General features: G+C 39.7%; 1 protein-coding gene and 2 pseudogenes across 1 annotated transcript; all 3 read right to left on the reverse strand.

The window, feature by feature from the left end:
* Window positions 1–16,788: 16,788 nt before the first annotated feature.
* Window positions 16,789–21,847, reverse strand: LOC123232376 (mas-related G-protein coupled receptor member X4-like). Its single transcript, XM_044658805.1, has 2 exons — window positions 21,824–21,847; window positions 16,789–17,805 (listed from the first exon to the last, which is right to left on the reverse strand). The coding sequence occupies exon 2, from the start codon at window positions 17,758–17,760 to the stop codon at window positions 16,789–16,791; it is 972 nt and encodes a 323-aa protein (XP_044514740.1). The 5' UTR covers window positions 17,761–17,805; window positions 21,824–21,847.
* A 25,398-nt stretch (window positions 21,848–47,245) lies between these two features.
* Window positions 47,246–48,225, reverse strand: LOC123232377 (annotated as a pseudogene).
* A 17,443-nt stretch (window positions 48,226–65,668) lies between these two features.
* Window positions 65,669–66,676, reverse strand: LOC123256881 (annotated as a pseudogene).
* Between the last annotated feature and the right edge of the window lie 5,413 nt (window positions 66,677–72,089).

The following is a 72,089-nucleotide window of genomic DNA, read 5'->3' on the forward strand; positions in this document are numbered from 1 at the left end:
TGGATAAAACAGCAGGCTGATGTCAGAAAGACTAGAGTTAACATCTAGTGTGATCCTGAGCAAGTCACTCAACCTATTTGTTTTGGTCTCCTCCATTGTAAAATGGGAATAAATGTTCTAATCAAATAAGATAATTTGTAAAAATCACTTATCATAGTGCTTTGTGCACTTATTCTTTCCCCTTTCCCCATGTATGAAAGAGTCCCCTTATATGCAGCATAAAGCAGTTAGATTAGATAGTGAACCTTCCTTGTCCCCTTCTAGGTCTCAATTGTTAGTCCTAGGAAAGAGCTGGCTTTCAAGAAGAAAACTTGCCCTTGTCTTGGCTGTTCAGAGCTGCATGGAATTTGGGTTTGATCCCCCTGAATCATCATAAGGCCCCAGTTTCCAACACAAAGAATGAGGTGATTTCTTAGCGGCCCAGGCCCCATGGTAGGCTTGTGCCAGATTAGCTCATGGCGCCTTTTGGTATGTTGGTGGGGAAAGAATTCATGTTACTTCATTAGTATAAGCAAGAAACAAGTACTACAGTATGTGTCTTGGGCCATAATTCATAAGGATGCAATCTGAACATGAAAGTACACCAACTATAAAAAAATGTGGAATGTTGATATATTGTATATGTGGAAAAGATTAAGAACTCATAAACTTGGGCTAGTTAATGAGGACAGATGGTTGGCCCAAAGGATGAGACAATAAATCAGAGACTCCCCTGAACTGTCTTGCCATCTCCCCTTCCTCTCTACCCTTCTGAAATTCAACCCCACCTGAAACTTCCTTGGATTTCCTTTGCCTCCACTGTAGTCCTTGTGATCATCTGGAAAGGAAGTAGAATGGCTCCCAGCCTATGAGAGGGAGCCTTTTCCCAAGATCAGTTTTCATTCCTTACTCTACTGGGTCAGCTCCAGGGCTAGAGGGAACAGAAGCAATGCAATAGAGGACATTGCTTTAGAGCTCTAAAGGTCCTAGGCTCATCACCTAGTCCAATCACTTCCATTTTAAAAAGGCTTTCAGCTGAAAGTCCCAGAAATAGTGGCTTGCCCAAGGCCACACAAGTTGTAGAACTGAGAACTGAACCTAGGACTGACAAGATCTTACAACTAAGATGAAGCGATCAGGACTCTGCCTCAAGAGGCCAAATCTTAGAAGATGTTGTCAATGCTGTCATGGCTTGAGTTTGCTTCTCTTTGTGCGTCTCAGAGCCATGACCCTTACCCCTCTTTGGGTAATATGTTTGATTCATCTTCCTTCAAACCTCATCTCAGGTGCCCTCCTAGGAGGAGCCTTCTTTATCCCACTGCTTTTATCACTTCTCTCTCAACTGGTGTTTACTTAGTGTTACCTGCCCAAAGTAGGATGGGAGCTCCAAAGATGTAGGCACTCTTTTGTATCTAGAATCCCAATTTTTTTAAATAGGAAGAACAGTGGTAGAAGTTTGAGTCTGAGCCTTCAGTTGTAAGGGACTTCAGAGACCTTCTGTATTCTGAATTCTTGTGTCCTGGAGTCCTTGTTAGTCAAGATTACCTTGGGGCTTAGGAAGGATGGTACACAAGAGCTAAGTTTGGGACCTGGATTCAAATCCTCACCACTGCTTATAGCCTAATGGGTTGAGAGCTAGAAAAGATGTCAGAGGCCATCTTATACAAGCCCCTTCCTTACAGATGAGGAAAATGAGGCTAAATAAGAGTAGTCATTCCCTTGAGGCCACTTACGTGTAGTGTCTGAAGCAGGACTGCCTCATTTGGGGGTGGGATGGGGTGACAAGTTGCTTCATTTTTGTTTCCCCTTCTAAAGGAGATTTCAAACCACAAGACCTGAGGTCCCTTCCAGCTCTAAATGTCATGCATGGTACCAGTGTTTCCCCTCTCACTCTGGTCCTCTTGCTTCAGACAAATTCCAACTTGTCAGTGTCTCCCATATGGCATTCCAGGACAAACCATACTTTAGACACAGAATTTGATGAGGGAATTTCCTTTCATGGCGAGCTTGGGGTGGTGGGTTAACACCCTTTAATAATCAACAGATAATTAGTCTCTTAACACTCTGGGATCATAGGCCCAGACTTGGAGCTGGAAGGGACCTCAGAGGTCATTGAATCCAACCCCTTCAATTTCCAGATGAGGAAACTGAGGCTGAGAGTGGTTATGCTTGGTTCTGAAGCTATACTTCCCTGATTCCAAGTCCAGTTATCCATTGTGACATTGCCTCTCCTAAAACAGATACTTTAACTCTTAAGACATACTACTTTTATAAACAAGTGCCATTTAGCCAATCTGATATCATTTTGTTGTCAGTAACTGAATTAATGATACCTAGTGCTTTGACTTGTAAAAAGAGTCTCAAGCTTCCCTCAAGACTCAGTTCAAATACTAATAAGTAATAGTGAGAGGGGAGCATTCTGGGAATGGGGCACAACACTGCAGGGATGGGGGAATGCCTGAACAAAAACAGGAGAATGGGAGATGTAGCATTGTATGTATGGAAGTCAACATCCTAGTGTCTAGTAATCAAAGACTACATGGAAGGCAGCAAAGTCTCCTCCCCTAAATCCCCTCTCCCAGTATGTTTCTTGAAAGCTCCATTGATTAGCGGGATGACCAAAATCAAAGGATAGAGGCATCCTTTCTATGATCTCTTCCCTGAGCCATTTAGTTGTCTTAGATATGAATGTTCTGCAAAAACTGAAAAAAAAACCCCATAGAGGAAGAGGTACTGAGCTCGAGTTAAGATCAAGTCTCATGTTGTATTAATCAACCTTTATGAGACCTCAGTTTTCTTCTTGCCTGATTCTTTGTGAAGCCATAGACTATGGCTATTCATGGGATTTTCTTGGCAAGGGTATGGGACTGGTTTGCCGTTTTCTTCTCCAGTGGATCATCTTATCGGGTAATCTGAGGCTTAAGTGACTTGTACAGGGTCACAGTTGGGAAATGTCTGAGGCTGAATTTGAACTCATCTTAAAATCCAGCACTTTCCACTGAGAGACCTTGTTGCCTCCCCTCTATAAAATGAGACAGTTTGATTTAAAAAACAAACTACACTTCTCCCAGTTCCATGATTCCAAGATACGTGCCAAGAAGTAATCAGTGTTGGTCATGACTAAGCTGGTTTTAATCAAGTGGTGAGTATATCACAATCTAATGAAAGAAATGAACAAATCAATAAGCACAATCAATATAGAGATGAATGGGAAGTAATCCACAGAAGGATGGCCCAGCATTAAGAGGGGTTGGGAAAACTTCTGTAAAAGGTGGGATTTTAATGGAGACTTGAAGTCAGGGAAACTGGAGATGAGAAGGAAGAATATTCCAGGCATGGGGGAGAGCCAGAGAAATACCTGGAGCCCAGAGGTAGGTCAGATTATTTTTTTCAGGGTAAAGTTGTGGGAGAGAGGAAAGTCGACATGATATTTGGAAACCTGGGCAATTTAAAGCATGGTTTGGAGCTGGCTCGATATAATAGGCAGAGCTAGGTGGCTTGGAATCAGCAATTCTCACCTTCATGAGCACAAACACAGACTCAGATTCTTGCTAGCTGTGTGACCTTGGGCAAATCACTCATTCCTGTTGACCTCAGTTAAAATCATCCGTAAAATGAGCTAGAGAAATGACAAACCACTCCAGTATCCTTTCCAAGAAGACTCCAAACAGGGTCATAAAGAGCTGGACAAGACTGAATAACAGAGTGTCCTGGGAGATCCTCACTAACCTAGGGCCAGTTCAGCCCTAAGTTAGGAGTTTGAAAGTTAACTAGATCACCTTTCCAGTGAGAGGCAGAGCATAATCTGTAGATGCCCAGGGTTAGAGCATAATTCTAGTTGGGAAGAGAGGACCAGATTTATTACTTGAGTTTCCAAGAGATTGAATCCTGCCCTCTTTTTCTCACCAAGTTGGCCTTGTGTGCTTTGGCCCTGTGCAGGTAAATATAAGACATGGCTGCTGCCACCTTTTCCATGCTCCAGGTTATAGACTTCAGTTGAGGGTGTTGTCTATGGCTCCATTCCCTCCTTTATTACTTCCATCTCTTGTGTCAAAGGGCCACCTTCTGGGAACTTTTCTTTCATGGTGTTCTAGGAGCAAACAGATGAGGAAATCTCCATCTACTAGACTTGGACATTTCTCAAAGAGGCAGCCTTGGAGGCACTGCGAGGTTGAGCTCAGCTCTGTTCAACAGCTCAGAAGTGGGGTGAACCCCATCATCCTTATGTCTAGGGATGATTTGTCCCTGACCCTAACCTTTTCCTTTAGCTCTAGAAGCTGATGCAGAAGATAATGCTGCATTGAGATCTTTAAAGTGAATTATAGCCTATTTGGTGGGCCTGGGCTCTTAGTGCTGGATCCTAGATTTGAGGATCTGGGGAGATTTTATCCCACTTTTGATGGTCTGGGCAGGCCTTTGTGAATGGCTTTGGACTTTACTGGGCTTTACCTCTTATAAATTCTGTATTGGCCTGATTTTGAGCATCAGCTGTTCTCTACATTGGAAGAAGAGGGAGTTTCCTTGCTGAGCACTCCCTAAACCAAATGGCATATCCAGCTTTAAAAAGCTCACAAAGGCAATAAAATGGAAGACTTATCCAATATCTTTTATCATTATGTGGTGTGTCTTCTGTCTTGGCATGAGCAATCTGGAAATATGTATTAGATGAAAGCTCTGCTATAATCTATATCCGACTACCCCCTCGGGGAAAGGGGAAGGAAATCTGAACCCTAAAATGTCAGAAAACGATTCATTGTTTCTATGTATAAATGGGGAAAAATTAAATTAAAAGAAAAAGGGGGGGGGGAATGGAGACTCCATAGTTTCCTCCCAGATCCAATAACAAATCTGTGGGACAGTGAACATAGGAATGAATTATAGTGAAAGGACCTAAATTTGAGCATTGGATTATAAGGTCAGAAATGTAGAATTAGAATGGAACTTAGAGGTTCATTTTTACATTTAAGAGAACTGAGGCAAATAGATGTTAAATGACTTGTTTAGAGTTACACTAGTGAGTGCCTCAGGCAGGATTTACTTGAAATTTGGCTCAGTCATATATCCACTGCTCCTCCTAACTGCCTCAACCACTCCCCCACCCCACCCCCAAATCCCACTAAATATTGTTTGTCCCTTTTAAAAAAATCTTCACCTCCCGTATTAGAAATCAACACTAAGTATTGGATCCAAAGGAGAAGAGTGGTGAGGGCTAGGCAATTGGAGTTGAGTGACTTGCTCAGGCTTACCACAGCTAGGAAGTGTCCAAGGCTAGATTAGAACTCAGGTCTGGCATTCTATCCACCATGTACTACCTAGCTGCTCAGTTACTCCTAGCTTTCCTTTTTGAATGGGGCCATTGCCATGAGGGTGATATCTTGACTTGCTCATGGTTTGGATTTAAATGAGGTAAAGTCTCACCAAGTCAGCAAGCCTATATCATCAGTGTATCTCCCCCTAAATATATCCTTCTAAATATAACTGATAAGAGACAGTGTAGCCTTTGCTTGGACTATCAGTGAGGAAGAACTGGCTACTTCCAATGTCCCGTTAGGCTTGTTGAGTTACATCCAATCATTGTTCCCAGTTCTGACCCTGTGGGACCAAGCAGCAGTCTAAAGGTGGAGGTCCTTGGTTAAATCCTGCTTGCTTACTGCCTTATACATCCATGAAGAAGTCACTTCCTCTCCTGGTCCCACTTCATACATCTGTAAAATGAGGAGTTGAGCTAGTAAGTCTTTAAGGATTTTTCATGTGTAATTCCAGGTATTGCAGTGGACAGAGGGCTAGGCATGGAATCAAGAAGCCTTCAGTTCAAATCCAGCTTCAGACTTTCTAGCTGTGTGACCCTGGGTAAGTCACCTCACCCTGGTTTCCTCAGTTTCCAAATCTGTCAAATGATTTGGAGAAGGAAATGGCAAGTTACCCTGGTATCTTTGCCGAGAAAACCCTAAATGAGTTTGTGAAGAGTCAGACTCAACTAAAATGACTGAACAACAAAGGTTTAATTTTATGGTCTGAGGATCCCTCTTCAGCAAGAGGCATTCAAGTGCTTTAAGGAAGTCATCATGGCCCACACTTGTCTTGCTGAAGCATTTCCCCAGTCTAAACCATCCCTGGTTCCATCAACTGAGCTCCACCTGGTGTGAAGTCCACTCATTGCCCTCTATGTAGTGGTGCCCAGAAACAAGCAACACTTCGGAAATTCCTATGCCACTGGTCTTGGGATCCCCTCTCAGAGCGAAGTCCTTCATAAGCCTCTACCTCAGTGGCTCCAGAAGGCCCCATTTTCAACAGCTCCATTTCATCCTTCCAGCCTGGCCCTGACACAATGATAGCCACAGGCAGGTTTCAGGCATTTTCCCAGCCCTCTAATGGAACATCAGTGGGAATGTTTACAACATGCTGCCACTTAGGAAGCCTTATCAGGGCCCTCTAATATCTACCCACCTCCCTGACACATGATAACTGCTGAGTACAGTAGTTGGCCAGCCAGCCTTGGTGGCTTAGCTGGTGGCCACCAGAAATCAGCTGATTGCTTGATGTTTTTCCCATCACTGCCTAATCAGAAAGACCTATGACAAGGCTGATGCCTGAGCTGATAAATGGGGACAATCTGTCTCTTAAAGGCATTGCTGATAGATGCAGAAACAAATTTATCTGTATATGTGGGCCTACAGGAAACCTGCCAAGGAAACAACATCATGGGTCAGCAGGAATCATGAGACTATAGGCAATGGTTCTTCTGACTTCATCAAACCAAAAAGTGTGGGGATAAAGGTTAGAAAGATGACTGACTGGAGCAGGACATCAGCTGGGATCTTCAGAATATATCCCCAGCAGTCAGTGGGGTGAATCAATGGATAGAGAGCCAGGCTTGGAGACGGGAAGTCCTGAGTTTGAATCTGTCCTCAGATACTTCTGACCTGGATTCTAAGCATGTCATTTAACCCCCATTGCCTAGCCCTTACTGCTTTTTTGACTTGGAATCAATGCCTGGTATCAGTTCTAAGACAGAAGGTAAGGATTTAAAACAGAAAATATATACCCAGTAAAGGACTGTATAATATCACTTATTCATTAGTGACAGGCTGGTTACATATGACAGATATTGTGGAACTTGATGAAATGCATCTAGAAAGGTTTGATTTCACAGGATGAGACAATAAGAGTGGGAAGGAGAACCAGATAGAAACTACATCATCCTAACCCTCTGATCTCTGAGATGAGATAAGGAATCTGAGACCTGCAGACATTTACTAGAATGCCTGAGATCACATGGGTAGTAGTAAATGGCAAAAGAGAGTTTTGAACCCAGGTACTGAATAAATACAGCACCTTTTCCAGGAAATCATTTTGGTTTTCTATTACTGAAAGCACAGTATTTGCAGACTATGATCATTGTCAACCATGGCCAAAGTCCTGAGTAATGTAGGATATGTGATGGGATGGCCAACTAGATGAATACAACTTCTGGATTTGAAACATTAATTTTATTTTGAGTTAAAAAATTTTAAATGATTGGGAAATATTTAATGAAACTTTTAAAAAAGCATTTAAAAAACCACATCTTTTGGGCAAACAATGGAAGGAACAAAAAAGCACAAATATTTAAAAGCTACAATGAGGAATCCTCCAAAGAGCAGGGACAAAGATTCTGAGACTGTGGAATGTCACAACTTGTCTCTGCTTCTTGTGTATCTTTCATGTCGAACCATCTTTCATACTGATTAACCCACAGATTTCAGAATCTCAGATTGGACTTTCAAGTGACCCCAAAGTTCATATTGACTAGTCAATAATCCATGAGACTCCTTGCTTTAATGTGGGCAGGTTGCCTGAAGATTCTTAGTAAGAGAGCCAACCTCTTCCCAAGATCTCCCTTTCCTCAGTGAATCTCATGTTTAGCCTTATTCTCCCAGTTTAGAAGATTTTCAACAATTCCAACCTTGGCATTATTGATATCCCCAAATACTCCTTGTTCTCCATCAAGCACTTTGCATATTATTTTGGGACTAGTTACATTAATGCTAGGCTCAGGTGGAATTCCTGTTTGAGCCATTTGCCCAATCCTTGGCTTAATGTTTTAGCTTTGGGATTATAAACTGATTGTAACATTTAATGAACAACTTTCCTTCTTAACTCTAGCTGCATTGATTGTGTAAGAGTTTCTCAACTTTATGCAACCAAAACATCTTATCCTGAACAGAACATAATTAATGAGGCTAATTTGTCACCCCTGCCCTCTTCCACACTTTTAATAATTTTGAAGCCCACAGTCTTGGATTATGTACATTAAGACCCCTTTCTCTGTGGATAAGAGAGCTGGTTCTACCTTCATCTTGGTAGACCATGGTGACAGACTACCATTGTAGTGGTATAACCTTTCTTGTGTTGAGTCCCTTGGGGAATCTGTGGAAGGTCTTGACACTCTTCTCAGAATCAATGTACTGTAGGTGAATATAATACATGTGGTTACAAAGGAAACCAATTTTATCAAAATGCAGATACTGAAATATAAAACGAGATCCCCTGTTGCAGACAAACTTGGTATCACCTTCTTGGGAAACAGAATTAACCAACCCGATTTCTTTTGCAGCTTATCCTCCACCCTGACCATGGAAATAATCCTAGTTTCTGGGAGGATGGTGGATAAAGGGAATTCTGGGTTTCAAGTGGATATCTCTGGCCTGGTTGAGCATTGTGTAAAGAGGGTGCCACCTCGTATATACTGTTGGATAGAAGGAAAGCCAGCACAAAAAGCTATCTTTTCCTCCATTTCTTTTCTGGATTTTGAGTGCCTCACTACATCTGGCTGAAATGTGGCCATGGAGAAGATGGGGAGAAGAAGGGAAGACAGGTGAGAGATTCCTTTTCATTGGAATGGCCCTTTGGATTTCTCCTGCAAAGCTGACATTTCTGACATGGAATTAAGACCAAAGAGTTGCCCCCAACTGACAGGATAGGTGTCTTTTTTTTATGGGGACAGAGGGATGCTTTCCAGCCAGATCCTTCCCTTTGTCTGTTGATGGATCTTGCTTTTCCTGTCATTAAGATTCTCAGTAACCCTTAGCTCAGTGACAAAGACTCAGCTGGGGGATCTGGTAGCATCAAGCATGGATTTATCATTCCAGATTTCTAGGGAATGGAGATCCCTCTTGTGTTGATGATAGGCTTTTTCTGTCAATAGGATGGTCTGGCTCTTGAAGGGAGGGCCTGGGGTTTCCCTGGCAAAGGGAACTTTGAGTTAGGAAACTTTCCCCACCAATGCACGTAAAATAATATGTCTTAGAGTGTGTAAATCACTGAAAAGTGAGGAGACTTGCTCAGGGTTATGCTGCTGACAGGTAAGATTTGAAGCTAGATCATGGCTCCAACGAAATAGGTTGTGGTTACTAAATACTTTTTGGAACTTACATTAGTATTCTAAATTTTAAAGAAATACAAAGCAACTATTTAGTGTATAATTAGGCTAGTCACAGTGTAATAAAGAGCAAACCAGCTTCGAAGACAAAGATCTGGGTTCAAATTCTTGTTTTTTAGCTCATATTAACCAAATGGTTATAAATGGTAATAAAAGGGGAAGTTATTTTGTGTCCCAGTACCTGAGGCAATTTAGAAAATAAAGCTAGATAGTTGACTCTATAAAAATAGGTCAACACAAGGCTTTCAAGTGATAAAATCACAGGTACCAATCTTTCCCTTTCCTTTACTCTGCCATGTGCTAGGTATAATCAGAAAAATGATAATCAAATTCAAATTCATTTTCATATAGCATGAAAAATATTAAATATGATATATAGTATCTTATAAATAGTAGGTATCTAGACTCCTTTGAATTGACATAGACCCCTCTTATTAATGTTATGCATCCCTACAGGACTCCATTTTCTTTTTCAAGAGAACTGTAAACATTTCAGCTTCTCAACAGTCCCAGGGATAATTGTTCCTCTTCATCCTGGTATTCTACCAATCTTTAATATACATCCCCACACACAGGATTATTCAGTCGTTTCCAATTATGTCTGGCTCTGCATGACCCTATTTGGGGTTTTCTCAACAAAGATACCAGAGTGCTTTGCCATATCTCCAGTTCATTTTATAGATGTGGAGCAGAGGCAAACAGAGTTAAATGACTTGTACAAGGTGACACAACTAGCAAGTTCCTGGAGCTAGATATGAACTCATGAAGAGTTTTCTTGATTTTTAGCCCAGTGCTTTATCCACTGTACCATCTGGCTACCCATCTAATAAGATACCTAGCTGTTTAAAGTTCATGGTGTTCATTCTTCCTGGAGCATCAGCATCCCTATGAGGCAGATCCTAATAGGTTGTACCATCATTTTATAGAAGGAAAAACTGAGATATTGAGGTTAGGTAACTTGCTCCACGTGATGCAGCTAGCAAGTGTCCAAGGTGGTATTCATATTTGGGATCTGTCTCTGGTCCGATCTCATTTTTTCAACTGAGATAATTAGTCTGAAGCCACACAGTAAAGTTAGTGGCACAGACATAACCAAAAGGGATTTGCTGGTCATAGAATTTTAACATTGAAGTGACTGTGGAATTGAGTATCAGTCAAGTAAATCTGTGGTAGAAATCCATTTCACCACATTCTATCAACTCGGTCCAGTAGTCCTACTTGCTTGCAACAAAACCAGGCACTGTGGACACAAAATAAAAATCTGTCACTGCCTCAACAAGTTGCCTTTTTGAATATTTTCCCATGGTTACATGATTCATGATCCACCCCCTACTCTTTCTTTCCCCTGCCCAAAGCTGACAAGCTGTTCCACTGGGTTACACATGTATCATTGTTCAAAATCTATTTCCATGTTATTCATATTTGCCATAGAGTGATCTTTTAACATCAAACTCTAATCACATCCCTATCAAACTGTGTGATTGAGCATATATTTTTCTTCTACATTTCTGTTTCCACAGTTCTTTCTCTGAATGTGGATAGAGTTCTTTCTCCTAAGTTCCTCTGGATTCTCCTTGATCCATTGCTGCTTGTAGAGAAGTCCGTTAAATTAAGTGAGTTCTTGTCACAAAGCTGAGATCTTTGGGTTTATCAAACACTAGCTTGTTGAGGTAATTTACCCCTAGTCTATTCAATTGATCCACCCTTCTGTCTCTTAGCCAGTACTAAATTGTTTTGATCACTGCTTTCTGGTACTACAAATACTGTCTACACACTCTGAAGAGTTTGCATTGCACAAGTCACTGCAAACAGATGAATCTATGTCAGACACACTGGCTTCTTCACCCAAGAATGTCACTAAAGGTTTATTTTTTTTCCCATGTGAGAAGGAAGGGAGATTGTTTGAACTTGCAAGAAGTGTACTAATGCAATATCAAATGAGATCAGGAAACTGAGAAGCTTCAGTTCCCCCTTAGGCCAGATTAGACTCATTATCAAGAAGCAATCTTTTACCCAGTGGCAATTTCACAACAAAAATATTGTATAATAGATGCTTCTCAGAGATTGATTTATCAGCAGTTGGCATTTGAAGGCAGATTTTGTAACCTGAAGCAGTAGTTAACAGATGATATGAGGAAGATAGGTCTCATTGGTGTGTACATTATTCTCCACTGTTATATACCACTTAGTAGACCTAATCACATTTTAAACTTCCTGCTTGCTTATTTCATGTTTTCATCAGTAAACAGGGAGGCTACACTTAATCATATTTCTTTATCCATTAATTTATCCAATCCCTGTCTTGGTGTTGGCTTTAGCCCATTCTGAGTTATGGATATGGCCTAATATGATCACAAAGTGATTATAGATTTCTGATTTCCTAGAAGACCTTCTCAAGCCAATACCTGGAATATCTTATTGCATGGATTGTTTCTGAACAATGATTTATTGAATGCTGGCTCTGGATCTTGCTGTTACTCTAGAGAAGGGGATGGGAAAAGGAAGGAAAAATCCTTAGACAGTGCCCACTATATGCTAGGCACTGAGCTAAACACTCTTACAAATTTTATCTCATGTAATTCTCATGACCATCTGAAGGGCAAATTCAGTTATTATTCCCTTTGACAGTTAAACTGAGGCAAACAGATATTAAATGACTTTGCTAGGGTCACACAACCAGACCCTGTCTGAGACTGGTTTTTAACTCTGGTCTTCCTAATGCCAGGCTTAGTGCTCTCTCTGTTGTGTTACTAGCTGCTTCTGATAGGTCATGGCCAAGACTGGGTAGGTATCTGGCCTTTTAAGTTTTATCTGACTGGCTTTCTTCTCCTATGCTATGACTTTACTCCACATACTTGCAGACTTATGACAATATGCTTGTGTGGTCCTGAATTGGATGGAAGAACCTGAATATATTCATTTTCATCTTGTAATTCCTTGATTTTGGTTGCTTCTATTTAGCACCCTTTTAACATTTTCTTGAGATGTTTTTGGGAGATCTGTGTTCTTCTTGAACCTTTCTTATTATAGCCTTATCTGAGAATTAGCCTTTTGCTTTATTTCTTACTTGTATTTTTCTCCAAGTGACAAACATTGAATTTTTCCTTACCCACCATGCTCTCTTCCCTTGAAAGCAAGAAATAAATGATAAGAGGGAAGAAGGGAGGAAAGAAAGAGGGAAAGAAGGAAGGAGGGAGTGAGGAAGTAGAGAAGGGAGGAAAGCAGATCCTGTTGGAGTATTTCCTTTGCATTATTTCTGTTGAAATTCTTGACATTTTTATATTGCATATAAATTTATTAGATTTTATACTTACTTGATATACTTTAGTACTTTATACTCTTGAATAAATGATTTTAGACAGTATTATTTTATTATATTAGCTTACCCATGAGCAAGGAATATTTCCCTAATTATTTAACCCTCTATAATATATATATCGTAGTCACATTTACATAGCTCCTATATCTCCAAAATCTAGCTTTAGGGGTAGATAGCCAAGAATTTTATTTGTATCACTAAATATAATTTTTGCTTCTATTTTCCCTCTTTGTTGATAATAGACATGAAAATTGATGACTTTAATGGATTTAGGATACATTCAATAAGGCTGGGAAATATGATCTGTACTCTTAATCATTTTAAAAACAAACATATGAAGAAACATCTGAAAGGAAGCAGAGTCAAGATGGTATGGAAAAGGGAAGGACTCACCCAACCTCCCTTGAATTTCCCTCAAAATGACTTTTAGAGTCTTTCCTTCATAATTAAGGTGCTATTTAAAACTGTGCATAGGGGGCAGCTGGGTAGCTCAGTGGATTGAGAGTCAGGCCCAGAGTTGGGAGGTCCTAGGTTCAAATCTGGCCTCAGACACTTCCCAGCTGTGTGACCCTGGGCAAGTCACTTGACCCTCCTTGCCTACCCTTACCACTCTTCTGCCTTGGAGCCAATACACAGCATTGACTCCAAGACAGAAGGTAAGGGTTTAAACAAACAAACAAACAAACAAAAAAACTGTGCATACCTTATGATCCAGCAATACCACTACCGGTTGTATCCTGAAGAGACAAAAAGGTAAAAAGGACCGACTTCTACAAAAAATATTTATTCCAGCTATTTGTGGTAGTAAAGAATTGGAAATTGGAAATTGAGGTGATGTATGTATATTGGAGAATGGATGAATAAGTATATGATTGTGGTGGAATACTTTAATGGTCTAAGAAATGGCAAGCAGGATGATTTTTTGAAAAACCTGGAAAAGATCTACATAGACTGATTTAAAGCAATGTGAGCAGAACCAAGAGAACATTATACACAGTAACAGCTATATCTGATGATTAACAACTGTGAGAACTACTGTAATAACTATTCTTACCAATACAATGTCCCAAGAGAGTCCCAGGGACTCATGATGAAAAATACCATTAGCCTCCAGTAAAACATCTAATGGCATATGAATACAGATTGAATAGTTGGGATTACATAAATTTCTTGCTTCCTAACTTTGGGAAAAGGTCTCATATCTAGTAGCTTTCTCTTCTTGAGGGTTTGTGTGAAAGACCTGCTTTTGTAGGAGAGGAAACTTGGGGGCACAGCAGTGTCAGCACAGTTGAATGAGTACAGCTAGAGATTGAGATGGTATTCACAGAGGCTGTTCTAGTGCTATCTGTTGATTTCTTTATTTATACCTTTTCTTTTCTTTTGGTTACATACAGGGTTTATATGGATATTCTGTAATCAAGATACATCATTTCTTGGAGATAGTGAACAAGTCATACACCAACCGTGTTACCAACAACTATGTTACTAACAACTTTTCAAGGTGTGTTTCCTTGTCTCCTTGGCTTGGGGTGGAAAAAGTAGTCCAGTCAGTGGAATGGTACATACCAGCCTTTGAGGGCAATTTCTCCATTAATCATTAACTGTTAACTATTGAAACGGGGAGGGGGGAGTGTTAGAGACTATTCTGGTCTGCTTTTGCAGGCATCTGTGTATGAGAATCTAGGTTAGAGTTTTAAAATATTTAACATTAACTCACTATATGCTGGTTTGTTGTAAAGTGACTTCTAGGAGAATTTCTGTATTATAACATAAAAGGGTAGGATTTTTAGGGGTTTCTTAGGGGTTTGTGAGAGGCCTGTGGATGGCCTTGCCATTAGCCTATATTGTTTTTCTGTATTTCCCTGGGGCTGAGTAAGGATACTGATTTCAATAATTTCAGTAAAAGGGAATGCCAGTGAGAAAAGAGTCACATAGGAGAAACTGAGTAGAATAACCATCATTCTGGCACCTGCTGTGTGGGTTTCAGAACTAGTGATGTGTTGTGTTAAATGTCATGATCTTGATGGCTTCCTGGAAGTTTCGTTATGTCTATCAAAGTGTTGATCACATCACCAATATGGGAGGAGCCAAGGAAACAGAAAATCAATAGTAGTGCTTTGCAGCATCATGACTGAGGAAAGATGGGTTTCAGGGATACTCCATCCCACTCCCTGCCTCATTGACTCTTAATGCTGAAAGAAAAAGATGGAGGAAAGCACTCATTGAGCCAAGTCTTTTGGTTGGCAAGGCAAACGAGTCAGAGGACTAAAGATGCCTCCAGTAGGAGTTGAGGTCCCATGGTGTAAAATACATATTCTTTTATAGTATCATATTTGTTCTTGTTAAAAACTTTTATTTAATTAATTTAGAATATTTTTACATGGTTACATGATTCATGTTCTTTCACTCCCCTTCTCGTTAAGCCAACAAGCAATTCAACTGGTTTTTACATGTATCATAGATCAAGACCTATTTCCATATTACTAATATTTGCCATAGACATATCTGTCCTAATAGAACAGACCTCATTTTTGAGAAATTCTCAGTGCCCTCAATAACTTTCAAGAAATTTCTGGTCTCTGAGATCTTCTATGAATCAATTTAATATAAAGAATATTATAATGCACAATTGTTCTTCGGAATAATACAGTAACACACATGGTTATTAATCAGCTCCTAGTCTGGGACCTCATTCTTAATCTCATTCTTTACATAGACTTCTACCTGGGTCCATTCTCTTAAAATAATTCACACAACTGCAAGGTATCAAATGAAAGGGATTCATGTAAAGCTCATGACATGCCAGGACATAAGTAATAATGAGAGAAGCTGAGGCTGTCCTGCCTCCATGAGGTGAATATGGGCCCTAAAACCCCAGAGAAGAGAGTGAGGTCATTGTTATTGGAAGATTCCAGTGTGAACTGGATTTTACACTATGAGTGTGTGTGCTCATATGTATTATCTTGTATGATATGTTCATGTGTATTTTTATGTGCTGTGTTTATATATGGGTGTTGAGAATGTGTGTGTGAATTGGGTCATCCTTTCACTTATTTAGGCTTCAATAAGGCATCCTCTGTCATATAATACCCCTTCAATACCTCCCACCATAGAGGGACCTCATGAGGAACTGAGTCATGCAGAGGGAAAAATGGGAATAGCTGCAGTCAGAGACAAAGGAACACAAAAACTCAGAGAAACTAAGACCTAGAGAAACAGAGAACAAGAGTGTCCTGAGCCCCAACCTTGACCCGGAGAGGCAGGGAAATATTTATCTTAGCTTCTGTGATGGGAGTAGGAAGGGAGGAGGGAAGGGAGCAAGAGTAGGGGAAGGAGAGGAGCTCATATCTGAGTCAAAGTCTCCTCTGTTTAGGGCAGGAGGAGAGAAGGAGGCCTGAGGGAATGTTGTGGATCAAACCTGAGGGGAGACAAAGTGGGGGAGCATGTCTCATGGAACCTTGAGGATTCTGATCCCTGACTCTATGATCTCCATCACAGAAATTGACAAGGGTAGGGCAGGGAGACAGGGGGCCTTTGAGGATGATTTTCCTCTTTCTCTACTTTCCCAGACATGGTCAGAGACATTTGTTGGAATGGCTCTCATGTAGATTTGTGACACCAGATTCCTGGACCTAAAATACTGGAGCCTCCAGCCAGTAGGAGTTCCTGAAAACAGGGAGCATTGGTCCTGGAGTCAGGAAGACTTGAGTTTAAATCCAGTTTCAAACACCAGCTTTTGAACCATGTGCAAATCCCTGACACCCCAGTCTGCCTCAGATTCCTGAACCATAAAGTGGGAATCATGGGAGTACCTACATCCCAGGGATATGGTGAAGATTAAATGAGATATTTGTAAAGGCTTTAGCAAAGCTTCTGGCATATAGTAGGCAGTTAATAAATGCTTGTTCTTTAGAGTTCAATACAGTTCAAACCCCAAGAACTACCATAAGGGAATTGGAGGAATCTTGTCTCTTATAGAAAGGTGAGGAGGGGATCCTGCCATTGGAGGGCTGAGGGAAGGGGGGTCATTTCATGGGCTCCCTTGTCTCTGAGCATCTTGTTCTTGTCCTCAGGATAATTTATCCAGAGTGTTGGGGTGGGAAGTGTACCTTGCCCCAAACCCCTCTTCCTGCTCCTCTCCCAGAGCCCTCTGGAGGACCACCCTGAGAGGTTCCCTCCCACTTCTGCACCATTTGCTGCCCAGGAAAAAGTAAATGAAAGGATTTGTGCTTCTGTTCACACAGGTCAGGAGCATTGGGAGCCCATAAGGCATTATAGGTGAGCCACTGAACATCCTAATTGCATGAATAATCCCAAAGGGCAGGCCAAAGAGCAGGAACACGAGGACTGTGAGCAGGATCAGGAGGTAGAGCTGGGGTGGCCTCTGGTACTGGGAGCTGCACTGGACCCACAGAACCAGGGTCAGGCTGGACACACACAACACACAGGTGAGGAGGACGAACCACCCGAACAGGACACAGTGCAGATCAGGGTAGAAAACGTTGAGATTATGAAGGAAACAAAGAGCCACAACTGCTCCCCAGAACAGGCCTGGCAGAACCCATAGAACAGTGCACACAGTCACACACATGTGCCTGGGCCAGTGACATTGGTACCAGATGGGGAAGAGCACAGAGAGACAGTGCTCAGTGCTGATTGCAGTCAGCAGGCTCAGGCCCACACTGTGGGACAATTGTAGGATGTAGATCCATAGCATCTGGACAGGAGCCTTTAAATCTCCAACAATATCCCACATGCACAATACAAAGCAGCTACCAAGGAAGAGGGCGTCGGACCCGGCCAGGTTGAGGACGTAGACAGAGAAGGGGCTCCTCTGGGTGCGGAAGCCCAAGAGCCACAGGACGATGCTGTTCCCCACCAGCCCAACCAGGGCAATGACCAGAGAGAGGATCTCCATCACGTAGAATAGGGCAAATGCTTGATGTGCCTCAGCCACAGGCTCTAAATTCGATTTTGTACTCATCTGCACTGTGATGTTAAGAACAGAGTCCTGCTGCTCAGGTGTGGGAGACACAGACATGGTGGGTGGTTCCAGCCTCAGAAAGCTCAGCTCCTCTCAGTCACCCTGGGGACACCAAGACATGGAAGTGGTTGAGAGACTGTTCAAGAGTAATCAATTCTAAGATGGAAGGTAGAGTTTTTTATTTTTAAAGAGGCAAGGTGGGGGGGGGGCAGCTGAGTAACTGAGTGGATTGAGAGCCAGGCTTAGATGTGAGAGGTTCAAATCTGGCCTCAGACATTTGCTAGCTTGGTGACCCTTAGCAAGTCACTTAACTGCTATTCCACCTTGGAACAGATACCCAACATTGGTTCTAAGGCAAAAGGTGAAGGTTAAAAATAAACAAAAAAAACCCTTATCTTCTTTCTTACAATTGATACTAAGTATGGATTTGAAAATAGAAGATCAGTCATGGCTAGGCAGTTGGGGTTAAGGGATTTGTTCAGGGTTACACAGCTAGAAACTGACTGAGGCTAGGTTCAAATATGTTTACTCCTGCCTCCTGACCTGGCACTCTATCCACTGTGCTACCTGGCTGCCCATGGGATTCTTTTTTAGGCATGGATTGGAATAGTGTACCACTACACTCATTTCCACATGTAAAATAACAATGTATTATACCTTCATTTCAACAGTCTAGGGAAGTTGGCTCTGGGATTTCCCACTGATCAGTTTAAGAGAGACTCTGGGGAAATTCTGCCATTTTTCAGTTCCAGGGCTCTATGGGCTACAAAGGGAAGACTGTATCAGGAATACCTGATTTTTTTTTCTCCTGCCTCTCTCACCAGCCTCTATTTGACTAAAATATAGCCTGTCTCAGACGAATACTTATAGAACTGGGACAGAGGGGTCATGAGTTCACTGCCAGCTGAGACTTTTTAAACACTGTTAGGGGTTAAATAAGGGATTAGATTCTCTCCTGGATAGAAGCTGAGGTCCTTTAATGTCTCCTTAAATATTGCCCTGTTTTCTGAATCTTCTCATTCTTCTGCCTGCCTGTCCATTTTTTACTGATTGCCAATCTGGAGATCATGTGTGAGAACCCAATCAGAACCTGGTACAGAAAAGAAAAGAAAAATATCCTACCTCAACTCCTACATCCACTAGATAGAGCAGGAGAAGGAGCTGAGCCAATCTCTTTGAGTGTTCAGGGTATAGAAGCCCAGCTCTTCTCAACTTTTGTCCCAGTTTTTAGACTTTTCAAAGATGGTTCCAGTTCCTCTTGTTCTAGTTAGAAAGTTGCCTCTTCTTCATTCATTGTTTCACCTGAATTGTTAATGTTCAATGCGCCTTTCTTTAAACTCTAAATAAAAATGATCAAGTTCTGAGGCAAAAGAGATAATCTGGGTGCCCTTCATTGGACACTTCCTACCAAGTTGATGTCCAAAGATTAATAATGATTTCTTTTTTGCCTGAGATTTAAGGTTTGAAATCGTGTAATGGAGTTATCAATGATAATCTTCATCTTAAAAAAAGTAGACTTTAAAAAGGATTTGCTAAAATTGAAATGAACCCTTTTATGCTCATACCCTCACTCTTCAAGGACTACACATGCTCACATATATGTGTTACTATCTACCTATTCTCCCTTTTGACTTGCCTCTTCTTACTTGCCCTCAACTTAACTGGTGTCTAACTGGGTGACCTGCAGTCCTCAATGCATTCAATATCTGAGGGAAGTGGAGGCAGTCATTTAGAGAATCTTGGCTGGAAAACCTGTGAGGGAGAATATATCTTTTGTTTCAGGCATTTTCCAATGTGGGGCTTAAGGATCTGATGTCTTCCATCTATTCAGAAACCCCTGAATCATTTAAAGGTGTTTCTCTGCTCACTACATGACTTCCAATGATCACCCTTGCCAATTAGACAAATATCTTTATATTCAAACAGCATTTGCAAACTCATTCAATTTATATTGATTTATAAAGAAGGGCTTAAGACATGTTGCCTCTTAATGTAATGACTATTCTTGAAAGTCGGTTTTGCAAACCGCATCAGACTCGAGATTCCTGGGCTCTACAGAGAAGACCAATTAGTTCTCCATTCCTCAGCTTCCTTTATTGGTCAGCCAGTCAAACAGCCTTTTCTAAGCAACTACTATGCCCCAGGCCCACAGTTGTACCTGTGGTAAATTTTGCATACAAAGAAACAAACACATGTGTGTGCATATGTGCATAAACACATACATACACAGTTCCTGCTCTCAAGGAGGTCTCAAAATAATGTAGCAGGTAGAATTCAATCCTGTATGTACAAGCATGATATAGACAGGACATATTGGGTGTAGTCACAGACTGAAGCCAGGAAGAAAATGGGGAAGGCAGGAATATGAAGGGGAACTGGGAAAGGATTCTTGCAGAAAGTAGAACTTCAGTTGAGATTTGAGGGAAGAATACATATAAATGAGATGATGGGAGCAGAGAAGCAACAAATTTTGATGATTGAATGACTAGGTATTGTGTGTTTGTGAGAGGAGTTGAAGATGACACTATAAGAAGATGGAAGTTCAGCAGATGATTGGATTTGTGTAGAGGTGAGACAATTAGTTCTATTTTAGACATTTTATGATATCTCTGGGATATTAAGTTCAAAGGTCAAGAAGAATTGACAGGAAGTACATTAAAGAAGAGGTTAAAGGTGTGTGTGTGTGTGTGTGTGTTTGTCTGTATGGAAGAAGGGAGATAGAACTAAAATGAAAAGTGGGAGATTGAGGATGACACCTGAACAGTGGCAAGGTGATGGTCAGAATCATCAGGAAAGGGTTTGTAATAGAAGTATGTTAATCTTTGAGAATTGGTTCAGAAAGTTGTGAGATATTTTATACAAATAGATTTTCCTCTTTCATATGCTTCCCAATCTGGCTCTTATTTTAAATGGCAGCCCTCTCTTTCCCATGGATCCTGAGTCAGAGGAATTGTTAAACAGTATTTCCTGATAGCCAACCACAATTTTACTTTAGTGAATTGTAGCCATTCCCCTTGGACTACCTTCTGGGGTCAAGGAGATGAAAATGAATCCCACTTCTAACTGATAGCCTTATGAATACTGCAGTATATAGCACTAATGTACAACATAGAAGTCATACTTTTTAATGACAATATAATTCCTGTCTATAACCTTGAAAGATACACAATTATTATTATAGAAAGAATCACAGTGTATTGAGTATCATTCACCATCTCTGAGGTCCATTCCAATTCCTACTCCAAGATCTTGAGCTGCTCAGCTTTTCCTGAGTGATTAATCCCTTCCCCAAATGAAATTAGGGAGGCCAAAGTGATGCTGGTAGTATCTGTAGGATGTAAAAGAGATTTCTTGATTGCATGAAAATGTTACTAAACTCTTTGGTAACTCTGAGTCTTTCTAATTTTCAAAAGAGAGGCAGAGTTGTTAGTGTTAAACTGATTCCTGAAATGAGCAAAAGATACAGGAACTAGATACACATTTTATTGACACATACTAAAATCTGCTTTGATATCTGTAAAATGACCTCCTTCCATAATTTCAAATTATTTAGCTTTTCAGTATGTGTTGAGAGTAATTATTTTTTTAACCATTACCTTCCATCTTAGAATCAACACTGTGTATTGATTCCAAGGCAAAAGAGCTGTAAGGGTTAGGCAATGGTGGTGAAGTGACTTGCCAAGAGTCACAAAGCTAGGGAGTGTTTGAGGCCAGATTTGAACCTAGGACCTCCCAACTCTGGGCCTGTCTCTCAATTCACTCAGTCACTCAACTACCCTAGAGATTAATTCTTTTGCCAGCACTCTCTTCAAAAGGAATTTTTTTTGTGCTATTGCACACATTGCACACAAAGAGAAGAAAGGGACAACTGAAAGAGGACACAAAGAAGGCAATGGACAAGGAAATGATGCTGAAATAATGGAATGAGAAAGGCAAGAGAAGAAGAATTTATTCCTCTATTATTCTCTCAAAATTGTCCCTCTGGGACTCCAATCTCTGTCACTTACCACAATCCCCAAAGGTGACAAAGTATCCCTGCTACTCCCTTCTATACCATTTCCTCCAGGAAAGAAGTAATAGGTCTACCCTCAAGTGAAGAAATGTCCTTGGAGAGACTTACCTGGAGATGGGTTTTGTTTGAAGCTGGGGCTATGAGAACCTCTGGATGGAAATTTAGGGTACAACAAGTGAAATCAAGATCTTAAATAAGTCCTTGTAATTTGTGGTATGCTAGCACTATCCACTCAGAACACAGAGGTATTAAAATTATCCTCTTATGGCAATTATCTCATTATCTCCTTATGACTTTGCTGATATTCCTCTTCCTCTAATGCCTTGTGATCTGACCACTTCCACTCCATATGGCCACATTGGCTAACATTTTAAGGTCTCAGACAAGATTTTAAACAATTCCGGGTCTATGTAATGAAGAAGATTTCTCCCTGAACCCCTGCTTTATGAGAGGTCCTGACTTGGAAGGAATGCTTGGATTGGATGAGGGAAGACACTAAGTACCTAGATGATGACAGGTAGCATGACTCTGACATTCCTGAGGCCCCTTTAGTTTCCTAAACTTCATTGTGGCATTCACTCATTCTTTTTATTTCCTTATGCCGTCTAAATGCTCTGACCCTCATCCGAGCAGATGTTCCTGGAAAATAGTGATGCCTAGTTATTATATCATCCTATTTCATAGTGCATTGTTGATATGTGTGTGTGTGTTTGCATGTGCTTTTCTGTATGTTTGTACTCATGGCTCCATGAGAATGTGTAAGTACATCCATCAGTGGCAGGTATGATATATTTAAAGCAGTGTGCTCACCTCTCCCAAATCAGGGAAAGAGGAATTAATTCAATCAGCTAATAAGTGTCTGAAGCCAACTTTGAATTCTTGTCTTCTGCACTGCAAACCATTGCACTTTACCAACTATCTGTCTGTAAAACTATTTCTAATTCTATGAAAAAATACTCTAAATCACTTGAGTAGAGAAATTCAAACTTAAGCAACCCTGAAATACCACCTCAAATTGTCGAACAGTATAGTAAAGGATAATGACAAACATTGGAGTCGTTGTGGAAAAACTGGGAAATTATTGCATTTTTGTTTAGATTTGGGAAATGATCTGGAGAGCAGTTTGGAACTATGCTCAAATTCCTGTATATCTTTGCATAACCTTTGCCTCAGTAATAGCACTACTAGCTCTGTATCCCAAAGAGATGAAGAAGAAAAAAGAAAAAAAAAGGGGGTCTCTATGTATTAAAATATTTACAACAGCTATTTTTGTGGTGGCATAGAATTGGAAATTTTGGAGATGTCCATCAATTGTGTAATGGCTGAACAATTTCAAAGCTTTCAACCCCCAGAGGCAGAAGTGATGGAGCCTAAATGCAGATTGAAGCAAACAATTTTATTCTTTTTTCTTTTTTTCACCTTTTATGATACATTTTCTTTCACAGCAAAATGAATATGTATAAAAAGGAAATTTAATAAAGCAGTCCCTCCTTTATAGTATCTGAGGAATCCCTTCAGTTTGATATCTTGTAACCATGTAAGTTGTAATTAAAATATAGTTCTAGGCAAAAGTCTGTATATGTAACCTGAAGAATGTCAACCCAGGGTAATACCTGAGTTATAATTTCAAGTGTGTTGTATTATTATAATAATTTTAAATGAGTGTAATCATGTTAAGCCTAAGAAAGTTACTATGTTAATCCTAAATGTGTGCGAATCCACTTTATGATGTATTTTATAGCAAACCAATTCATATAAGAAGTTATAGTCTAAAGTTCAGAGAGACCAGGAGGTCCAGAAATCATCTGAAAGACCAGGAGATCTGGAAATAGTGCAGGAAATGGTCTTAGAGACCAGGAGGACTGGAAATGCTCTTGGAGACTTCTTATTCAGGATGGGACTGGGGATAGTTAGGAAACTATAAAATTGTGTGTATTCTGCAATTCAGCATTTCATATTCAACTGGGGAATCTGAAGATCTCTGACTCATTTGTCTTTCCCATCAAATAAAGTCAGCTTTTTCTCAGAGACAACTTTTCCCAGCTCTTTCTTCCTTCATATGAAAATATATTTTAAGAGACTGCAAAGGTATAATCTATATCAATTTTTCTCCTCTGGGAAGAGGGACGGGAAGAGGACACTATTTGGAGGTCAAAATAAAAAAAAACACTAAGGTTAAAGATGTTTTTATAGGTAATTAGAAAAACCAAGATATTAAAAAGCATAACAAATGGTGAATCTCATATCATAAGTGAGTCATTTAAAATGGAGGCTGATAATTTCATCCACATTCTTGTTCTTGTGGTACTTTGCTCTTGGAAGGTACTTTAGTAGGTTAAAAATAATAAGAAAAAAACAAAAAATGATCACAAAAAATCAAGACCAATTCATAACAGATATACATTTCTTCTTTAGATCCCTGATCTGAACTGATACTGAAACATAGGCTAGGGCCATGGTATAGAAAAGATGAAGAAGTTTTCATCAAAAAAACAATATGGGAGAGATTAGGTCTAGATCAACATCTCACACCTTACACCAAGATAAATTCAGAATGGGTGAACGACTTGAATATAAAGAGGGAAACTATAAACATGTTAAGTGAACACAGAATAGTTTACTTGTCAGATCTGTGGGAAAGGAAAGACTTTAAAACCAAGCAAGAGTTAGAGAAAATTACAAAATGTAAATTAAATGGTTTTGATTATATTAAACTAAAAAGTTTTTGTACAAACAAAAACAATGTAGTCAAAATCAGAAGGGAAACAACAAATTGGGAAAAAATCTTTATAACGAAAAACTCTGACAGGGGTCTAATCACTCAAATATACAAGGAGTTAAAGCAATTGTATAAAAAATCAAGCCATTCCCCAATTGATAAATGGGCAAGAGACATGAATAGGCAATTTTCAGGTAAAGAAATCAAAAGTATNGAATCAAAGAAACAAACTACAAAATGCTAACAAAGCCATGAAGAGATGTTGGCTAATAGACTTGTCCAAGATATCAATGCACCACTAATTGAATAGCAGCACAAAAGATAATGGTTTGCTAACAATTCAGGGACAAATTGCAAGGACCTCTCTAAACATCTTTTCCAGGAAGCATGACCAACTTACTTGTGACATAATATTTTTGTAAATTCTTTAGTAAAAGAATATTTTAGGTTAATAAGATTCTGTCATGACACCAAGCAAGGAGGAATCACTAACACCTTGAATTAGAGTCATCACCCCAAATCAAATATGAGGAAGATCAGTCTCATTGGTTTATATATTATTCTAAATTGTTAAACACTTTTTAGAATGCAGGCCTAATAATATTCCATGTCTCCTGCCTTCTTGGTCAATATTCTGGCAAGGAAATATTTTTGAAATAAGTTGCCCCCTCCGTCATTTTATTCTATTTATAAAATTTTTTATTTAGAATATTTTCCCATGGTTATATGATTTATGTTCTTTCTCTCTCCCTCACACATCCCCCTCTCCCTCTGTGGTTGATGCACAATTCCACTGGGTTTTACATGTATCATTGATCAAGACCCATTTCCATATTATTGATAGTTGCATTAGGGTGAATGTTTAGCATCTACATCCCCAATAATATCCCCATCAGCCCATGTGTTCAAGCAGTTGTTTTTCTTCTGTGTTTCTCCTCCCACAGTTCTTCCTCTGAATGTGGCTAGTTTTCTTTCTCATAAGTCCCTCAGCCTTGCTCTGTTTTCTTGCATTTCTGCTAGTAGAGAAGTCTGTCATTTTCGATTGTACCACAGTGTATCAGCCTCTGTGTATAATGTTCTCCTGGCTCCTTTCACTCTGCATCAATTCCTGGAGGTCATTCCAGTTCACATGGAATTCCTCCAGTTCATTATTTCTTTGAGCGCAATAGTATTCCATCACCAACAGATACCACAATTTGTTCAGGCATTCCCCAATTGAAGGACATTCTCTCATTTTCCTATTTTTTGCCACCATAGTGTGACTATAAATATTTTTATACAAGTCTTTTTCCTTATGATCACTTAAACCCAGAGGTGGTATGGCTGGATCAAAGGGCAGGTGTTCTTTTACAGTCCTTTGGGCATAGTTCCAAATTGCCTTCTAGAATGGTTGGATCAGTTCACAACTCCACCAGCAATTCATTAATGTCCCAATTTTGCCACCTCCCCTCATACATTCACCACTTTCCTTTGCTATCATGTTAGCTAATCTGCTAGGTGTGAGGTGGTACTTCAGAGTTGTTTTGATTCTCATTTCTCTAATTATAAGAGATTTAGAACATTTTTTCAAGTGTTTGTTGATAGTTTTGATTTCTTTATCTGAAAATTGCCTATTTATGTCCCTTACCCATTTATCAATTGGTGAATGGCTTCATTTTTTTTTGTACAATTAATTTAGCTCCATATATTTGAGCAATTAGACCTCTGTCAGAGTTTTTTTTGTATAAAGATTTTTCCTCCAATTTATTGCTTCCTTTCTATTTTGGTTGCATTGGTTTTGTTTGTACAAACCCTTTTTAATTTAATGTAATCAAAATTATTTATTTTACATTTTGTAATTTTTTCTAACTCTTGCTTGGTTTTAAAACCTTTCATTTCCCAAAGATCTGACAAGTATACTATTATGTGCTTACATAGTTTACTTGTAGTTTCCTTCTTTATATTCAGATCATTCACTCATTCTGAATTTATCTTTGTATAGCATGTGAGATGTTGATCTAAACCTAATCTTGCCCATACTCTTTTCTTATTTTCTGAGCAGTTTTTATCAAATAGTAGGTTTTTGTCCCAAAGCTGGGCTCTTTGAGTTAATTATATACTCTTTTGATGAGGTCACTTACTCCAAGTCTATTCCACTGATCCTCCCTTCTGTTTCCTTGCAAGTACCATATTATTTTGATGACTACTACTTTATAGTACAGTTTAAGATCTGGTACTGCTAGGCCACCTTCCTTCACATTTTTTCATTATTTCCCTTGATATTCTTGATCTTTTGTTCTTCCAAATGAACTTTGTCATATTTTTTTTCTAATTCAGTAAAAAATTTTCTTGTTAGTTTTATAGGTATGGCACTAAATAAGTAAATTAATTTGGGTAGGATGGTCATTTTTTTAGGTTAGCTCATCCTACCATGAGTAATCAATGTTTTTCCAATGTTTAGATCTAACTTTAATTGTGTGGGAAGTGTTTTGTTTTCTTATAATTCCTGTATTTGTCTTGGCAAATAGATTCCTAAGTATTTTATATTGTCTAGGGTGATTTTAAATGGAATTACTTTTTCTAGCTCTTGCTGCTGAGATGTTTTGGAAATATATAGAAATGCTGATGATTTATGTGGGTTTATTTTGTATCCTACAACTTTGCTAAAGTTGTTGATTATTTCCACTAGTTTTTTGGTTGATTCTCTAGCATTTTTTAAGTAGACCGTCATATCATCTACAATAGAGATAACTTGGTCTCTTCATTGCCTATTTAAATACCTTCAATTTCTTTTTCTTTTCTAATTGCTACTGCTAGTGTTTCTAGTACAATGTTAAATAATATAGGTGGTAATGGGCATCCTCGTTTCACTCCTGATCTTGTTGGGAATGCTTCTAATTTTTCACTATTGTAGATGATTCTTATTGATGGTGTTAGATATATAACATTTATTATTTTTAGGAAAGGCCCTTCTATTCCTATACTTTCTAGTGTTTTCCACAGGAATGGGTGTTGTATTTTGTCAAAGGCTTTTTCAACATGTTTTGTAATAATCATGTGATTTTTGTTGGTTTTCTTGTTGAAATAGTCATTTATGTGAATGGTTTTCCTAATGTTGAACCATCCTTGCATTCCTGGTATGTATCTCATCTATAATGAATAACCCTCATGATCTCTTGCTAGAATTCTATTTAAGATTTTTGCATCTATGTTCATTAAGGAGATTGGTCTGTATTTTTCTTTCTCTGTTTTTGATCTACCTGGCTTTGGGATCAGTACCATATTTGAGTCATAAAAGGAATTTGGTAGAACTCCTTTGCTTATTATGTCAAATAGTTTGTGTAGTATTGGGATTAGTTGTTCTTTGAAGTTTTGATAGAATTCTCTTGTGAATCCATCTGGTCCTGTGATTTTTTCCTTAGGAAGTTCTTTGATGGCTTGTGTAATTTCTTTTCTTTATATATGAGATTATTCAAGTATTCTATTTCTTCTGCTGTTAATCTAGGCCAGTGGTTCCCAAACTTTTTTGGCCTACCCTTTCCAGAAAAAAATATTACTTAGGGCCCTGAAAATTAATTTTTTAAAAATTTTAATAGCAATTAATAGGAAAGATAAATTCATCTGTGGCCATCACTGCCCCCCTGGATTGCTGCAGCAACTACCAGGGGGAAGTGGCACTCACTTTTTGAGTCACTGATCTAGGCAATTTATTTTTTTGTAGATATTCATCCATATCAACTAGGTTGTTATACTTATTACCATATAATTGGGCAAAATAGTTTTAATGATTGCCTTAATTGCCTCTTTATTAGAGGTTAGGTCTCTCTTTTCATCTTTGATACTGTTAATTTGGTTTTCTTCTTTCCTTTTTTAATTAAATTGACCACTACTTTGTAATTCTGATTTATTTTTCCAAGTACCAGCTTCTTGTCTTATTTATTAATTCAATAGTTCTTTTCCTTTTGATTTTATTAATTTCTCCTTTAATTTTTATGATTTTTAATTTAGTTTTCATCTGGAGATTTTTAATTTGTTCACTTACTAGTTTTTAATTTGCATGCCCAGTTCATTGACTTTTGCCCTCCCTAATTTGTTAATATATGGAGTGCAATGCAGGCATCCATCTTGGGCAGGATGTACCCAGTTGAGTCTTCCTGTAGTCATTTAGTTTCACTGGCAGGGAGCAGCCTTTGACTCCTCCTCCAGGGACTTTAGAAATTAAGAAGAGAAAACCCTCCAGCCAGATCTAAACATTTCTGGCTTAGCTCATTTCTCTTGTATCATAGAGATACTTTCCCTGCCTGAAGGATCCAGCTTGTTTCCTCCCTGTATCCTCTGTCTCTAGCCTCAGTGATTAGCCTGTTTGAGCAGCCCTTCTTATACTTCATTCATTTCCTTACCTTCCTATATACAATCCATTCATCCCTTGACTCAGCTATCCCCTTTATTACTCACCTTCACCCTTTATTCCTCCCCATTATCAACATTTTTGTCCTTCTTTGTAACAGGAGTCAAGGATATAAATTTCTCCCCGATTATGGCTTTGGCTTCATCCCACAGATTTTGGTAGGATGTCTCATCATTGTCATTCTCTTCTATGAAATTATTGTTTCTATGATTTGTTCTTTAGCTGATTGTGGAGAATCGCATTATATAATATCCAATTAATTTTTGATTTGTCTATCCATATACCCGTACTAATTATTTTTATTGTATTATGATCTTAAAAGGTTGCATTTATTATTTCTGCTCTTTTGCATTTGTTTGCTATGTTTCTATGCCCTAGTGCATGATCAGTCTTTGAGAATATATTGTGTGCTGCTGAGGAGAACATGTATTACATTTTGTCACTATTTTTCTACATAAATCTATTAACTCAATTTTTTTAAGCATTACATTTACCTCTTTTACCTCTTTCTTATTTTTTTGGTTTGATTCATCTAGATCTGATATGGGAAGGTCTAGGTCTCCTACTAGTATTGTTTTAATAACTATTTCCTACTTGAGCTCCCCCAGTTTCTCCTTTAGAAATTTTGATGCTAAACCATTTGGTGCATACATGTTGAGTACTGATATTTCTTCATTTTCCATACTGCCTGTTATCAGGATGTAATTACCTTCCCTATCTCTTTTAACCAGATCTATTTTTACTTTGGCTTTACCAGAAATCATGATTGCAACTCTTGCCTTCTTTTTCTCAGTTGAAGCCCAATAAATTTTGCTTCCAGACTTCAATTTTTACTCTATGTATGTCTACCTGCCTCATGTGTGTTTCTTGTGGATAACGTATGGTAGGATTTTGGTTTCTAATCCACTCTATTTGCTTTCTTCTTTAAAGGTGAGTTCATCCCATTCACATTCAGAGAAATCATTATCAACTATGTATTCCCCAACATTTTGATTCCTTCTCCTTGTCCTGCCCTTTCTTCTTTTGCTATTTCCTTTTAAACCAGTGGTTTTCTTTTAATCAGTCCCTCTAATTCCGACCCTTATTTTACTTCCCTTCATACCCCCTCACTTTTTGTTCTCTTCTTGTTATTTTTTAGGGTCTATTAAATTCTCACCTCGCTCTTTTTCCCTTCCTTTATGTACTCCCTCTCCCACTCCCTCCCTTGGTTTTTCCCTTCCGACTTTCCCTGTAGGGTAAAATAGAATTTGGTACCCCAAATGGATCTAGCTGCTATTCCATATCAGAAATGATTTTACTGAGATTAAGTTTTACATATTACCTATTAACACTCTCTTCTTTTCCTTCTTATAATCGTATTCTTCCCCTCTCCTTCCTATACGGCTCTTTGTGTGGTATAGATCATCCTATTTTTCTTATTCTTTTAAGTTTCTCTTGGTGCCATCTTCTATTCCCCTGCCCTTCTTCTTTCTCTTTTTTTGCACATCATCTTAAACCACTTAAACCCAAACTTTCCCTATGTATAGTTCTTCTAATTACTATAATAGTGAATACAATTTTTAAGTTATATATAATATTTTTTTCATATAGGAATACAAGTCATTTGATTTTATTGAAGCCCTTAAAGAAGAAACTTTTTTAAAAAGGTTTTTTTTTCCTTTCCCCTCTCCTTATTTACTTTTTCATGTTTCTCTTGATTTTTGTGGTTGGATATCAAACTTTCCACTTAGTTCTGGTCTTTTCTTTATAAATATGTGGAAATCTTCTATCCTGTTGAATGCCCATTGTAGAAAATATAGGTAATGGAGGGCACCAGGGATGTTAAAATATAATCTAAATAGTTGTGGGTACACACACTGGGTTTTAGGAGAGACTGGACCAGGATAAGGAGTTCACTGGATTTATCACAGGAATGACAGTTGATCTTAACTGTCACCCTGCTCTCTGTAGGCCAGAGTCTAGAAACAAGCAGGTAAGGTAAAAGGGGTTTACCAGCTTTAATTATGTTTAACTAAAAGGTGGGAAAGGGATTTCTATACTTAAAATCTAAAGGGCAAAACCACAGGGCAATGGGAGGACTTATTCTACTCTCATCTAAGTGATTTAAGAGGCAGGGCCCAAAGAGTAGTGGAGTCTCTAGAAGACTGAATCAATCCTGGTACCAGCCAGGCTTGAATCAGCACAGCTATGGATCAGAGGGGTGGCTTTGAGGGTTCTCACAGCTTTCCAAAGAGGTTCACAGGATGCCAAAATCCTAGGTGGTCCAAGATATCCAAGAAGAAAGAGTGTGTTTGAGAAACTGTCCACAAGGTCCCAAACTTCTCCTCTTCTTGGTGCTGTTCTGTTGTTGCTGGAAATCCACATCCACTCAGGATCCCAAGGAAATGAGGAAGCAGGGTCTGAGATCTCCCTGTGCTGGCAAAAGTTTATGCCCACCACTAATGGAGTCTCTCTCTCAGGGCACAAGGCACCTACTTCCTCCTCCTTCATTCCATCATAGAATGCTCCGGGCTTCCTGCTAAGTTAACATTAATACTTAATCAATAACTAATCTTCCTCACAACACCATACTTTCCCCTGGAAGTATAGTCAGTTTTGATGGGTAGATGATACTTGGTTGTAGACCCAATTCTCTTGCCTTTCTGAATGTAATATTCCAAGCCTTGTGGTCTTGTAGTGTGGAAGCTGCAAGATCCTGTGTAATTCTGATTGGTGTTTCTTGATATCGGAAATGTCTCTTTATGGCTTCTTGTAATAATTTCTCCTTAACTTTTGGAAGCTTTTGAATTTTACCTATTACATTCCTGGGGGTTGTCCTTTGAGAATTTAGTATAGAGGGTATTCTATGGGCTCTTTCAATGTTTGTTTTGTTCAATGACATTATGGAAGTTTTCTTGGATAATTTCTTGTAGGATTATGTCAAGATTTCCATTTGTCTCTGGTTTTTTCATGGAGACCAATGATTCTCAAATTGTATCTTCTGTTTTCTTTGTCATCTTGTCAATGACATATTTCATGTTTCCTTCTATTTTGTCAGTCTTTTGAGTTTGCTTTATTAATTATTGCTGTCTTGTGAGATTATTGGCTTCTGCTTTCCCAATTTTAGTCTTTAAAGACTTGTTTTCAGTTATAATCTTTTGGTTTTCCTTTTCTGTCTGGTCTTTCTGGCTCTCGATGGCTTCCAGAAGGTCATTTTTGGTCTTCAATTTGCTTATCATTTAATTTGATTTCTGAACCTCAATTTCCAGTTGTGAAATTCTGCCTTTTAAGTTATCATTTTCTTTTTGAACAATTTCCCTCTTTTCTTGCCAAACCTATTCCAATTCTCTCATGATCTTGGATTGGAATTCTTCAAGAGCTTGTGTCCAATTTTCATTTTTTGGGGGAGGGTTTGGATGTGTTTACTTGTTTGTCCTCCACTGCTGTCTCCTCTGTGCTCTGGATTTTTTCTATGTAAAAATTATCCAGAATCAGTGCTTTTCTCTAGTTCCTTTTGGTGATTGGTATTTCTTGAGCATTGCTAGTATTACTGTCCTGGTTTTTGCTTCCCTCAGAAGTCTGACTGAAGAGGGCCAGCTTTCTGTGTATGGAGCTACCCAGTGGTTTTTGCCTGAGGCTACTTTTTGAGTCTGCAAGTTTTATGCTGTGTGCTGGCCCAGCCCCACTGCCCTCTCCGTGCCCAAGATGCACACTCTTCAGCCTTCTGGGGATTCAGTTCTAGGTGCTCTCAGTGGTGCTCTTAATCAGCTGCCAAGAACTTAGATATTGCCCCACACCACTTTAATTTTGGCTTGCTGGATGGGACTCTAGCACCATAGTTGGGGTGGGTGTGGGTTTATCAGCTCACATTTTGGTGGGAACTAATTCACCACTTGTAGCATGGAAATGCCCAAATCCCATGTACCTTTGATGTTGCTCCCTGTTGTGGAATTCCTTTATTCATCTGAATTTGGTTTTCTTGTTCTTTTGAGATATCATACAGGTTGGTGGTGGGGAAGGTAAGAGTTCTGCAACTACTCTTCAGTCATCTTAATGCAGAATTGCCCTCCCTCATTTTAAAACCCTCAAATCCTTAGATTTTGTCTTTGTATTTCAGCCTCATTTCTTTTTCAGGAGAGACCCAGATGTGTCTTCAGAGGGAAAGAGGTCTTTAGTGACCCATGACAACCCATTCATACTCGATAGGACAGATTTCTCTAGTGGATCTAAAAGAAAAGGTCAAAACTTAGAGGAAATTTCAGCAAAATCAGTGGTGGCAGTATCAGTCACAAAATGCCACTAGATGACATTCCATTCTCTCCTATAACACCAGTCCATTACAGCTCAAAGACAGGAACAGAGTGCTTGCTCATAGATGCTTATCTTCTGCTCACAGCTAACAAAGGAGAAAGTTTCTATTTTTTTACTCCAAGAGTAGTAAGTTACCCAGACCTCAACCTAAAGATAACTGATGTAGGAAATAGGGTGTATGCATTGCAGTTAATTATCTTGAAATTCTTGCTTGGGGTCAGAGATATCAGAAGGATGTCTTAGTATGACACAAGTCCATTATCCTCATTCTACTTTCATTTCCCAGAATCGTTGGCTACCTCTGAACGTTCTCTGTCCTTCAGTTTAGACAGGAGACAAGATAATTGCCCATGGGGCCTGTTATCTGTTATCTCAGATTCTTGATCTTCATACAATATTTATGGAAATGAAACTAAGGATTTTCATTCTCTCCTGGAGAAGATAGTGGAGTCTGAGGTTCTGTAATTCTGAATGCAGATGAGGAAAGAAGACCTGCTCTATTGAAACATATTAAGACTTTGCTGAGGGGACAGCTGAGTGGCTCAGTGGATCGAGAGTTGGACCAGAGATGGAAGGTCCTGGGTTCAAATCTTACCTCAGACACTTCCTAGCTGTGTGACTCTGGGCAAGTCAATTAACCCCTATTTCCTAGCCATTACCACTCTTCTGCCTTGGAACCATTACACAGTATTGATTCTAAAATGGAAGGTAAGGGTTGTTTAAAAAAAAAAATTAAAAGTATTTACTGCCTCAGGGTGGGGTAGGGTGAAAAATCTGACTCCTAAAATGTCAGAAAATAATTGTCAAAATTGTTTCTGAGTGTAACTAAGGTAATATAAATGAGGGGCTGTTTAATTAGATTTCCTTTATGTAATGCTCATGACATAAGCCATACTGAGAGAAGCTGAGGCTGCCCTGACTCCATGAGGTTAATATGGGCCCTAAAACTCCAGGGAAAAGAGTGAGGTCATAGATTCTGGAGGATTCCAGGGTGAGCTACATTTTACAATCTGAGTGTTCCAGAAGAGATTACGATTCATTGCCTATGTGTGCTCATACGTATTATCTTGCAGGATATGCTCATGTGTGTTTTTATGTGCTGTGTTTATATATGTGTGTTGAGAATGTGTGTGTGTGATATGGGTCATTCTTCCCCTTGTTTTGGCCTCTATAATGTTCCCTCTGTCATGTGACACCCTACAATACTTCTCCCCCCCCCCCAATATAGGGACCTCATCAGGAACTGAGTCATGAAGAGTGAAAGATTGGAAAAGAGGCAGTCAGAGACAAAGGAACACAGAGACTCAGAGAGACTAAGACCTAGAGACACAGACAGAGAACAAGAGAGGGTCCTGAGCCCCAACCTAAACCAGGGGAGGCAGGAAAATATTTATCTCAGCTTCTGTGATGGCAGTGGGAAGGGAGGAGGGAAGGGAGCAAGAGTAGAGGAAGGAGAGGAGACATAACTGAGCTGGAGTTGCCTCTGTTTAGGGCAAGAGGAGAGAAGGGGTTCTGAAGGAATGTTGTGGATAGAGCCTGAGGGAAGACAAAGTGTGGGGGGGGAATTCTTGGTTATCTTTGAGTTCACACTCCTGAAAAGGGAATCCTTTGTTCTCTTTGACTAGTTGGAGTTAACAAAGTGGGGGATGGGATGATCCATGCAACTTTGAGGAGTCTGATCCCTGACTCTATTCCCTTACAACAAAGGAAAAACAAATACTTGGCACCTTTGTACAAAAAAAATCATGATGCAGTCCGCTTCTTTCAAAAAAATATATACATATGCCTATGTATATATACACACATATGTATAAAACAAATACACTTAAATAAAACAAATGAATTTTAACAAGACAAATTAATTTTTAACTCTCCAAAGGTCAAATTTCGCACATGTAGTTTTCCTCTGGAACTCCTGGAGCATCCTGCAGTCTCCATGGGTGTCTTAATCTGGATTCCAGGAGGCAGCAAATCTCTTTCACTAAAATAACCTAGACTTTAATATGAAAAAAAAAATACATTCCCTCCTGAGGAGGATAGAAAGAAACATGAAAATCACATTTACCCTCTTAGCAGTCAGGACCACAGTCAACTGCCATAGCAAGAAAGTTAGAAAAAAGGACTAGATTTTTATTTATTCCTTGTTCTGATATTTAATCTTTTCTTGTTTCATTGTCATTTCTCAGGGATAGAATATGGAGCCAGAACAGCCAATTGTCAGGTACTTGATATAAATTTCACAAGGAGTGTAGTACAAGGAATCCTGTATCTTAATATATGTTAAATGCCACAACCTTGAGTCTCACACTAGGTTCAAGTCCTTTTGTTATTGGCTTTGAAGTCTCAGGAATCCTAGTAGCATTGGTTTCTCTTTTTGACGTGTGTGGTCTTTTGGCATCAATCAGGTTAAGTGCATGTTTCTTTGGCACTGTAGAGATGAAATCTGTGCTCCGTTGTTGATCCCGTTTCTTTGAATCAGACATATATGTACTAAGTAAAGTCCCATAATATTTAAATACCAATGACAGTTTCAATAGTCTAAGGCAGTAATTCCCAAAGTGGATGCCACCGCCCCTTGGTGGGTCCAGAGGGGAGGTGATGGCCACAGGCGCATTCATCTTTCCTATTAATTGCTATTAAAATTAAAAAAAATTAATTTCCAGGGGCACTAAGTAATTTTTTTCTGGAAAGGGAGAGGTAGGCCAAAAATGTTTGGGAACCACTATGTCTAAGGATTTTGGGTAGGCAATTACATTTAGAACTAATGGACATAGTAAAACTACACTAATAATCATAAAATCTTTCAATTTAGATAAATGACATGTGCTCAGAAAAAATCAAATTGCATATGCAATTATAAAAAATGTGCTAAAAATTAAAAAATATATATCTCCTATAATCAGTGACAATCAAAAATATATATCATATATACATATGCATGTAGATATGCATATATATATACACACATATATATGTGTGTCACAGGAGGGGTAGAATATAAAGGTTCTTACCCAAAGATTTAGATGCATTTCCTCTTAACTTATCCATGATCCACAGTATGTGTGCAAATGAGGTAGATTAAACAATGGAGGTATAAAAGCAATAATACATTGAAGAAAATACAAAAAATTCATAAAAAGCACAAAATGCAAATCAAATCAATACAAGTCACTAATATAGCTTTTCTTTGAGGTAATATAGGAAATACCAAATTGTTCTTCTTTCAAGTTCAAGGATTGATCAAATAAAGTGCAACAACAACAACAACAACAACAAAATAGTAGTACAGATTTAGCAATAATGAAATCACAAATAAAGTCAATAGTCAATTACAGGATGGTACAGTCAGTTATTCAGTATCAATAGAAGGTACTTATTTTACATGGCTGCAATGAATCCATGAGTCCTTCTCCCCAATTTTAATAGCTGTTGGTACAGTCAATAAGATCTCAAATGGTCCATCATAAGCAGATTCAGTAGACCCAATATGTATGAAATTCTTTATGTACATGATATCACCTGGATTTAAATCATGAAGCAAGAAGTCTCTGGGGCTGCCTGAACAGTAGCCCCAGAGTTGTGGAGTTCTCAAAACTTTGTTTGTAATTGTTTGATATATGTGGCAATGGTTGTATCCCCTCCTAACAATGAAGTATAGGCAGGGGTAAATGGTTGAGCCTGAATAGATGGATGTCTGAATTGCATCTCAAATGGTGAGATGAATAAATCACCTCTGGGTTGGCTTCTGAGATAAAATAGGGCCAGAGGGAGAATTTTGGGCCATTTTAGATGAGTCTCTGCCTCTATTGCAGAAGAAATAGGATTTTCCACTCTGAGTAGTTTGGGAACAGGCTCATAAAATTTGAATTAGGCAGTTGGATTGAATCCTCCTTTTTCACTGGACTGTACAAAGAGTGTTTTAAATTTTCTAATTGAATTTGTACTGCTGCTTAGATTTTTGCTTTTCTGATTTGTATCCTTTAGTGTCTTAATAGTAAGGAATAGGAAAAGAAGATTTCCTACCAGCATTAGGAAAAAGAGCCATTCAGAAACCTTAGTTTTCCAATTTGGCAAAAGCCAAAAGGCTTTCCTATATAGAAGTTGCATGGGTTTTATTTATTTCTTTATCTGTTCACTCATTTATTTATTTAGGTTTTGTTTTGGTTATTTATTTATTTGTTTTTAGTTGCAAGGGAAAAAAAAGTTGTTGTTTTTTTTCCTGCTATCTATATATTTGTTATTGGTGCTGCCCTTCAGTGGCAGAAAGGCAGCCCTGCAGTTCAGCAGGTAAAAGGGGGGAAAATACTGAGTGCTCAGTGCTGGCCTCTAGAGGCCAAGGGGCAGTAATACAGGGGGAGGAGAAAATTGCTGGTGGGAGGGTGGGACTAGGGAAAAGAACTGTGGGTAAGGGTTGGTATTAAAGGAACCCAGCACTCTGAGGTGCCAGAAACCAAGATAAGTTGAGTTTTATTTTGGGGGGGGGGTTAGTGTTGCCTCTTTAAAGGCAAAATTGCTCCAGAAGGAGAGATTGGAGCCAGGCAGGTAAGTTAGGGGGCAGTTAGGGAGTTTTTAGAAGTAAGCTGGGGTGGGTGGAAGTGAGAGAAGGACTGGGGCTTTTTCCAGACCCCTGCTGTTGTTTTTTTTTTTAGTGAGACCCCCTGCTGGGTTTTAGCTCTAGTAGGGGTGAGGAGGATTAAGGCAAGGTTCCTGGGCTGAGTGTAGGGGCAAAGAAAAACAGGAACCCCTGATGAGCCAGAGGAGCCTGGCAGGGGTTGAAATTGCTTAGTAGGAGAAGAGACCCCTGCTCTGCTAGGTTTTGGGCAGGGAATTTTTTTTTAATTTACTGGTAGACAGTAAGGCAGCAAGCAGGCTCAGTGTCTGATCTGGGTCTCCAGAATATGTTTTATTGAAAAAGGAAGGATGATGATGATGGGAGAAAGGAAGGGAAAAGGAGGTAGGGAAATATGCCAGGGTAGCCCCCAGCCCCAGTGGGGAAAATCATCCAAGCCCTTCAGAGCAGAACAATATCAGACTAAACCATAGGGATATTTAACTGGGTTTTTTTTAGGGTTTAGTAAAAGAAAAGGTTTGGAAAAGCTAGGAGTTAGATCTCCAGCAGTTAACTGGGATCAAAGCTCTTTGGGGCAAAAGGCTCTCCTCTCTTCTCCAAAAATGGCTCGCCAAAATCCCCACTCTCTCTTCTTTATATACTTTCTCAGACACCTCCCACAAAAGATGTGGGAGGTGTCTGAGGAAGCTATGGTAGAGACTCCTGGGAGATGTAGTCTCTGATGCTGAATTTTTCCTGATAAGTTTCTTATCAGCTCTATGAAAGAAGGAGGTACAAGAATCTAGATGACTAATGAAGGTCTTGTTTAATGATTAGTTGTTACATCAAAATATGTATATACATAAAAATGAAATGCTGCACAGGTTAATTTTTGAAAAGCAAGGAAAGACATACATGAAATTTTGAAAAGTAAAATGAGAAGAGCCAAAAAAAGAAAGCAACTGAGGAAAATTGTGTGCATTTCATAATTAGTGAAAAATATTATTTATTGTTATTTATTAACTCTTTTTCTGACCCCAAAGTGATTGGGCCTTATTTTAAAGTCTTCCACTAAAGCAATGGCACTCACTTTGTGAGTTGGAAATGTAATTGGATTTTCTCTGTCTTGAATGTAGGTGTAACCATCTGTGTTTGATTATTGCTCATCATTCAAGAGAACTGTCTTGAGTTGCTCAATGCATTTTTGAGAGGTAAAAATTTTACAGTTGCATGTAGGACCCAGGAAGATTGAGATATTGACCTTATGAAAGTAATGGTAAGATACTCTTAGATCAATTTCCCATTATGCTGCTATTTTAGTTTTCAATTCTTTTTATATTTTATTTTTTCTAATTGCATGTAAGAACAATCTTTTAAACACATTTCCAAAATTATGATGTCCAAATTATCTCCCTTTTTTCCTTCCTTCTAACTTCCCTGAGATAGTAGGCAATTTGGTCTGAGTTATACATGTATGATCTTGCAAAATATATTTCCATATTGGCCATGTTGTGAGAGAAGACTCATATAAAAGTAAAACCCCTCATATAAAAGTAAAAACACATACAAATAAAGTGACAAATAATATGCTTTGATCTGCTTTCAGACTCCATCAGTTCTTTCTCTGGAAGTGAATACCATTCTTTATCATACGTCTTTCAGAATTGACTTGGATAGTTGTCTGTCTTAGAAAAGGCTAAGTGTTTCATAGCTGATCATTCAATATTGCTGTTATTAGTTTCAGTGTTCTCATTTCTGCTCACTACACCATGCATCAGTTTATGTAGATCTTTCCAGGTTTTCCTGAAATAATTCTGCTCATCATTTCTTATGGCATGAGAGTATTCTTTTTTTTTTTTTCAACCCTTACCTTCTGCCTTAGAACCAGTGTTTTGGTTCTAAGGCAGAAGAGAGGTAAAGGCTAGGCAATGGGGTTCAATAGTATGCTAGGCGTGAGGTGGTACCTCGGAGTTGTTTTAATTTGCATTCCATTAATTAGGAGGGATTTAGAACACTTTTTCATGTGCTTATTGATAGTTTTGATTTCATCCTGTGAAAACTATTCATGTACCTTGCCCATTTATTAATTCAGGAATGGATTGATTTATTTTCGTAAATTTGACTTAGTTCCTTATGTATTTGGGAAATTAAATTTTTGTCAGAGGGTTTTGTTATAAAAATGTTCTCCCATTTTGTTGCTTTCCTTCTAATTTTGGATGTATTTGTTTTGCTTTTACAAAAACTTTTAAATTTGATATAATCAAAGTCATTAATTTTACTTTTTCTAATGTTGTCTATCTCTTGTTTGGTCTTAAATTCCTTCTTTTCCCAAAGATCTGACAGATATATTATTTTATGTTCACCCAATTTATTAATGACTTCACTCTTTATATTTGAGTTATTTACTCATTTTGAATTTATCTTGATATAGGGTGTAATATGTTGATCTAAACGTAATTTGCCCCATACTGTTTTACAATTTTCCCAAAATTTTTTGTCACATAGTGAGTTCTTGTCCCCAAAACTGAGATCTTTGTGTTTATCAAACACTAGCTTGCTGAGATCATTTATCCCTAGTCTATTCCACTGATCCACCCTTCTGTCTCTTAGCCAGTACCATTTTTTTTTTGATGACCACCACTTTATAGTACAGTTTAAGATCTGGTACTGCAAATATATTTTGCAAGTACATATTTTGTCTATACATCCCAGTGACTGCTCTGATATCTGTAAAATGAACCCCTTAGTTCAGATTATTCATTTTTCCAGTTTGAACTGAAAGTGGAAACGTCTATTCCTCTTTCCATGCCTCCCTTAGATTGTCCCTCAAATCTTGGCAGTTCAGACTGTCATTTACCACAATCTCCAAAGGTGACAAGCAAAGCAAGCCTCTTCCCTCTACACCATTTCCTTTAGGGCAGAATGAAAAGGTCTACCCTGAAGAGAAGGCATAACCCTGGGAGACTGGCCTAGAGATGTTGCTCTTTTGTCTGGATCTGGCTCTGTCTTGTTTGAAGGAAATTTACTCTTCTGAAGTCACAAACTTGACCTCATCTCCTGCCAACCATTTGACTCAGAAGTCAGGACTGTGTGAAGGAAATCATTGTATACATTAGGTCACTTGAGTCTCTTTGAGAATGCATCAGTTTGTGTCACTTATTTCACCTAGCATAGTTCATGGGAGTGTGACCTCTGAATCTGATCCATACATGACTCTGAATATGAACTAGAAATGAGAGAGAGGAATAAATGAAGAAAGAGGAAAAGTTTGCTCTCTCTGTCTCTGGTGACTATGATATTGGAAATTTGGGAATCCTTGAACTAATTTTGAGGTCCCTAATCTAAACTTCCTATGGACATTTAGGGCTCCTTGAAATTACATTTCCCATGAGCCAACTGGCTTCCTGTCTTATGTGGTAATGTAAGACAGTTATGTATTAATGTAAACAGAAGTATAAAGATTGAGGAGTAGATTGGTACTTCCTCTTTTCTGCCTGTGGAGCAGGAGCCAGGATGGGAGGAAGTACTGATAGACCAAGAAAGTTGCTGCTGGAGGTCAGGCTGAGAGCACACACATGGGAGCAGGATTAGACTATTTTACTCTTATCTTTCTACCTATTTCTCAACTTTTATTTATCCAAGGGATTCTATTAAACTAAAAATTCGAGGCCAGTCTCATAATTTTATTTCTTACAGTCTGTAAGAATCTCTGAATGCAAATTTTGGCTAGAGCAAGTAGTATCAAGAACTTAAAAATGTCCTTGTGTTTTCTGATATAGTAAAACTATCCAAATGGAGCTCAGAATTATTGAAAATTGTCCCTTCAGGGGAATTATTTCATCATCTCTCCATGACATTGCTCATGCTCCTCTTCCTTTAATACCTGTGATCTGCCCATTTCCACCCAAGATGGCTACACTGGATGACATCCAAAGGCTACAGACCAGATCTTTTACAACTCCAGGTCTAACTCATTAATGTTCAGGCTTTATCCCCGAAGTCTCTCATTTATTTGAGATCCTAACTTGGAAGGGAAGCTTGGATTGGCTAAAGCAAGACCCTATTGAGTACCTAGCTGATGGCAGGAAGCATGACTCTTATATTTTTGATGTTCCCTTAGTTTCCTGCTGAGGACCATCAAGTTCATAATGGATGACAAAGTCACGCACGAACTCCGAAAATTTGCAAAGCAATTCAAGGGAGTATGGATTTCCCACTCAGTTTCCTCATGTGACTTTTCTGTTATTAACACTCCTCATTATAGGAATTATTATGTTCAATATCTCTATTTAGCCCCAGGAACATATAGAGAAACATTATAGGTTATTATTAGAGCCCTTACAGGCCCCTTACAAACTCCTAGGAAATTCCCACCTTTACATCCAGTAATGCAGAAATTCCCCTAGACGTCACTTCACAATAAACCAGCAAATAGTGAGTTAATGTTAAAGATTTAAAAACCCTAACTTAAATCTCCCATACACAGGTGCTTGCAAAAACAGTCCAAGTTTTCCCTGCCCTGATCCCTGATTTGGTATAGTACATTAACATAAAAGAACAATGAATGAAATATGGAGAAATTGTTTTCAAAGACCAGTACCTCCCTGAACTGTGTTCTGCATTTCATAGCCAAGGAGGCAAGCAAATATACCTTTGAGGGATGTTGAGGGTTGCTGAGGAGTGAAAAGTTGTTAGCAACAAAGTTAAAGTGTGATTTAATAACATTGTCCCTAAGAAAAAAGCATGATGAGAATGGATTTCCATGCCAACATTATGTGAGATCTCAAAGATTATAAATTAAGCCTTACTCAAGGCAGAGCAGAGCAGTATTCATGATGCATGCCTGGCTGAAATTCAAACTGTCTCTCATTTCTCTTAACATGCTGATGCTATCACAGCACCTCAAGTCCCTGGAACTGGGGGAGCCAGCCTCCCCGAGTTTCCTAAACCTCATTGTGACACATATTCTTTGTTTTTTAATCCTTCTCCTATGTGATTCATCTTACCCTCATCCCATAAAGTGCTCTTGGAAAATTGTGATTCCTAGTTATTTTCCTGTTGCATTATATGTTATTCTTATTGCTGCTGCTGGTGGTATGTGTGTGTGTGTGTGTGTGTGTGTGTGTCTGTGTTGGTGTGTTCATATCCTTGCCTCCATGAGATCATGAATATAAATACATCAGGTAGAAGCAATATAATTCAATCAGTGAACTCACATCCCTAAAATCATGAAAAAAGGAATAGATTCTGGGACAATTCCACCTCTATAACTAGAGGCATTAAGGAAATTTAAAAAAAAAGATGAAGAATTGAGGCTATTCAGTTCACATCTGGAGCACAGGGACATGAAGCACTTAAGTCACAGCTCTCTGAGGTTCTGTAGTACTACCTGGACAGACCCTGTTCTCATAGAGAAGATCCACTTGAGATCTGAGTGAACTGTCCAAGATAAACCTTCCCTTCTTTTATCAGAATGAGCGAAAGTTCATTTCGGAAAATCAGAGGGATTCTTTTTTTTTATGTTGTTGGGCATTTGGTCATAATTTCTTTCATTTTATTAAATGTTCTTGTTATCTATTGTTTTTATACTTTTTTTCTAGATACACTTCCACTCCCTACAATATAAGTAATAACTAAAAGGGGCTCCATTAAAGGTGTTGATGTGGAATCTAGAAACCCCCAAACTTATAGCTTAGTAAGATCTGATGAACTCCAAGTTTTAGGATTAACTTGTAAGTTGGTTCATCAGATCTTACTAGGCTATAAGTTTGGGGGTTTCTAGATACCACATCAACACAGGAAACACTTAATAGTTCTCTTATTAAATTAAAAAATCAGTGAATAAAGTGTCCCCTACCTCTTTTATGGCTCCCCTGGATACCACTGTGAAAAAAAGAAAAACATAAAAACAAATCTTGTAACAGATTTACTCTAGCAAACAAAAATTAAAATATCTTTTTTGAGTTCATTATCTCTCTATTAGGAGGTAGACAATCTTTGCCACCATTGATCCTCCAAAGTTTTGCCTATTTGAATTGCTTTTAGTTCTTAAGTCTTTTAAATTGTCTTTAAGTGTTTTTGTTATTGTATAATTTTTTCTTTGTTTTGTTCTCTTCACTTTGAATCAGTTTATACAAGTCGGCAAATTTCTCTGAAATTATTCCTTTCATCATTTGGGGGATGTCAGGAGTAATAAGACATTTTTCAAGGGATTATTGAGGGGAGTAGGACTCAGTATTCCCCATCTCTTTGGGTACTGTTTGGAGAATCTAGACCCGCTGACATTGACCATGTTATCTAGGAGTGAAAAGGGGTGACTAAACAAAGTCTTCCATGGCTGTTGGCCCAGATTTATTGAGAAGAAATGGGGTTCATGTGGGGAAACTGATCTAGATATGCCACTATTTTCTGTTCTGGAGATCTTGAGGGAACCTGAAATTAGGCTAAGTTTTATGAAGAGTCTAGAACCTGTCAGTTCATGTACAGTGTCATTATCCAAAAAGACTCTTGGGATTGTTGGAGAGTACTCACTCCATTCCCTTTTTTTTAAACCCTTGCTTTTCATTTTAGAATCAATACTGTGTATTGGTTCCAAGGCAAAAGAGAAATAAGGATTAGGCAATGGGGTAAAACTTGCCCAGGGTCACATAACTAGGAAGTAACTGAGGCCATATTTGAATGCAAGATCTCCTGTCTCTAGGCTTGGCTCTCAACACACTGATGCACCTTGCAGCTCTCACCCTATTTTATCTTGGTGGATGAAGCTATTCTAGAAACCAAGGCTACTTCTAGGACTATTCCACCAAAAGATCAAAGAAGGAGAAAAAGAACCAATATGGGCAGAAAATATTGATGGCAGCTTTTCTCAAAGAAACAAACAAAACAAACAAACAAAAAAAGAGAAAAAATATTGACATACAAATAAGAAAAGGGATAGTTTCAGTGAAATTTGGGAAGTCATAGATGAACTAAAGCAGGATGAAATAAGCAGAGCTAAAGAAAAATGATAATAATTCATCAGCAAACAGGGAGGCTGCACTCAGTCACATTTCTTTATCCATTAATTTATCTGACTCCTGTCTTGGTATTAGCTTTAGCCCCTTCTGGGTTATGAACATGACCTCATATGATCACAAAGTGAGTATAGATTTCTGATTTCCTAGAAGACCTTGTCAAGTCAATACCTGGGATATCTTATGGCATGTATTCTTTCTGAACAATGATCTACTGAATGCTGGCTTGGGATCCTGCTGCTACTCTAGAGAAGGGGATGGAAAAACGAAGGAAATACACATTAGATAGTGCCCACTCTGTGCCAGGCACTGAGCTAAGCACTCTTACAAATTTAATCTGCCCAGGGTCACACAGCTGGGGAGTCTTGGTAAAGAATTCCTTGGCCTCAGCCACTTCCCAGCTGTGTGACCCTGGGCAAGTCACTCGACCCCCATTGCCCACCCACTCATGATCACATCATCTTCTATGGGAGGAGCCAAGGAAACAGAAAATCAATAGTAGTGTTTTGCAGTCATGACTGAGGAAAGTTGGGAGCCAGGAATACTCCATTGCACTCCCTGCCTCAGAGACTCTGGAAGCTGAAAGAAAAAGATGGAGGAAAGCACTCATTGAGCCAAGTCTGACTTTATTTGTTGGGCAAGGCAAAGGAGTCAGAGGTCTACAGATGCCTCCAGTAGGAGATGAGATCCCATGTTGCAAATTACATGCTCTTTTATAGTTTCATATCTGTTCTTTAAAAAAAATTCAATTTAGAATATTTTCCTATGGTTACATGATTCATGTTCTTTCATTCCCCTCCTTCTTAAGCTGGCAAGCAATTCCACTGGGTTTTACATGTATCATTGTTCAAAACCTATTTCCATATTACTAATATTTGCAATAGACATATCTGTTCTCATAGGACAGCTCCAAACCTCATTTCTGAGAAATCCTCAATGCCCTCAGTACCTTTTGGGACCTTTCTGGTCTCTGAGACCTTTTTAGATCTTCTTGGTCTCTGAGACCTTCTTCTATGAATCAATTTATATAAAGAATATTATAATGCACAATCTCACACTTTGGAATAATGCAGTAACACACATGATTATTGATCAGCTCATAGACTGGGACTACCTTCTTCATCTCATTGCATACACAGACTTGTGTCTCAGTCCATGTTCTTACTATAGTTCACATAGTTGCAAGGTATCTAATGAAAGGGATTCTTAAGCTAATGCAAATGAGAGGCTGCTTAATTAGACTTCTTTTATGTAATGCTCATGACATGCCAGGACATAAGGAATACTGAAAGAAGCTGAGGCTGCCCTGACTCCATGAGGTGAATATGGGCCCTGAAAGCCCAGAGAAGAGAGTGAGGTCATTGTCACTGGAGGATTCCATTGTGAACTGGATGTTACTGTCTGGTGTACCAGAAGAGATCATGATTCAGTGCACATATGGGTGTCTGTGTGCTCATACATATTATCTTGTACCATATGTTCATGTGTAACTTTATGTGCTGTGTTTATATAGAGGTGTTGAGAATATATGTGTGAGATGGGTCATCTTTTCCCTTGTTTGGGCCTCAATAAGATTCCCTCTGTCATATGACACCCCTACAATACCTTCCCCCATATAGGGACCTCATGAGGAACTGAGTCATGCAGAGTGAAAGATTGGAATAGAGGCAGTCAGAGACAAAGAAAAACAGACTCAGAGAAATGAAGACCTAGAAGAACAGAGAACGAGAGAGGGTCCTGAGCCCAACCTTGACCTGGAGAGGCAGGGAAATATTTAGCTCAGTTTCTATGATGAAAGTGGGAAGGGAGAAGGGAATTGAGCAAGAACAGGGGAAGGAGAGGAGCTCATATCTGAGCCAGAATCTCCTCTGTTTAAGGCAGGAGGAGAGAAGGAGGCTTGAGGAATGTTGTGGATAAGACCTGAGAGAAGACAAAGTGGGGGAGCATGACCCATGGAACCTCGAGGAGTCTGATCTCTGACTCTATGCTCTCCTTCACAGAGACTGACAAGGGCAGGGCAGGGAGACATGGGGCCTTAGAGGATGATTTTCCTCTTTCTCTCCTTTCTCAGACAGGGTCAGTGGCATTTGTTGGAATAGCTCTCCTGTAGATTTGTGACACCAGATTCCTGGATCTCCTTCTCCCAGTAAATCCTGGACCCTCCAGCCAGTAGGAGTTCCTGAATGCAGGGAGCATTGGTCCTGAAGTTAGGAAGACCTGAGTTCAAATCCACATTCAGATACCAGCTTTGAGACCATGTGCAAATCTCTGAAACCCAGGTCTGACTCAATTTTCTGAACCATAAAGTGGGGATTATGAGAGTACCTACCTCCCAGGGATATGGTGAGGATTAAATGAGATATTTGTAAAGCCTTTAGCAAAGTGCCTGGCATATAGTAGGTAGTTAGTTAATAAATGCTCGTTCTTTAGAGTTCAATAGAGTTCAAACCCCAAGAAACACCATAAGCGAAGGGGAGGGATATTGCCTCTTCTTGAAAATTGAGGTATGCAGGGGTGGGGGAAGGAGGGGTTATTTCATGGGCTCCCCTGTGTGAGCATCTTGTTCTTGTCCTCAGGATAATTTATCCAGAGTGTTGGGGTGGGAAGTGTCCCTGGACCCAACCTCCTCCTCTTTGTCCTCCCCCAGGGCCCTCTGGAGGACCACCCTGAGGGTCTCCCCTCTTTTATGCCATTGGCTGCCCAGGAAGAAGTAAATGAAAGGGTTTGCGCTGCTGTTCACACAGCTCAGGAGCTTTGGGAAGATAAAAGAATTGAAGTGAAGCCTCTGAACAATCTAATTGCTTCAACAATCCCCAAGGGCAGGCCGAAGAGCAGGAACACAAAGACAGTTAGCAGAATCAGGAAGTAGAGCTTGGGGGACCGCCTGTGCTGGGAGCTGCACTGGACCCTCAGCACCAGGGTTAGGCTGGACACGCACAGCACACAGGTGAGGAGGGAGAACCACCCAAACTCTAGGAACGCCAGAGTGGGGCTGAAAAAAAAGAAATTTGCAAGGAAACAAAGAGCCACAAGAGCTCCCCAGAACAGGCCAGGCAGAGCCCATAGGACAGTGCACGCAGCCACAGACGTGTGCTTGGGCCGGTGACATCTGTACCAGATGGGGAAGAGCACCGAGAGACAGCGCTCGGTGCTGATTGAAGCCAGCAAGCTCAGGCCCACACAGTGGGACATGTATAGGATGCAGATTCATAGTATTCGCAGGCCAGAAGTGTATAAATGTGCAACAATTTCACCCACACAGAACCCAAAGTAGCTACCAAGGAAGAGGGCGTCAGCTGCGGCCAGGTTGAGGATGTAGACAGAGAAGGGGCTCCTCTGGATGCGGAAGCCCAAGAGCCACAGGACGATGCTATTCCCCACCAGCCCCACCAGGGCAATGACCAGAGAGAGGATGTACATCCAGTAGCTTCTGTGATGGGAGGCAAATTCTCCAGGTGCCTCATTCACAGGATCTAACCTTGAATTTGTACTTGTCTGCACTGTGATGTCAAGAACAGATTCCCACTGCTCAGGTGTGGGGGACACAGACATGGTAGGTGCTTCCAGCCTCAGAAAGCTCAGCTCCTCTCAGTCACCCTGGGGACACCAAGACGTGGAAGTGGGTGAGAGACTGTTCCAGAGTTATCAGTTCTAAGATGAAAGGTAGAGTTTTTTTTTAAGGAAGGGAGGGGGGCAGTTGGGTGACTCAGTGGATTGAGAGCCAGGCCTAGAGATGGGAGGTTCAAATCTGGCCTCAGGTACTTCCTAGCTGTGTGACCCTGGGCCAGTCACTTAACCCCTATTGTCTAGGCCTTACTGGTGCTCTACCTTGGAACTGATACACAACATTGATGCTAAGGCAAAAGATGAAGGTTAAAAACAAACAAACAAACAAATACCCTGATCTTTATTTTTGGAATTGATGCTAGGTATTGCTTTGAAAGCAGAAGATCAGTCATGGCTAGGCAGTTGGGGTTAAGTGACTTGTGCAGGGTTACACAGCTAGGAACTGACAGAGGCTAGATTCAAATACATTTACTCCTGCCTCCTGACCTGGCACTCTATACTAGCTGCCCATGGGATTCTTTTTTAGGCATGGATTGGAATAGGGTACCACTATACTCATTTCCACATGTGAAATCATATTGTATTGTTATACCTTCCTTTTGATAGTCCATGGAGGTTGGCTCTGGGATTGCCCACTGTTCAGTTGAAGAGAGACTGTGGGAAAATTCTGCCATTTTTCTCTCCCAGGTTTCTATGGGCTCTAAAGGGAAGACTCTCCCATGGAATACCTGATGTTTCTTTCTCCTGCCTCTCTCACCAGCCTCTATTTGACTAGAATATAGCCCATCTCAGACAAACACTTACAGAACTGGGACAGAGCAGTCAGAATGGTCATGAGTTCACTCCAAGCTGAGACATTTTGAACACTGTTAAGGGTTAAATAAGGGATTAGATTCTCTCCTGGACAGAAGCTGAAGCTCCTTAACTCCTAAAATATTGCTTCATTTTCTCAATCTTCTTATTCTTCTGCCTACCTGCTCATTTTTCACTGATCCCCAATCTGGAGATCATGTGTGAGAAGCCAATCATAACCTGGTACAGAAAAGAACAGAAAATATCCTACCTTATCTCTTACATCCACTATAGAGCAGGAGAAGGAGCTGAGCCAACCTCTTTGAAGGTTCAGGGAATAGAAGCCCAGCTCTTCTCAACTTTTGTCTCAGTTTTTAGATTTCAAAGATGACTCCAGTTCCTACTGTTCTCCTTAGATGGGAGAAGAGGGAGCCTCTTCTCCCCTCATTGTTTCACCTGAATTGTTAATGTTCAATGTGCCTTTCTTTAAACTGAATAAAAATGATCAAGTTTGTAGGCAAAAGAGATGCCCTGGTGCCCTTCATTGAATACTTCCTACCAAGTTGATGTGAAAGGATTATTAATGATTTTTTGTGTGTCTGAGACTTCAAAATGATTTGCTAAAATAGAAATGAACCCTATTATGCTCACACTCACACCCTTCAAGGATCATACATCTTTATATATATATATATATATATGTATGTATATATGTATGTATATATGTATATATGTGTGTGTGTGTTACTATCTATTTATTCTTCCTTTTGACTTGCTTCTTCTTATTTGCCCTCAAAGCATTCAATATCCCAGGGAAGTGGAGGCAGGCATTTAGAGGATCTTTGCTGGATAACCTTTGAAGGAGAAAATGTATCTTTTGTTTCAGGCATTTCCCAATCTGGAGCTTAAGACTCTGATGTCCTCCATCTATTCAGAAACCCCTGAATCACTTGAAGGTGTTTCTCTGCTCACTACATGACTTCCAATGCTCACTCTTGTCAACTAGACAAATCTCTTTATATTCACACAACATTTGCACACTCATTCAGTTTATATTAATTCATAAAATAGAGCTTAAAATGTTGCCTCTTAATGTGATGACTATTCTTGAAAGTTGGTTTTGCATACCTCATCAGACTGGTGATTCCTGGGCTCTACGGAGAAGACCAATTAGTTCTCCATTCCTCTGTGTTCTTCATTAGTCAGCCAGTCAAAGAGTCTTATCAAGCAATGCTTGTGAATCCAGAAAAATCTATGCTGGCTTCTTCACCTAAGGATACCATTAAAAGTCATTTTTTTTCATGTGAGAAAGGAGGAAGTTTGACATTTTAAAAAGTGTACTAAAGCAATATGAAATGAGATCAGGAAACCGATAGGCCAAAGTTCCTCCTTAGGCCAGAGGAGACTCATTATCCAAAAGCAATCCTTTACCCAGTAACAATGTCACAGTAATAATTAAAGATGTTTCTCATGTAGGGTGACATGGAAGGAACATTCTGTAATCCTGAATACTAGTTGAAAGCTGATATGGGGAAGATAGGTCTCATTGGTGTGTATGCTATTCTAAATTGTTTAACACTCCTTAAAGTGCAGATCTAATAATATTACATATTTCCTGCCTTCTTTGTCTATATTCTGACAAGGAAACAGGAAAGCTAGCCCCAGTCATATTTCTTTATACTTTGATTTGCCCAATCCTGATTTGGGAGTTGGCTCTATCGTCTTCTGGGTAATGAACATGGCCCAGTCTGATCACAAGAGAACATTGACTTTAGGTGTCCTCTAAGTTCCTCTCATATTTTGTAATGGAGCAGAGAAGACTCAAAAGTAACAGAGCCCCTGATGGGCCCCTCAGGGGGCTGCAGCCTAGCTGGGTTTTTACCCCAACCTCTTATCTCACTTCTTTTCTGTCCACTTGCCTGACCCTCCCTGGTTGCTAACAGCCCCATATTTGCTTCTGAGAAACTGCTTCCTTGAGGAATGTATATTTTTGAATACACCAATCCTATCCTTTGAAACATGTGCCAAGGAAAATTCCCGCCAACTCATTTTCCTATATATGTTCTGTGCTTACTTGTGGGTGGTGTGATTCTCATGTGAGGAGGATGCCCCAGTCTGCCAGTTATTAAAGGTCCCTAAAACTTCTACACCTGAGTGTTTGGCATTTTTCAGGAGGTGTCCCACTTCAATTGATGCTTGGATCCTATTATGATATGGGTTATCTCAGAAGAATGAAGTGTAAAAGCCCATCTCTGTGGTTTTCCCAGGTCTCTTGGAAGGTTGTCTCATTTCTGTGACTGGATCTACCATGGCATACATTCTTTTTAAATGATGACCTATCAAATCCTGATTCTTCACCTGCTGTTGTTCTGGAGAAGGAAAAGAGAAGAGAAGAAATATTTATGTACTTCTCACTATGTGCCAGGCACTGAGCTAAGCCCTCTACAAATATTATCTACTTTGATTTTGTAACAATAAAGGAGCCAGTAACCAATGTTTGATAGAAGGGAGAGAGAGAGTCTATGTGGTGAGTCTCTGTTCCATCTTTCCCCAGGGCCAAATATACACTGGGAGACTTTAAGGCAGTGCCACCCTGAAACTGGGTGATCTGGATGGTTTGCCGCCCCACAGGAGTTGTGGGTGAAGCTTCCCTTTAAGAAGATGTATGTGGTATCCCAATCCAATCCTAAATAAGGACAGGGTTCACACAAACATATCCCAGAACAGTTAGTTTCACAGTGGGTGGTCCAGCTTCAGGATGGAGGAAGCCAAACAAAGCTGTGGTTCCCCTCTCCCTTGTTGTCTCTCAGGCACTCTGGATTGCTATATGACTGATGAATGGATTTTTATTATATTCAAATCAGGGAATGGGAAAGGGGTGAAGGGCAGAGGGATTTGGGGTGCCCTCTTCACTTATTGGTATGAGGTCCATCACTTAGGGGGACCCTTAGTGGTTCCCACTCCCAAGCTTCTCCCCCTTTTTTCTTCTTCTATTTCTATTTTTATGTTTCTATCCTTTTCTATAATCATCAGTTCTGACTGAAAAGGGTCTCTCAGCAAAGGTGGGTAATGGGTGAAGGAGACTAAGAGATACTCCCAAAATGGAGTCCAAAAACTTAGCTGAAGTCTTGATGGATGAGATGTGATAGAATGGCTTTGATTAGGGAATCAGGGTTTCAATTTCCAAAGAAAGATCCTCATGAAGCCCTCAGGACTGGAAACGAGCTGGGATGTCTTCCTCCTCTCTTCTCCTAGTCCTCCACCCAAAGACCTCTCCTTTCCTTCCTCCTCTGGAAAATTTCCCAGAATTGCCTCTGGTCTCAACTGTCAGCAACTGTTTTTTTTCTCCTTTGTTCCCATTTGCCTTGCACAAATCCCATCCTTGGAATTTGAAGTCCAAGAATATAAGATACGCAAAGGCACTTAACACAATACCTGGGACACAGCAACCACCACATGAATGTCAGTTAATATTAGCTACTATTAAATATCCTTTCAATAAACATATGAAATAAATGCTATAATTTTCCCCATTTTATAGTTGGAGAAACCGAATATAGTGGTTAAGTGACTTGCCTGACCCCCCACTCACTATTATCCTCTAGTTCTGGAATAAGATATCTGGGAGGTAAAGAAGAAAAGAAAAAAGGCTTGCTGCAGGTCATATTGAAATTTTGTTTGAACATCTGCCTGCATTTTTGTCTGCTGTTTGATAATATGGTAAATTGGATGTTAGCTCCTGATTCGATCAGAACATATTCAAAATTTAGGAAAGGAAAGTAAGCCCCAAAAGTATAATTTTTTGTTTCTGTAGGTGAGGTGAAAGCAAGCCAATTAAAGAGCTGTTCTCTATCCTTTGACAAAATCAGAGCAAAAGGAGAATCCTGGTTGGATGCTTTCCAACCCCAGAGAAAGGAGCAGTAACTAATGAGTCTGTGAGCAGAGCAGGTGACAGAGTGGAACCTGAGTGCTCCTTTGGTTTGCCTGATAGCATCCAGACTTCCCTGGGACTAAAGGGCATTGATACACACATCCACAACGACACTCAATCGGGAGAATCTATTGCAGATATTAGGAGAGAGGAGCATAGTCCAACAAAGGCAAAATGACTGTAGAGGAATCAGAGGTACAAATTCTAGTATCAATCTTTTGAAAATCAGCCTCCCTCAATCTTATCTAAATCTCCAGTTCCATTTCTGACCTGACACCCCAGACCTCAGCTTACCATCTCCTCACTTTATTCCCATCATGAATGGCAGTTCTAAAGCTCATTTAATGTAGCTTTCTTTACTCATTGACACTTTCAAATTTTCTGGAAAATATCTGCCTTTATTTTCCTTCTCCTCCATGGCAAGTTTTGCACACTTTTCAGGAAAGACTGTGGATATCTTCAACATACCCATGATATAGACCAGTGGCAGGATGACGATTATTGGCACTGCACAGACCATGGCATGCAAATTAATCCTTGTCAATCACACTGGCTCCTTTAACCAAGGACCTCACTAAAGGTTTTTGTTTTATTTTTAACACATAAGAAGGGAGGGAGTTTGGCATTTAGGACAAGAATCCTAATGCAATGCAAAAAGAGATCATGCAACTCATAAACCTCAATTCCCTCCTGAGCCCCAGAAGATATTATCAAGAAGCAATTTTTTATTTGGTAACAATACTACAAAACAATATTACATAATTTGTGCTTCTCTAAAATTAATGCACCAAAGGGAGAGGTTAGAAGGAAGAATCACTAATAGCCTCATCAATGCTTGGAGCATGATTTGTGTAATTTGTAGTAAGAATTTAGTCCCAAGAAAGAGTTGGAGTATGTAACCAGATTAAGAATGTAGTCCCAGAGTAAAATCTGAGTTATGTGTTTTGCTAAGTGTATGTATCAATCATAAACAAGTTACTATATTAATCCTAAATGTGTGGATCCACTTTATAATGTAATTTATATCAAACAAATTCTTTCAAGAAGTTAAAGGAACTAGAAAGTCATCCAAAGGTCTGGAGGTCTGGAAATGGTCTGGAAATAGTCTTGGGGAACAGAAGATCTGAATATGATCTTGGAGATCTCTCAGAGACCTCTTGTCGGGGTTGGGGACCAACATGAAATTATATGTGTGTATATTTTACAAGTTGGGTAATCAGCAGGCCTTTGACCTTGTGATTTCTTTGTCACAAAAGATCCAAATCTTCATCCAGAAAGGTCTCCCAGCCTCTTTTTGTTCAATAGTATGTAGTAGTTAAAAAGTTAATATGTTGAAGAAGTGGACCATGTTAGGCTAGCCTTCTTCAAACCTAACTTCTCTTAGGGATGGGACTCAATAATCTTCCATACTTCCTGTCTGTTCAGTTCATGTTCTGGTAGGTCAGGGTTCGGCAACGTATGGCTCTCGAGCCATATCTGGCTCTTTTGAGGGCCAGATATGGCTCTTTCTGCAGGAGCCATAAAGTCCATTTTTTTCCAGGCGCTGTTACAGGAGCTGCACTGTGAGCACTGTACGGATCTCACGAAATTACATTTTAAAAAATGTGGCATTTATGGCTCTCACATCCGAAAAGGTTGCCGACCCCGTGGTAGGTGAAAAGGGAGGCTACTCCTTGCCTTATTTCTTGATCCCTGAATTTCTTTATCTCTGAATTTGTTTAATTTCCATTCAGGGGTTGGATTTATCCGCCTGCGATGTATGAAGAAGACCCAGTCTGATCACAAAGATAGCCTAAAACTCAATGGAAGACTTTTCTAAAGCCAATGCCTGGAATCTATTATGGCATGCATTGTCTCTGAACAATGATCTATCAAATTCTGGCTCTGTATATTGCTGCTTCTCTGGGGAAATGAAGATGAAGGAAAGATCCATTCCACTTATATGCCTGGCATTTTTCTAAGCAATTTACAAATATTTTCTCATTTGATCCTCACAATATCCATATCAGGTGGGTGCTATGATTATTCCTATTTTATACCTGTAAAAACTGAGGTAAACAAGGTGAGTGACTTATCTAGAGTCATACAATTTAGATAACTGCTGAAACTGAATTTGAACTCAGGATTTCCTGACTCCACATGCAGATCTTGATCCAATGTACCATCAATTGCTTCTGATAGGCTAAGGCCAAGGTGTGGTGGATTTTTGGCTCTTCCAAATATTCTCTGGTTAACTTGTAACCTCTTTCTTTAATTATTTGGTATTGCATTAGACACTTAACATTTCTTGGATAAGGTTTCCTCATTTGTAAAATAGAAAAAATCATAGCACCACTCTGATAAGGTTGTTTTAAGTATTAAATGAGATAGCATATGTCATCACTTTGCATAACTTGAAATGCTAGCTGGATATATCCTCTGTTTCCAATTCTTTTCTACCACAAAAAAACTGATAGAAATATTTTTGTACAAGTAGGTCCTTTCTCCATTTCTTTGACCTTTTTGAGATACAGACCTAGGATTGTTATTGCTGGATCAAAGGGAAAGTAGAGTTTTATACCCTTAGATCATGGTTTGTTATTGCTCTCCAGAATGATTGTATCATTTTACAACTCCCCTAAGAGTGTATCAGTGTGCTAGTTTTCTCATGTCTTATCCAACACTTATCATTTTAATTTTTTGTCATAGCAGTCAATCTGTAAACTGTCAGGTACTACTTCAGAATTATTTTAATTTAAATTTCTCTAATTGATAGTGATTTGGGGCATTTTAAAATATGAGTATAAATAGTTTTAATTTATTCATCTGAGAATTGGTTGTTCATATCCTTTGACCACTTATAAATTGGAGAATGACTTGTATTACTATAAATTTCCCTAATTTTTCTATATATTTGAGAAATGAGGCTGTCCTCAGAGACAGCTATAATTTTTCCCCTCCAGTTTCCTTTTTCTCTTCTAACATTGCTTGCATTGTTTTCTTGATTCAAATCCTTTTAAATTCATCATAATCAAATTTATCCAATTTATATCTTGTAATTTTCTGCATCTTAATTGTTTATTAATTCTTCCCTCATCTATAAATCTGACAGGTAAATTATTCTGTGTTCCCCTAATTTGTTCATGGCATAATTATTTATTTCTAAATTTTATGTATGCATTTTGACTTTCTTTTTGATTAAGGTATGAGATGCTGGTCTACACTTAGGTTCTTCCATAGTATTTTCTAGTCTTCCCAGCAGTTTTTATCAAATACAGTCATCCCTCACTATATTACAGTTTACTTATCCAAGAATCACTGTATCCTGGGGTTAAAAAAAACTAATTCTGTATTGTGGAGTTAAACTTATCATGACAAACTATTGATTGATGGAATGAAAGGTGACCTACTTGGGTTGTGTATCCTGGGTACTGATTGGCTCAGAGACTGTAGGTTAATAAGAGTGTGGAAAAGGTTTATAAAAGAGTGGGAATGGTTTATAAAGCCTTAAAATGTAAATAAAAAAATATAACACTAGTCAGTTCTCCCAAAAGGTTGGATCATTGTATTTCTAAAGCAGTGGGTCATTTATAGTTCTGTATTGAGTACCTAATCTATTTCATTGACCCTTTACTCTTTCCTAATAGCCAATAACAACTTATTTTGATAATTACCACTTTATAATACATTTTGAGATCTAGTGCAGCTAGGTCCTTTCATATTTTTTCATTAATTTGCTTGATATTATTTTTTACATTGAAATTACTTATGTGTTTATTATGTTAAAATTCCCAGCTAACACCCCAACTCCCTACTCTCCTCTATTTGACATAGTTATATAAATGTATAACTATATCTTGCTTTTTTCTATTTATTGGTTCTTTCTCTGGAGGCTAACATAAACAAGAAATTCTATAAACAATATTTTTTTTGGTATAGATTTTGTTCTCTTCGTTTTACTCATTTCACTCTTTAAAATTTCAAGAACGTCTTCTCAGATTTTCATTGATTCATTATTTCTTATGGTAGGATAGTATTCCATCACAATCATGTGTAACAACTTTTTTGGCCATTCCCCAGTTGGGGAGTATCTCTTCAATTTCTAGTTCTTTGCTACCATGAAGAAAGTTGCTACAAATATTTTAGAACATGTTCTTATCATTTCTTATCTGCTCCACTCCCCCTATCCACCTTGAGTGATGACATGTTTTTCACATCACCAGCCCCTCTGCCCAGCAGCCCATACCATTCAATATAATTACAAGCTGTAATTGAGATGAAAGTAATGTTGGGTTGTAAGGGACCAGGCTACTTTTCAATGTACTTAGAATGGAAAGATGGCCTGTTAAAAATGGGGAGTTGACTTGGCTTTAGTAACTTAAAAAAAAACCAAACACAATCCTTACTTTCTGTCTAAATGTCAGTACTTATATATTGGTTCTTAGTCAGATGAGTGGTTAGGGCTAAGAAACTGATGTTAAGTGACTTGCTCAGGTCACAGCTAGGAAGTGTCTGAGTGCATATTTGAACCCAGGACATCCTGTCTCTAGGCCTGGCCCTCTATGCACTAAACCACCTACCTGCTTCATTCAGTGATTTTTTTTTTGGATTCCTCTTCAGCTATGGCATGCACATTCAGATGTACAAAATAAGTGAGAGTTGTACATTTTTCCATTCCCCCATTGCCCCCTACTATGTTTGGGTGGTCTCTGCTTAGACTATCAGTGAAGAACTGGCTACCTCCAATGCCCCATTAGGCTTGTTGCATTACATCCACTTGTTGTTTCTATTTCTGTCCCTGTGGGACCAAGCAGCAGTCTAAAGGTGGAGAACCTGGATTTAGATCCTGCTTGTTTACTGCCTGTACAACCATGAAGAAGTCATGTCCTCTCCTGGTCCCACTTCCTAAATCGGTAAAATGAGGAGTTGAGCTAGAAGTACTTTAAGGATTTTTCATGTGTAATTCCAGGTATTGCAGTGGACAGAGGGCTAGGCTTGGAGTCAGGATACCTTGAATTCAAATGCAGCCTCAGACTTCCTAGCTGTGTGATCCTGGGTAAGTAACTTTACCCTGGTTTCCTCAGTTTCCAAATCTGTCAAATGATTTGGAGAAGGAAATGGCATGTCACCTGGTATCTTTGCCAAGAAAACCCTAAACGAAATTGTGAAGAGTCAGACTCGACTAAAATGACTGACCAGCAAACATTTAGTTTTATGGTTTTAGGATCCCTCTTCAGCAAGAGGCATTCAAGTGCTTGAAGGAAGTCATCATGGCCTGCCCTGGTCCTGCTGAAGGGTTTCCCCAGACTAAACAATCCTGAATTCCTTCAACTGAGCCCCACCAGGTGTGAAGGCCACTCATTGCCCAAAGCCAAGATCTTCAGAATATATCCCCAGAAGTCAGTGAGGTGGCTCAAATAGAGAGCCAGGCTTGGAGATGGGAAGTCCTGGGTTCAAATCTGGCCTCAGACACTTCTGAACTGGATTCTTAGCATGTCACTTAACCCACATTGCCTAGCCCTTCCTTCTCTTTTGCATTGGAACCAATGCTTGGTATCAGTTCTAAGACAGAAGGTAAGGGTTTATAAAAGAGAATATATACCCGGTAAAGGACTGTAAATATCACTTATTCATTAGTGATGGGCTTGTTACATATGAAAGATATTGTGGAACTTGATGAAATGTGTTTAGAATGGTTTGACTTCACAGGATGAGACAATAAGAGTGGGAAGGAGAACCAGATAGAAACTACATCATCTAACTCTCTGATCTCTAAGGTGAGATAAGGAATCTGAGACCTGCAGACATTAACTAGAATGCCTAAGATCACATGGGTAGTAGTAAATGGCAAAATAGTCTTAGACCCAGGTACTGATTAAATATAGCACCTCTTCCAGGATACCATTTTGGTTCTCTATTATGGAAAGTACAGTGCTGGCAGGCTATGATCATTGTCAAACATGGCCAAAGTCCTGAGCCATGTAGGATATGTGATGGGATGGCCAACTAAAAGAATACATCATTTGGTTTTGAAACATTAATTTTATTTTGAGTCAAAATTTTTTAAATGATTGGGAAATATTTAATGAAAAATTTTAAAATGTATATTTAAGAAAACACCTCTTTTGGACAAACAGTGCAAGGAGGATGACAAGAGGGATAGAAACAAAAAGGCATAAACATTTAGAAGCTACAATGAGTAACCCTCCAAAGAGCAGAGACAAAGATTCTGAGCCTCTGGAATGTCACAACTTGTCTCTGCTTCCTGGGTATCTTTCATGTCTCCTGAACCATCTTTCATACTGAGAAATCCAAAGATTTCATAATCTCAGGTTGGACTTTCAAGTGATCCCAAAGTTCATCTTGACTAGTCCATACTCCGTGAGACTCCTTGCTTTAATGAAGGCTGGTTGCCCTAAGATTCTTAATAAGAGAACCAAGCTCTTCTCAAGATCACCCTTTCCTCAGTTAATCTCATGTTCAGTCTTATTCCCCCAGTCTAGAAGATTTTCACTGATTCCAACCACGGTATTATTGATATCCCAAAATACTACTTGTTCTCCATCAATCACTTTGCATATTATTTTTGGGACTAGTTACACTGATGCTAGTCTCAGGTGGAATTCCTATTTGATCCATTTCCCTAATCCTTGGCTTAATGTTTTAGCTTTGGGACTGTAAGCTGATTGTAACATTTTAATGAACAATTTCCTTTTTAACTCCAGCCACATTGATTTTGTAAGAGTTTCTCAACTTTATGTAACCAAAACATCCAGAACAAGATATAATTAATGAGGCTAATTTGTCATCCCTGCCCTCTTCCACAAATAAGGCAATCTTACTTTAAATAATTTTGAAACTCAGAGTCTTGGATTATGTACATTGACTCCTTTTCTCTGTGGATAAGAGATCTGTGTAATAATAAAGCGGTCCAGTAAAGGTTGTTGGTAGAAGAGAGAAAGATCTATGTGATTAACTCTCTCCTTACCATTCTTCTGGAGCAAAAATATGGTGGGAGACTTTAAGGGAGTGTCACCCAAAACTGGTGACCTAGATGGCAGTTCTGCCCCTCAAGAGTTGAGGGCAAGGTTTTCCTACAAGAAGAGGTAGGTGGTATCCCAATCCGATCCTCAATAATGACGGGTTAATTTTCAAGCCTCCCTGAGTTTACTTAACTACACAGTGGGTGGTCTGGCTTGTGGTACCCCCCCTCTCTTGTTGACTCTCAGGCATTCAAAAATGCTATCTGGTTGCTAAATGGCTTTTTAAATTTACAAATCAGGGATTGAGGAAAAGGGTGAAAGACAGAGGGATTTAGGGGTGCCCTCTTAAAATCTGCAGGGTCTGTCACTTGGGCAGGAACCAAGGCAGTTCCAACTCCTAAGTTTCTCCCCCTTTCCCCTTCTATTTCTCCCTTCTATTTCTATCCTTTCCTGTAATTGTAAGTTTTCACTGAAAAGGGTCTCTCAGGAAGGACAGGTAATGAGTGAGGGAGTCTAAGAAATTGCTCTCAGTGGAATCCAAAATCTTAGTTGACTGGATGGTTGTAGTCTTGAGGGATGAGTTGTTTGGCAATGGCTATGATCAGGGAATCAGGATTTCAATTTCCAAGAGAAAGATCTTCAGGAAGGTCTCGGGATTGGATCAGAGCTGGGTTTTCTGCCTCCTTACTCCTCCCAGACCCTAGCCCAAAGACCACTCTTCCCCCCCTCTTCTGGGAGAAATTCCCAGAATCCTCTGCTGGTTTCAATGGCCAACAACTGTCTTCTCCTTCTTTGGTTCCATCTCCTTCCCGCAAAATTTCATCCTTACGCCCAGTTCTACCTCCATCTTGGTAGACCATGGTGGCAGACTAGCATCTTAGTGGTCTAACCTTTCTTGTGTTGAGACCCTTGGGGAATATGTGGAAGTCTTGACACTCTTCTCAGAATCATTGCATTGTAAGTGAATAAAATACTTGGGCTTACAAAGGAAACCAATTATATCAAAATGCAGATACTGAAATATTAAAACGACATCCCTGTTCTAGACAAACTTGGCAGCGCCTTCTTGGGAGACAGAATTCACCAACCCAAACTGTTTTGCAGCCTATCCTCTACCCTGACCATGGAAATAATTCTAGCTTCTGGGAGGATGAAGGATAAGGGAATTCTGGGTTTCTAGTACATGTCTCTGGCCTGACTGTTCATTGTATGAAGAGAGTATCACTTCATGTATACTGTTAGACAGAAGGAAGCCCAATGCAAAAGGCTCTATTTCTCCATTTCTTTTCTGGATTTTGAGTGCCTCACTGCACCTGGCTGAAATATGGCCATGAAGATGATGGGGAGGAGGGAAGGCAAGTGAGAGATTCCTTTTCATCTGGATGGTCCTTTGGATTTCTCCTGCAAAGGTGTCACTTCTGACATGGGATTAATACCAAAGAGTGCTGTGACCCCAATTGACAAGATACTTATCTTTTTTTGATGGGGGGGGGAATGCTTTCCAGCCATAACCTTCCCTTTGTCTGTTGATGGATCTTGCTTTTCCTGTCTTTATGACTCCCAGTAACCCTTAGCTCAGTGACAAAGACTCAGCCTGGGCATCAGGTAGCATCAAGCATGGATTTATCATTCCAGATTTTTAGGGAATGGAGATCCCTCTTGTGTTGATGATAGGCTTTTTCTGTCAATAGGATGGTCTGGCTCTTGAAGGGAGGGCCTGGGGCTTCCCTGGCAAAGGGAACTTTGAGTTAGGAAACTTTCCCCACCAATGCAGGTAAAATAATACGTCTTAGAGTATGTAAATCACTGAAAAGTGAGGAGACTTGCTCAGGGTTATGCTGCTGACAGGTAAGATTTGAAGCTAGATCATGGCTCCAACGAAATAGGTTGTGGTTACTAAATACTTTTTGGAACTTACATTAGTATTCTAAATTTTAAAGAAATACAAAGCAACTATTTAGTGTATAATTAGGCTAGTCACAGTGTAATAAAGAGCAAACCAGCTTCGAAGACAAAGATCTGGGTTCAAATTCTTGTTTTTTAGCTCATATTAACCAAATGGTTATAAATGGTAATAAAATGGGTTGTTATTTTGTGTCCCAGTACCTGCGGCAATTTAGAAAAGGAAGCTAGATAATTGATTCTACAAAGATAGCTCAACACAAGGCTTTCAAGTGATAAAATTACAGGTACTGATCTTCCCATTTCTTCCACTCTGCCATGTGCTAGATATAATCAGAAAAATGATAATCAAGCTCAATCATTTAGCATGAAAACTATTAAATATAGTATATGGTACCTTATAAATAGGTGTCAAAACTCCTTTGAATTGATGTAGATGCCTCTTATTAATGCTATCCATCCCTACATAACTCCATTTTCTTTTTTAAGAGAACTGTGAAAATTTCAGCTTCTAAACAGGGATAATTGTTTCTCTTCATCCTGGTATTCTACAAATCTTTAATATATACCCACACATAGGATTATTCAGTCATTTCTAATTATGTCTCTCTCTCCATGACCCTATTTGGGGTTTTCTCAACAAAGATAATTGTGTGCCTTGCCATTTCTCCAGTTCATTTTATAGCTGTGGAGAAGAAGCAAACAGAATTAACTGATTTACACAAGGTCACCCAGCTAGCAAGTGGCTGGGGCCAGTTATGAACTTATGAAGAGTCTCCCTGATTCCAAGCCACTGTACCATCTAGCTGCCCATCTAAGAAGATTCATAGCTATTTATAGTTCATAGAGTACATTCTTACTGGATGTAGTGTGTAAATTCCTGCAACCATGTTTTCATGGGTGCAAGCTGGCAGTTGCCCATTTAGAACACAGAACCTAGCATGAGACCCAGGCGGGTACCAGGATGACAGTTTGAAGAGAGGGTATAAAAGAAGGGTCCCAGAACCCTGACTTCACTTTTTCTTCTGTCTGAACTCAGGGAGAGGGAGGAGGAATGTGGGATTGGGCCCCAGGGTTGTTTGGGTTTAGATTTCATTAGGCAGGTAGGCACAACTACCATTGCTAGCCAAATATCAACAGCTCATTGGCAAATCCAACAATCCTTATAGGAGAGAAAAGTCTATTTCTATCATCAAGACATCACCATCTGGCCCAGGGCTTCACGGCCCTGGGTCAGCAACCAAGTGTATCAGAATTAAGTTTGCCCCCAAGGCATTCTTTACTTCTGCACCATAAAGACTTTCAGTATTTCTTAGAGTGGTTTAATGAAGTTAGTCTTCCCAAGATCTTAGCTTACCTTACTCACTCTCCCATCCTTTTTACCAGATTCAATTTATCTTCAACAAATCTCTTTAACCTTTAATCTTAAAGATCTTGAAGTCTTTGCCTTACCTTAATGAAAGGCCAAGTAACATCTGCAGTCAGAACATTCCTTAAGCTACAGAAGACAAACTCCATTAAGCAGTTAGGTCTAGGAAGTGCCAACATCCTTCCTGTTTGTCCTCACCTATTGACCAATAGGATTACTTCCATTTTTCAGGGCAGGGCCATAGAATCCTAAGCTTAAAGGGGCTTGGCTTTGCTAGGGAGAGAGTTTCACCTATCTCTCAGCCAGCTTGGGTGCAGGACCCCTGGTACATATACTACTCTCTACTCCAGCCTACAACTGTGGGGCTGGCCTAATTCCATCTTATACTCTTCTCCTGCATGGCATCCAGCCCCTAAAATACAGTTTGGCAAGCACAGATAAGGTCAAGGAACTACTTTGTTTTCAAATAATTAATACCCACAAAGACAGCTGTAGCTAGGATGGCTTTTATAATGAGCAGTTTTTCTTTGCTTCTTTGGAAAGTGATGCAGGGAGCCTATCGATCAAGATGCCCCCAGTAGGGGCTAAGATCCCATGTTGTAAAATACACACTCTCTTATAGCTTCATATCTGTTCTTCTTTTCAAATTTATTTAATTAATTTAGAATATTTTCCCGTGGTTACATGATTCATGTTCTTTCTCTCCCCTCCTCATTAGGCCAACAAGCAATTCCACTGGTTTTTATATGTGTAATCCACCAAAACCTATTTCCATATTACTAATATTTGCAATAGACATGTCTGTCCTAATAGGACAGCTCTAAACCTCATTTCTGAGAAATTCTCAATGCCCTCAAGTCCTTTTGAAACCTTTCTGGGATCTGAGACCTCTTTAGATCTTCTTGGTCTCTGAGACCTTCTTCTATGAATCAATTTAACATAAAGAATATTATAATGCATAATCATACACTTCAGAATAATACAATAACAGACATGATTATTGATCAGCTCATAGATTGGGACTATATCCTTAATCTCATTGCATACACAGACTTCTGCTTGGGTCCATGTTCTTACTATAATTCACATATTTGCAAGGAATCAAATGAAAGGGAGTCTCAAACTAATACAAATGAGGGGCTGCTTAATTAGATTTCCTTCATGTAATGCTCATGATGTGCCAGGACATACATAGTACTAAGAAAAGCTGAGGCTGCCCTGCCTCCATGAGGTGAATATGGGCCCTGAAAGCCCAGAGAAGAGAGTGAGGTCATTGTCACTGAAGGATTCCAGCGTGAACTGGATTTTACACTCTTAGAGTTCCAGAAGAGATTATGATTCAGTGCACATATGTGTGTCTGTGTGCTCATACATATTATCTTGTACAATATGTTCATGTGTGTTTTTATGTGCTGTGTTTATATATGGGTATTGAGAATATGTATGTGTGTGTGAGAGAGAGATGGTACATCCTTTCTCTTTTTTTTGTCCTCAATAAGTCATATAAATCAATCCCCCATATGACATTACCTTCCCCCATAAAGGGACCTCATGCGGAACTGAGTCATGCAGAGTGAAAGATTAGAATAGAGGCAGTCAGAGACAAAGAAACAGAGATTCAGAGAAACTAAGACCTAGAGAAACAAAGAACAAGAGAGGGTACTGAGTCCCAACCTTGACCTGGAGAGGCAGGGAAATATTTAACTCAGCTTCTGAGATGGGAGTGAGAAGGGAGAAGGGAATTGAGCAAGAGTAGGGGAAGGAAAGAAGACACAGCTGAGTCAGTCTCCTCTCTCTAAGGCAGGAAGAGAGAAGGAGGCCTGAAGGAATGTTGTGGATCAAGCCTGAAGGAAGACAAAGTGGGGGAGCATGACCCATGGAACCTTGAGGAGTCTGATCTCTGACTCTATCCCCTCCATCACAGAGATTGACAAGAGCAGGGCAGGGAGACATGGGGCCTTACAGGATGGTTTTCCTCTTCTTCTACTTTCCCAGACAAGGTCAGTGGTAGTTGTTGGAATAGCTCTCCTGTAAATTTGTGACACCAGATTCCTGGACCTCCTTCTCCCAGTAAATCCTGGAGCCTTAAGCCAGTAGGGGTTCCTGAATGCAGGGAGCATTGGTCCTGGAGTCAGGAAGACCTGAGTTCAGATCCAGTTTCAGACACCAGCTTTGGGACATACACAAATATCTGAAACCCCAGTCTGCCTCAGTTTCCTGAACCATAAAGTGGGGATGAGGAGAGTACCTACCTCCCAGGGATACGGTGAGGATTAAATAAGATATTTGTAAAGCCCTTAGCAAAGCACCTGGTATATAGTAGGCAGTTAAAAAATTCTTGTTTCTTAGAGTCCATTACACTTCAAACCCCAAGAACCATCATAAGGGAAGGAGAGTGATCTTGTCTCCTCCCCTAGAAAGGTGAGAGAGGTGCTCCTGCCTTCGCCGGGGTGGGGGAAGCAGGGGGTCATTTCATGGGCTCCCTTGTCTGAGCATATTGTTCTTATTCCAGGATAATTTATCCAGAGTGTTGGGGTGGGAAGTGTCCCTTGCCCCAACCTGCTACCCCTGCTTCTCCCCCAGGCCCTCTGGAGGACCACCCTGAGGGGCTCCCTCCCTCTTCTACGCCATTGGCTGCCCAGGAAGAAGTAAATGAAAGGGTTTGCACTGCTGTTCACACAGGCCAGGAGCCTTGAGAGCCCAAACGGAATTAAAGAGAAGCTGCTGAAAAAACCAGACTGAATCAACAATCCCTAAGGGCAGCCCGAAGAGCAGGAACATGAGTACCTCCAGCAGGATTAGGAGGTAGAGCCGGGGTGGTTGCCTGTGCTGGGAGCCCCACTGGACCCTCAGCACCAGGGTCAGGTTGGACAAGCACAGCACACAGGTGAGGAGGTCAAACCACCCGAACCAGACTATAGTCAGAGTGTGGTAGAAAAAGTAGAAATGGTCATTTGCAACGAAATGAGGAGCCACAAGTGATCTCCAGGACAGGCCGAGCAGAGCCCATAGGACGGTGCACACAGCAGCAGAGGTGTGCTTGGGCCAGTGACATCTGTACCAGATGGGGAAGAGCACAGAGAGACAGCGCTCAGTGCTGATCACAGCCAGCAAACTCAGGCCCTCACAATAAGTCATGTATAGGATGCAGAGCCCTAGCAGTTTCCAGACAGCGTTTAAATCTCCAACAATTTCCCATATAAATAACCCAAAGCCGTTACCAAGGAGGAGGGTGTCAGATGCGGCCAGGCTGAGGATGTAGACAGAGAAGGGGCTCCTCTAGGTGCCCAGGAGCCACAGGATGATGCTGTTCCCCACCAGCCCCACCAGGGCAATGACCAGAGAGAGGGTCTCCATCACGTAAAATAAGGCAAATTCTCCAGGTGTCTCAGGCACAGGATCTAAACTTGAGTTTGTCCTCATCTGCACCGTGATGTCAAAAACAGATACCCACTGCTCAGGTGTGGGGGACACAGCCATGGTAGGTGGCTCCAGACTCAGAAAGTTCACCTCCTCTCAGTTGCCCTGCAGACACCAAGACATTGAAGTGGGTGAGAGACTGTTGCAGAGTTATTGATTCTAAGATGGAAGGTAGAGGTTTTTTTTTATTTTTAAAAAGAAAGGGAAGGGGGCAGTTGGGTGGCTCAGTAGATTGAGAACCAGGCCTAGAGATGGGAGGGCCTGGATTCAAATTTTGCCTCAGACAGTTCCTAGCTGGGTGAACAAGTCACTCAATCCCTATTGCTTAGTGGGTGATCTGTGACCCACATGTGCTAGAGTGAGTGACAAATCATAATTTAGTGACAGCATCCTGGCCAGTCCTAAGAAAAGCATCTGTTATGATTGGACATGTAAATTAAGAGGAAGGCACAGGAAGTGATACAAAAAAAAGCTCCTTTAAAAGAGATCTCAGTGAGTTCAGCTCTCTTCTTGTTCATGAACAGGACCTGAAGGCTCTTCTGATTGGTGATTGGGACTTGAAGGAGCTCTAGAGCTGGTGAGACTGTTCTTAAATCTTTCCTTTGGAATTCCATGTGGTGAGTGTAAAGACTGAATCTTCCTGAACTTCTCTTAAGGAACTTCCCTTTAATAGAGACCCTGTGGCTGAATCTTTTGCTTCATATGCCTCCAGGGCCTTTGGGCCTCAGCCCTTGGCTCAAGGCTTGGCCTTTTTCCAATTGAGGACTAGTTAGATCTGCTTGGGCTAAACCAGGGACCTAAGCAAATTATTTAGTTTATCAGGTTAATTATCTTACATTATACTCTCTCTAAATTTCTTACTTTCTCTTCCTCTCCTCGTTTGTAAATAAAATTCCATAAAAGTCATTTTGACTTGAGGTTATTATTTAATTGGGGATTGATAATTATTCAATTCCCTGACAACCAACAATTTTAATATCTACCCAAACAAAATCCCTTTTTACCCCTTACACTAGCCCTTATAACTCTTCCGCCTTGGAACTGATAACACTGTATTGATTCTAAGGCAAAGGTGAAGATTTCAAAAAATGTATCTTCTTTCTTAGAATTGATACTAATTATTGATTGGAAGGCAGAAGATCAGTCATGGCTAGGCAATTTGGGTTAAGTGACTTGTCCAGGGTCACATAGCTAGGAATTGTCTGAGGTCAAATTGGAATACGTTTTATTCCTGCCTCTTAACCTGGCACTCTATCCACTGTGCTACCTAGCTGCTGAAAAATAAATATTATGGGTGGGTTTGTAAATAAGTATTGATATGACTGTTAATTGGTTATTAATAACTTGGTGACTGATAACTGAATCCTCCAGGTTCTTAGATACTTTAGGGCCAGTAACTTGATCTGGGAAAGGATTTTCAGGGAGAGGCTGTTAGATGACAACAACAAGGTTTATTTAATTAACAAGGATAAATAGGGAAGGGATTAACTAATTTAGAACAAAACTGGATTCCCTCCCACCAAGGTCCAACAGAGTTTCTCTGTGCTGATCACACTACAATACTCAGCTACCTAACTCCTGTCTGAAGATTCCCTATGATATCTAACTTATGATAACCCAAACTTTGGCTTAGTGTTTTAACTATGGGACTATAAGCTGATTGTAACATTTAAATGAACAACTTCCTTTTTTTTTAACTCCAGCCACATTGATTGTGTAAGAGTTTCTCATCTTGAATTTGTACTTGTCTGCACTGTGATGTCAAGAACAGATTCCCACTGCTCAGATGTGGAGGACACAGACATGGTGGTTGGTTCTAGCCTCAGAAAGCTCAGCTCCTCTAAGTCACCCTGGGGACACCAAGACATGAAAGCGGATGAGAGACTCTTCCAGAGTTATCAGTTCTAAGATAGGTAGAGTTTTTTTTTTATTTTTAAAAAGGAAGGGGGGGCGCCTGGGTGACTCAGTGGATGGAGAGTTGGGTCTAGAGATGGGAGGTCCTGGATTCAAATCTTGCCTGAGACACTTCCTAGCTGGGTGACCCTGGGCAAGTCATTTCACCCCCATTGTCTAGCCTTTACTTACATTCTCCCTTGGAACACATACACAACACTGATGCTAAGGCAAAAGGTGAAGGTTAAAAATAAACAAAAAATACCCTTATATTCTTTCTTAGAATTGATACGAAGTATTAATTTGAAGGCAGAAGATTAGTCATGGCTAGGCAGTTGAGGTTAAGTGACTTGTTCATGGTTGCACAGCTAGAATTTGACTGAGGCAAGATTTGGATACATTTGTTCTTGCCTGCTGACTATGTACGCTATCCATTGTGCTACCTAGCCACCCATGGGATTCTTTTTTAAGCATGTATTGGAATGGGTACCACTATATTCATTTCCATATATGAAATCATACTGTATTGTTACACCTTTATTTCAATAGTCCAGGGAGGTTGGCTTTGTGATTGCCCACTGTTCAGTTTAAGAGACACTTAAATTAAATTTAAAAAATGTGGGAAAATTCTGCCATTTTTTCTCTTCCAGTATTCCATGGGCCCCAAAGGGTATATTCTCCCATGGAATACCTGATTTTTCTTTCTCCTGCCTCCCTCAGCAAGCCTCTATTTGACTAGAATATAGCCCATCTCAGACAAACACTTACAGAACTGGGACAGAGCAGTCAGAGTGGTCATGAGTTCACTCCAAGCTGAGACTTTTTGAACACTGTTAAGGGTTAAATAAGGGATTAGATTCTCTCCTGGACAGAAGCTGAAGCTCCTTAACTCCTAAAATATTGCTTCATTTTCTCAATCTTTTCATTCTTCTGCCTGCCTGCTCATTTTTCACTGATCCCCAATCTGGAGATCATGTGTGAGAACCCAATCAGAACCTGGTACAGAAAAGAACAGAAAATATCCTACCTTATCTCCTACATCCACTATAAAGAGCAGGAGAAGGAGGTGAGCCAATCTCTTTGAGGGTTCAGGGAATAGAAGCCCAACTCTTCTCAACTTTTGTCTCAGTTTTTAGACTTCAAAGATGGTTCCAGTTCCTGTTGTTCTCTTTAGATGTTGCCTCTTCTCCCATCATTGTTTCACCTGAATTATTAATGTTCAATGTACCTTTCTTTAAACTCTAAATAAAAATGATGAAGTTACCAGGTAAAAGAGATGCCCTGGGTGCCCTTCTTTGGACACTTCCTACCAAGTTGATGTCAAAAGATTAATAATAATTTCTCTTGTGCCTGAGATCTAAGGTTTGAAATCATGTAACAGGTTTATCAATCATACTACTCTTCATCTGTAAAGGAGACTTTAAAATGATTTGCTAGAATAGAAATGAACTCTATTATGCCCACATTCACACCCTTCAAGGATCACACATCCTCACATATATGTGTTACCATCTACTGATTGTACCTTTTGACTTTCCTTCGCCCTTCAATGTATTCAATATCCAAGGGAAGTGGAAGCAGGAATTTAGAGGATCTTGGCTGTGAGGGAGAACATATCTTTTGTTTTCTAATGAGGAGCTTAAGACTCTGATGTCCTCCATCTATTCAGAAATACCTGAATCACTTGAAGGTGTTTCTCTGCTCAGTACATGACTTCCACAATTCTCACTCTTGCCAATTAGACAAATCTCTTCATATTCAAACAACATTTCCAAACTCATTCAATTTATATTGATTCATAAAGGAGAGCTTAAAATATGTGGCCTCTTAATATGACAACTCTTCTTGAAAGTTGGTTTTGTAAGCCTCATCAGACTGGTGATTCTTGGGTTCTACAGAGAAGACCAATTAGTTCTCCATTCCTCTGCATTCTTTATTGGTCAGCCAGTCAAACAGCCTTTATCAAGCAATGCTATGTCCCAATTCCACAGTTGTGCCTCTGGTAAATTTTGTTTATAACAAAACACACACACACACACACACACACACACACACACACACACACACACAGTGTCCCTGCTTTCAAGGAGTTCTCAATAGAATGTAGCTGGTAGAATTCAATCATGTAAGCACAACCAAGATATAGATGGGACATATTGGCAGAATGATGAAGGGGAACTGGAAAAGGATTCTTGCAGAAAGTAGAACTTAAGCTGAGATTTGAGGGAAGAATACAAATACATGAGATGATGGGAGCATAAAAACATTAAATTTGGACAACTGAATGACTAGGTGGTGTGTGTGTTTGTGAGAGGAGTTGAAGATGACACTATAACAAGATGGAAGTTCAGCAGATTTTTGGATTTGTGTAGAGGTAAGATAATTAGTTCTATTTTAGATATTTTAAGATACCTCTGGGATATTCATTTCAAAGGTCAAAAAGCAGTTGATAAAGAGGTGATGTACATCAAGAAAGAGGTTAGGGGGCATCTGGGTAGCTCAGTGGAGTGAGAGTCAGGCCTAGAGACAGGAGGTCCTAGGTTCAAACCCGGACTCAGCCACTTCCCAGCTGTGTGACCCTGGGCAAGTCACTTGACCCCCATTGCCCACCCTTACCAATCTTCCACCTATGAGACAATACACCAAAGTACAAGGATTAAAAAAAAGAAAAAAAAAAAGAAAGAGGTTAGATGTGTGTGTGTCTGTGAGTGTATGTATGTGTGTGTGTGTGTGTGTGTGTGTGTGTGTGTGTGTGTGTGTCTATGGGTGGAGGGAGATAGAACTAAGGCAATGGGAAGTGGGAAATTGAGGATGGCACCTGAGCAGTGGCAAGGTGATGGTCTGAATCATCAGGATAGGATTGACATATGGAGTAGAAGAATGTTAATCATTGAGAATTGGTTCAGAAAGCTGTGAGGTACTTTACACACAGACACACACACACAAATTCCTCCTTCATATGCTTCTCATGCTGGCTCTTATTTTAAAGGTCAGCCTTCTCTTTCCCGTGGATCCTGAGTCAGAGACATTGCTAAACAGTATTTCCTGAGAGGCAATCATAATTTTACTTTAGTAAATTGTAGCCATTCCCCTTGGACTACCTTCTGGGGTCAAGAAGATCAAAACGAATCCCTCATCTAATTGATAGCCTTTTAAATACTGCATTCTAGTACTTTTGTATGATACAAAAATCATACTTTTTAATGAGAATATAATTTCTATCTACAACCTTGAAAGATAAACAATTATTATTACAGAAAGACACAAAGTGTATTGAATATCATTCATCTCCTCTGAGGTCTATTCTAATTCCTCCTCTATGATATTGAGATGCTAAGCTTCTGAGTGAGTAATCCCTTCGGTCCATGAAATTAGGAAGGCCAAAGTGATGCTGGTAGGATTTGTAGGATATAAAAGAGATTTCTTGATTGTGTGAAAATATTACTGAACTCTTTGCTTACTCTGAGTATTTTTAATTTTCAAAAGAGAGACAGAGTGGTTACTGTTAAATTCCTGAAATGAGTAGAAGTGTTAAAATGTTTCCTGGAATGAGCAAAAGGGACAGGAAGCAGATACAAAT

This window comes from Gracilinanus agilis, chromosome 1, assembly GCF_016433145.1.
Source record: "Gracilinanus agilis isolate LMUSP501 chromosome 1, AgileGrace, whole genome shotgun sequence".
NCBI classification, from domain to species: Eukaryota; Metazoa; Chordata; class Mammalia; order Didelphimorphia; family Didelphidae; genus Gracilinanus; species Gracilinanus agilis.

Excerpts from the sequence above, each read along its gene's own strand:
- LOC123232376 (XM_044658805.1), bottom strand. The coding sequence starts at position 17,760 with ATGTCTGTGTCTCCCACACCTGAGCAGCAGGACTCTGTTCTTAACATC.